General features: G+C 56.8%; 4 protein-coding genes across 5 annotated transcripts; 2 read left to right on the top strand and 2 right to left on the bottom strand.

The window, feature by feature from the left end:
* Nucleotides 1-6,529: 6,529 nt before the first annotated feature.
* On the top strand, nucleotides 6,530-12,976 carry LOC130029691 (tubulin alpha-3 chain). The gene is made up of 4 exons (XM_056120713.1): nucleotides 6,530-6,752; nucleotides 7,320-7,468; nucleotides 7,637-8,317; nucleotides 12,643-12,976. Exons 1-4 carry the CDS (start codon nucleotides 6,632-6,634, stop codon nucleotides 12,937-12,939), a joined length of 1,248 nt encoding a protein of 415 aa, XP_055976688.1. The 5' UTR covers nucleotides 6,530-6,631; the 3' UTR covers nucleotides 12,940-12,976.
* Nucleotides 12,977-13,983: 1,007 nt separating this feature from the next.
* Nucleotides 13,984-16,097, top strand: THAP7 (THAP domain containing 7). Its single transcript, XM_056120711.1, has 5 exons — nucleotides 13,984-14,132; nucleotides 14,268-14,347; nucleotides 14,456-14,611; nucleotides 14,842-14,982; nucleotides 15,073-16,097. Exons 2-5 carry the CDS (start codon nucleotides 14,268-14,270, stop codon nucleotides 15,629-15,631), a joined length of 936 nt encoding a protein of 311 aa, XP_055976686.1. The 5' UTR covers nucleotides 13,984-14,132; the 3' UTR covers nucleotides 15,632-16,097.
* Nucleotides 16,098-17,392: 1,295 nt separating this feature from the next.
* On the bottom strand, nucleotides 17,393-34,673 carry LZTR1 (leucine zipper like post translational regulator 1). The gene is made up of 21 exons (XM_056120719.1): nucleotides 34,202-34,673; nucleotides 33,728-33,790; nucleotides 30,873-30,929; nucleotides 25,762-25,841; nucleotides 24,886-24,994; nucleotides 24,384-24,467; nucleotides 23,624-23,681; nucleotides 22,839-22,978; nucleotides 22,184-22,385; nucleotides 21,712-21,867; nucleotides 21,258-21,368; nucleotides 20,975-21,067; nucleotides 20,784-20,879; nucleotides 20,557-20,701; nucleotides 20,277-20,446; nucleotides 20,035-20,191; nucleotides 18,946-19,072; nucleotides 18,723-18,872; nucleotides 18,091-18,196; nucleotides 17,942-18,022; nucleotides 17,393-17,715 (listed from the first exon to the last, which is right to left on the bottom strand). The coding sequence occupies exons 1-21, from the start codon at nucleotides 34,399-34,401 to the stop codon at nucleotides 17,599-17,601; spliced, it is 2,502 nt and encodes an 833-aa protein (XP_055976694.1). The 5' UTR covers nucleotides 34,402-34,673; the 3' UTR covers nucleotides 17,393-17,598.
* A 1,611-nt stretch (nucleotides 34,674-36,284) lies between these two features.
* Nucleotides 36,285-50,305, bottom strand: AIFM3 (apoptosis inducing factor mitochondria associated 3). Of its 2 annotated transcripts, XM_056120470.1 has the most exons (20): nucleotides 50,143-50,305; nucleotides 44,138-44,336; nucleotides 43,754-43,863; nucleotides 43,396-43,505; nucleotides 43,267-43,311; nucleotides 42,901-42,997; nucleotides 42,676-42,788; nucleotides 42,043-42,129; nucleotides 40,992-41,083; nucleotides 40,764-40,894; nucleotides 40,555-40,670; nucleotides 40,401-40,472; nucleotides 40,265-40,328; nucleotides 39,762-39,838; nucleotides 39,565-39,682; nucleotides 38,476-38,574; nucleotides 38,145-38,220; nucleotides 37,579-37,683; nucleotides 36,945-36,965; nucleotides 36,285-36,715 (listed from the first exon to the last, which is right to left on the bottom strand). In XM_056120470.1, exons 1-20 carry the CDS (start codon nucleotides 50,171-50,173, stop codon nucleotides 36,676-36,678), a joined length of 1,803 nt encoding a protein of 600 aa, XP_055976445.1. In that variant the 5' UTR covers nucleotides 50,174-50,305; the 3' UTR covers nucleotides 36,285-36,675. The 2 variants fall into 2 exon arrangements, with proteins under 2 accessions (XP_055976445.1, XP_055976446.1); XM_056120471.1 differs by lacking the exon at nucleotides 36,945-36,965.
* Nucleotides 50,306-51,146: the final 841 nt, after the last annotated feature.

Genomic DNA, 51,146 nt, shown 5'->3' with positions numbered 1-51,146 from the left:
GGGAACTCTGCTCAGGGGGAGTGTGGATTCTGCTTCCCTGATTTTCTCAAAATAGATGGGGCGGGTAGGTGCTAGCCTTGCATGTATTTGACCTGTGTTTGATCCCCGGCATGCTATATGGCCCCCTGAGCCCACCAGTGGTGATTTCTGAGTGCAGAACCAGGAGTAATACCTGAGCACTGCTCTGTGTGACTCCAAAACAAAACAAAATAAAACTGATAAACAAAAACCAGAAATAAATATACATTGGAGCCTACAGAAAATTAAGTTGGTCTTTAGGGGATAAGCAGCCAGATGAGTTTTTCCAAAATCCTTCAGATGCACCTCGTGCCCCAACTTAGTTCTTGGGAAAAGACGGAGTGTAGAAGAGAAGCTGAAAAGAGAAAGAGAGAGAGAGAGAGAGAGAGAGAGAGAGAGAGAGAAGCTGGAGCTTACCCTCCTGTGTGGGAACCAGAAGTTCATTCCTCTTTAAAGTAGTAAGTAAATCTATCTGGTGTTTGGGTGGTGGCTGCCAAAGGAGTTTCTAAACTAGGAAATCAGGGGCTGGAGCTATAGTTCAGTGGTTAGGGCCTTTGCCTTGCACAGTGAACCTGAGTTCAATCCCTGACATCCCATATAGTTTCCTGAGAACTGCCAGGAGTAATTCCTGAGTGTAGAGCCAGAATAACCCCTGAACATCACTGGGTGTTACCCAAAAACAAACGGACAAACAAAAACTAAGAAAGAGATGAAGGGGGGAAAAGGTAAAGGGGCCAGAGCAATAGTACAGCGGGTAGAGCTTGCCTTGCATGCTGTTGACCCGGTTTGATCTCCGGCATCCCACTGGTTCCCCCGAGCACCGCCAGGAGTAATTCCTGGGTGCAGAACCAGGAGGAACCCCTGAGCATCACTGAATGTGACCCAAAATGCCAAAAAAGGGGGGGGGTAGGGAAACAACAAACTACTTTGGAAGATGATGAGCAGGCCTCTTGGAGGCAGCCAAGTTGGCAAAAGCCTCAATAGTGCAGAGAGAGAGAGATGAAAGGCCTGGGATGCCCCAGGAGGGGAGAGCAGCACAAGGTCATAGTCAAGCCATTTTTATGCATGGAGGCATAGGTATATGAAAATGTCCTGGACCTTCCACGAGGACCGCTGTGGCTCCTCCAGCCTAAAGGTCAAGGATTTCTGCCCTCCACCCCCTCCACCCGCCCCCTCTCTGTCTTCAACGAATCAGCAACCTTCCCGCCAAGTGCCTACCCAGTCACAAAACGTCTTGCACGGATACTTGGGCAACAGCCAATCAGAAGTGGAGTTCCGGGTCTCGGCCCACCCCCTAAGTGCTCCAGCCCAAAGCGCGCCTGTGCAGCGGCAGCACGCTGAGCGTGGGGGCGGAGACAGTTGGGCGCGCGGACCAGGCGGAGGCGGAGGCGGTTGAGGTCGAGTAGCGAGGCTCGGTACCGGCGGCAGCTGCGGAGTTCACCATGGTAAGACCCCCGGGCCGGGTGGAGCAGCGTTGCTGCAGAGCCAGTGTGCATTGCCCGGACCTGGGGCCCCTGTACTCTGCCGACGGCCAGGCGGGTGGAGTGAAGATGCCCGCCACATGAGACCACCCGAGGGCTGTGCATGCTGGAGGGGGCTGGGGCGTGCAGGAGCGTCCGGAACTGGTACCCCAGGAAGCCCCCTCTTCCCTTGTCGGCCCCCGCGGGCAGGGAGGCCTGCAGCGTGGGCAAGCCCAGCGTGTAGAGTGGTTGGGAAAACGGGTGGGGCCCCGGAAATCGGCCCGGACCAAGTCCCAGGGTAGCGGCTGTGCCTGCATGCCTCAGACAGGCAGTGGTGGGCTCCGGAAGCCCGGGGGGCCACATCCCCTCCGGTCTGCCTGGGTTTCCGGACCTCCCTGTGCTACTCAAAGTGACGAAGACCCCAAAGAGCCTTTGTGTTTGCAGATCTGCACTTAACGCGAATAAATGCAGAAAATTTAAAGGGTCGAAAGATTGATTTAAGGTTGAACGAATATACAGTGTGGAGCCCTGAGACCGTGAGTTCAATCCCTGGTGCCAACCCTTAGAGCAGGGCATGTTAGCACAAAGACTCAGTCGCCTCACGAGTTGCTGCTGCTCTCCAGTAAAATTGAAGCCCTGGGGTGTGGGAGCACACTCTCCATTCCCACACTGCATGCTCCCCCCAGCACTGTCCTGGGAGTCACAATCCCCAAAAGACAATACATATAAATATGTACAATGTCAGGTCCTCTCGTTATTCATCAATTTGCTTGAGCGGGCCCAGTAACATCTCCATCGTGAGACTTGTTATTACTGTGTTTGGCATATCGAATACGTCAGGGGAGCTTGCCAGGCTCTGCCATGCGGGCAAGATACTCTTGGTAGCTTGCCGGGCTCTCCGAGAGGGGCAGAGGAATCGAACTCAGGTCGGCCATATTGGCCGCTTGCAAGGCAAACGCCTTACCCACTGTGCTATCACTCCAGCCCCATGTACAATGTACTTATAGTAAATAGTAATTCAGGGCAGGGTGACAGTACAGTAGGTAGGTGTTTGCCTTGCATGCAGCCAACCCAGGTTTGATCCCCAGGACCCTGAGCCACCGGGTTGTGGCTCAAATGCCAAAAACAAGTAAATAAAATTTTAGAAAACTTAAAACAAGTTAAAAATTATTATATGTATATATTATATATATTTAGTTGGCCTCAAAATAGCTTAGCTGGTAACTAGAAACAGGAATGCTATTTTTTCTTTTTCTTTTTTTTTTTTTTTGACCACTTCAGACCTCCCTTTCTGCCATGCTTGGGGCTACTTTTCTTGGTACTTTGGGGTGTTTACAGCAGGGCCTCAGGGCAAACCCAGGATGCTGCACCTAAAGCTTCAGCCAGTTTGGGACCAGAACAATAGCACAGCAGGTAGGCGCTTGTATTGCTGGAGGCTAACCCAGGTTTGATCTCCATCATCCCATATGGTTCCCTGAACCCCCCCCCCCCCCATGAGCAATTCCTGGTGCAGAGGCAGGAGTAATTTCTTTTTTTTTTTTTTTTTTTGCGTCACACTGGCGATGCACAGGGGTTACTCCTGGCTCTGCACTCAGGAATTACTTCTGGCAGTGCTCAGGGGACCATATGGGATGCTGGGAATTGAACCCGGGTCGGCTGCGTGCAAGGCAAACACCCTACCCGCTGTACTATCACCCCAGCCCCCAGAGGCAGGAGTAATTTCTGAGCCCTGCCAGGTCTGGCTCAAACAAACAAAACCCAGAAAGATGGTTTTGGTGGCAGGAAGTTGAAATTTTTGTGCTACCTTCCAAAAAGTTGATAAATCTGGAGTTTGAGGAGAATAAAGAAGGTTTGAGACTATTTTTATAGGGAAAGACAGCTGAGCAAATAAATGTTTTTAACTATTAAGTGAAAATGGCAATAAAGAATTGGTAGTAGCTTTCTGCTGGTGACCAGCCCAGATGAATAGGGTCGAAGCAGGGTTGCTACAGGGATTAGGAAAAAAGTAAGAAGAGTTTTGAGTCAGAGATCCCTGTTTGTCCTGCACATTCATATTTATTGAGTTTTGTGTTTGTTTTGGGCCACACCCAGGCAATGCTCAGGGTTACTCCAGGAAGAAGATGGTCCAGAATGACACAAGGACAGATGCTCTACCCACCGTACTAAGCTGTGGTTCCTTCTGTATTTATTGCTTTAAACAGAAATCACTAGAACAGGGTCTGCATTCCACAGACTGTTGCATATCTGCTAACCTAAATGGGCTAAACTTTTACATATCAAAGGTTCTCTACACTGGAACAAATAGGACTAACCTCTCCAAAGTGAGCTTATCTCAGTGGACACTTCCTCTTAGGCAAAGAGCAGAGACTGAGCAGTCCTTGTACCTCAGTAGCTTTCTTTTGCTTTTTGGGTCACACCTGGCGTTGCACAGGGGTTACTCCTGGCTCATGTACTCAGGAATTAGTGGCAGTGCTCAGGGGACCATATGGGATGTTGGGAATCAAACCTGGGTTGGCTGCATGCAAGGCAAATGCCCTACCTGCTACGCTAACACTCCAGCCCCTTCAGTAGCTTTCTACCTTGCTGACTGTATTCTGGATTTCTAGGTCTTGCTACCTTCCCATTCTGCTTTTTTCCTCAATTTGTCATAATCCCTTGCCACCAATAGCATTCTGTTGAAAGCTGGGAATGATTTTTCTGGAGGCTTTGATGAATTAAATGAGTTAAGCCAAGAACGGTGGGGGGGGACGGGGCGGGGGAGGACACGACACGGGGGGGGGGGGGGGGGAAGAGAAAGAAGGGGGAAGTTGGAGAGAGAGAGAGAGGGAGAGAGAGAGAACAGTGCCTGCTATAGCAGTGGGGGGGAGGCTAATGCTGGGAAATTTACACCAATGGAGGGATGGGTGTTGGAACACTGTATGGATGAAACCAGATCCTGAACAGCTTTGTAATGGGCTATCTCACAGTAACACTGTAGCACTGTCCTGTTGTTCATTGATTTGCTGAGCGGGCACCAGTAATGTCTCCATTGTGAGACTTGTTGTTACTGTTTTTGGCATATCGAATACATCACAGGGAGCTTGCCAGACTCTGCCGTGTGGGCAGGATACTCTCCCTAGCTTGCCGGGCTCTCTGATGGGAGTGGAGGAATCGATCCTGGGTCGGCCGTGTGCAAGGCAAATGCCCTACCCCGCTGTGTTACCGCTCCAACTCATCTCACGGTACTTCAATTAAAAAAATTTTTTTTAAGTTAATTAGCAGGAGGAAGTGGCTTTGCAGCCCATTCAGCCCCCTAGTTCCCATTTTGTAAACGGACTTGGGAGACTTTATCACATCAGAGAGGTTACTCTGATATTAATGAGAGCATGTGAGTTAAAGACAAAATCAGGTATCTTGTGAAATTCAGGGTGTCTGGATTTATGTGAGGCAAATGAGTGATTTGGATTTAAAAATGGTGTGACTGAGTGGATTCCCAAGGGTTTCTCAGCTCCTCAGGCTGAGCATTCGCTTCATTGTCAGCAGAGTTCTTTCATTTATTGATTTTCATCTTGTGCTTTTTGGGATCATACCTGGCAGTGCTGAGGAGTTATTTCAGGTGCTCAGAAGTGACCCCTGGGGGCTGGAGAAATAGAACAGCGAGTAGGCCACTTGCCTTGCATATGACCAGCCTGGGCTTGATCCCCAGCATCCCGGTATGGTCCCCCAAGCACTGCCAGAAGTCCTTCCTGAGTGTGGAGCCAGAGTAACCTCAGGCTCAAACATGAAAGAAAAACAGAAGTGACCCCCAGCAGTGCTCAAGGAACCATGTGTAGTACTGGGAGTTGAACTAGGGTGACAGGATGCGAGGCTGGCTGCCCCTGTACTCTTCTCTCTCTGGCCCAAGAAGTTCTTTTTAGAATGAGTGCTCGCAGGCCAGAGCGATGGTACAGCAGGGAGAGGTTTGTCTTGCACATGGCTGACCTGGGTTCAGTCCCCCAGCATCCCACATGATCCCCTGAGCACCCTGAAAACCCTGAAAAAAAATTATTAAAACGCGTAGCCCCTGAGCCTTTCTGGGTGTGATCACTCAAAAACAAACAGAAAACATTCAGAGCTCCCTGCTGGGGAGATGGGAAAGGATTGCCATGCTGATCCCTTGATGATGCTGACTTGTGCTTGTATCACAGAAACTGGGATTTGGAATCATAAATTCAAAAAACCAAATTGTTGGAATTATACCTTAGAATTTAAATTGGGTGATATACTTCCGCTTTCACTGTGAAGAGTGTGTGTCTGAAACGGAGCAAGTGGCAGGTGACTGTGATTAGGCTCCTGGTAAGAGAGGGGATGTCCCGTGAGAGACTCTGAAAGGTGCTACTCCTAAAGGAAGGGTAGGATGTAAGAATAAATGGCAGCATTTCTCATGTCTGGGACCTGGCCTCCTAGGCTGGAGGGAGGGATGAGGGGAGCGTGGCTGCTTGGGCAGAGAGGGTAGCAGTGCGGGGTGTGCCACCACTGTATGCCGTCGCCCCGATAAACTGGTGGCCACAGCAGTTTGAGAATGCCTGCCTGACCCCGGCCTCCCTGGAGACCCAGGCCTGGGCTGCCAGCCCGAGCAAGTGACCCGGAAGCCAGAGTACAGGGAGCACTGCCAGGTGGGGAGAAGCAGCACCCCTACTGCCCGAGCCTTGGCCACCTGGCCCCGGTTTACTCTGCTTGCCCAGATTTCCATAGCTGTTTCCTGACACTCCAGCGAGGACGTAATGCAACACTTCCTGCCAAGGTTTACTGTGATGGGCTGGAATGAGGAGTTTACTGTCCATGTTACGTGGCTTCCATGTGTGGAGAGGCCCTGGTGTGGGGGTGGCAACAGACACTTAGGGTCTAGGTCTCAGTAGGCACTCACGGGCGGTTGGGAGCAGGTCAATGTGCATGGCAGGAGCAGGCTGCAGAAGCCTTAAGAGGGTTGAGCTTGGGGACAGCCCTGACACTCATAAACATGATACTGTCTTTTGTGCGGCGGGGTGTGTGCAAGGGAACCGGGTGTCTCATGAGTGTGTTCCTGTCCCCAGCGCGAGTGCATCTCTATCCACGTGGGACAGGCGGGGGTCCAGATCGGCAATGCATGCTGGGAGCTGTACTGCCTGGAGCATGGGATTCAGCCCGACGGGCAGATGCCAAGTGACAAAACCATCGGCGGTGGGGACGACTCATTCAACACGTTCTTCAGCGAGACGGGGGCTGGCAAGCATGTGCCCAGGGCAGTGTTTGTGGACCTGGAGCCCACTGTGGTCGGTAGGCACTTGGGCGACCTCGTGGGAGGGTGGGACACCGCGGCTGGGGATGTGAGCAAGGCCCGGGCTGGCAGGAGCGTGGGACTGACGCTCCCACCTCAGGGAACCGGAAGGGGGAAAGCTGCTATGGGACCCTGCCATGGGGCACCCCTCAGTCCTGGGTGCTGGGCCCGCAGGGCCAGGCAGGAGAGCACAGTGCTTGGCACCATCTAGGTGAGAAGCGGGTGGGGGCATGGACAGTGGCCGGAATGGCCTCCACTGGCCCCCAGAGTGAGAGGCTGTCCCCCTGCAGCCTGACCTGGTCTTGGAGTGTGGCCCTGGGACCTGGTACCTATGCAGGTGGAGGGGGCCCTTGTCTGGGACCCACCAAGCTGGTACCAGCACCAAGAGCCCACGGACCCTGCCTGGAGGCAAGGAGCACCCGTGTCCAGCGAGTCAGCCAGACACGTTTCCTGGGAGGTGGGACTCTCGAGGAAGAGCGTGTTTGGTGTAGATGGTCCCCAGATCTGTGTGCGGGGGACTCCCGGGGGCCCGGAGCGTCCAGCACACGCATGCTCCCTCTCGGCAGATGAGGTGCGCACAGGGACCTACCGGCAGCTCTTCCACCCGGAGCAGCTCATCACCGGGAAGGAGGACGCGGCCAACAACTACGCCAGAGGCCACTACACCATCGGCAAGGAGATCGTGGACCTGGTCCTGGACCGGATCCGCAAACTGGTGAAAGGGGCCGCGTGCTGGTCCTGGGCGTGGGGGGCACGGGGTGAGACTCGGGCCAGTGGCCAGTCCAGGGGTGACTGGGCCGTGACTCGAGAGCCCGCGGGCGCGCGTGTGGGGCCTGGGGCCCGCCCCACTGGGCGCTGCTCACCGCCGTGCTCCCCTCCCCAGGCTGACCTGTGCACGGGCCTCCAGGGCTTCCTCATCTTCCACAGCTTTGGCGGCGGCACCGGCTCCGGCTTCGCCTCCCTGCTCATGGAGCGGCTGTCGGTGGACTACGGCAAGAAGTCCAAGCTGGAGTTTGCCATCTACCCGGCCCCGCAGGTGTCCACGGCCGTGGTGGAGCCCTACAACTCCATCCTGACCACGCACACCACCCTGGAGCACTCGGACTGCGCCTTCATGGTGGACAACGAGGCCATCTACGACATCTGCCGGCGCAACCTGGACATCGAGCGGCCCACCTACACCAACCTCAACCGCCTCATCGGCCAGATCGTGTCCTCCATCACGGCCTCGCTGCGCTTCGACGGGGCCCTCAATGTGGACCTGACCGAGTTCCAGACCAACCTGGTGCCCTACCCGCGCATCCACTTCCCCCTGGCCACCTACGCGCCGGTCATCTCGGCCGAGAAGGCCTACCACGAGCAGCTGTCGGTGGCCGAGATCACCAACGCCTGCTTTGAGCCGGCCAACCAGATGGTCAAGTGCGACCCTCGCCACGGCAAGTACATGGCCTGCTGCATGCTGTACCGGGGGGACGTGGTGCCCAAGGATGTCAACGCCGCCATCGCCACCATCAAGACCAAGCGCACCATCCAGTTCGTGGACTGGTGCCCCACGGGCTTTAAGGTGGGTCCGGCCGAAGCCCCTGCCCCGTGCTGCTCCTTTTGCAGAGACTGTCCTTAATCTGTGCCAACTAGGCTGCAGGAGAATAAGCTGAGTAATTCCCAAATGCTATATAAGTTTGTTGGTATATTTTTATTGTAGTTGTTGAGCCCTGTTGGTACTGGACTTAGGGCTCAGGGCCCACCCTCCTGCGCGCTGCCTCGTCTCTCTGCTGCCTCTCAGGCTGACCTGTGCATGGAAGTCGGTGCCTGGCACAGATCCCAAGGCCTCATAGATGCAGAGTTGTGCTTTGCCACTTGAGCCACACATCTACTGCCAAACTGCCCTTTTTTTTTTTAAAACCAAATACCATATGTACCTTTTAGCTTAGGCACACTGTAATGCCTGTGAGTTGGTGTTTCTAATACGTAAGACTTTGTAGCCTGAGACACCTTTCACACCAAGGCCTGCGGGCAGCGGTGCTGGAGAGCTGACAGTCTGACCGCAGTTGCTATGTCCCCACGTTTCTCTGCTGCTCACCAAGCAGTGGGTCAGTCTATGGAACGGTTTTTTAAGTTAGAAATGGTGATGTTTGGGGGCCAGCGAGATAATAGAATGGGGGTAGATACTGGCTTGCCTTCCATGTGGCTGTCCTGGGCTCAATCCCCAGCAACCATATATGACCTCTCGAGTGTGGAGTGAGAAGTCCTGAGCACTGTGTGTGGTCCCCAAAAGAGAAAAAAATAATGGTTTTTAGGTTTTCCAGGGCCTTCATCACCTGCTGTTTCTGTTTTTCCAGAATGTTTGTTTCTTGTAAAAAGAACTTTAAATTTATTCTGTGTTGGGGGAGCGATAGCACAGCAGTAGGGCGTTTGCCTTTTGCGCAGCTAGTTCGGCCGAGCCGGGTTCGATTCCTCCGCCCCTTTTGGAGAGCCCGACAAACTACCGAGAGTATGTTGCCCATGTGGCAAAGCCTGGCAAGCTACCCATGACGTATTCAATATGCCAAACACAGTAACAACAAGTCTCAAAATGAAGATGTTACTGGGCCCGCTCGAGAAAATCGATGAATGAGAGGACAGTGACAGTGACAGTTCGGGGGAGGGGAGAGTCGTGGCACATGATGGTTCACTGATGTTACCCCAACCAGATTGGGAACACTGGCTCGGACACAAATCATATCAGTAATTAGGTGGCTCCTTCAGCCACGTCCAGAGGGAAGCAACGTAGGCTTGCAAGCCAAATAGAACACCAGGCTCCAGGCACATTTTGATGACCAGCTCAGTGCCTCGCCACGCCTGCATTTGTTCACGCTCTGCCTTCTTTGTTCAAATCCTTGTTCACAGTTTTATGCATGACACAGGTACCGTTTCTGCATTTGTGCGGGGATGATTTTTGGGGGGGTGGGAGGGCTGGGGGTGGAGATGAGCTTTTGAATCACATCTGGCAGTGCTCGGAGCTTATTTCTGACTCTCCACTCAGAGATCACTCCTGGTTATGCTCAGGGGGACCATATGAGGTGCTAGGGATCAAACTTTATGTAAGGCAGACCCCTATTCATAAACTATCACTCTGGCCTGGACCCTGCATTTGTAAAGTCTAGTGAGTACCTAAGATGTTTAGGGACTTGCAAGTTCCAAGGTCACACAGTATTGATAATGAGAAGAAGCAGAATGTGTTGTTCTTTTCCTGTTTGAAATGGCCAAGCTTCTGTCTTGTCTAAACAAAAGTTGGTGAGCCTGTCAGCTCCACCTTGAGACAGTTTGTCATCTCTTGAAGGGATAAAAATGACAGACATGGCAGGAGTTCAGGTTTGGGTCACAGCTGGCGGTGCTCCTGGTTCTACTTAGGAGTCACTTCTGGCGGGACCAAGGATCAAGCCATTGTCAGTTGCATGCAAGGCATGAACCTTAATATCCCTATGTTACCTTCTTTTTTCCCCCCACCAATTGATAGATGTGTGTGTGTAGGGTGGAGGGGGAGCTGCAGCCAGCTGTGCTCAGGGCTGGCTCCAGGCTCTGGCTCCAGGGGTCACTCCTGGTGGTGCTCAGGGGCATCATATGCTGTACTGGGCACCAAATCAGGCCTGACTGCATGCAGGGCAATAGCCTTAACCCCGGGACTACCTTTCCAATCCTCAGTTGACAGATTTAAAGTGAATCACAGAAAAGGGTAAGATTAAATAGCTTTCGTGGATCTGAAAATACTCTGTAAATCTTACACAGGAGGCTTACAAACCTTAGAGGCTATTAGTTGAAGTTGAAATCCTTCATTCTCTGTCTAGCTCTTGGTGTAACTTGAGGAAACATTCTTTCAGTATGGAGAGCTTTGGGAGTGAAAGACCGTCAAAGCAGCCTCCTGGAGACATGTGGCCGCACTGTGCCTATGCCCAGGTTTCCTGTGAGGCAGTAGGACGCCAGACTTTGGCCAGAGCTCTCCTGTGCCCTGTACCCAGGGTGTTGAGTCCTCACTAAGTGCCTTTTCGTTAGACTGAGTGTGTTACACTCTATTTTCTTTAACATTCATCTGCATGGGCGATCACACTGCTCAGTGCAGAAGCCAAAGAAACTAGAGCCCTCCTCCCCTTCTGAGGGAAAGGACAGCTTCAGGAGATCCTCGCTTCACACTCATGGCATATTGTGCCTCTTACTGCCTGGGTGATGCGGACAGCAACAGGGCAAGGCTGCGGGTTTCTTTGATGAAGTTGGCACACTACTCTGCTCACAGGAGCCGTAGGGACAAGTTCAGCATTTCTACCTATAGGAGCTAGCAGGCCTGGCTTTATACCTGTGGGCAGGCAGCTGTGGGTCAGAACCCTTGTGCCTTCTTCCTGCCCCCTCCTAACTGCCCTGGAGACCGGTTTGTGTCTGGCTGTGCCTGGCTGCTGAGATCAGGAGAGATCACTGGCACACTCCCAGGTGTTTACCCTTCGCCAGCCTGTTCCCCTAGCTGCACAGGGCTCTGTCATTAATAATTAATGGGTCAAGCTTTTCTTTTCGTCAACTAGACAATATTATCTTGGACATATCTCAATGCCATGATAGGTTTCCCATTCTTTTTCATGATTGTGTTTGGTGTTTCACACTGGACATACTGTACTTGGGCTAGTTCTCCATGATGTAGACAATTGTCTCCAGTTTTGCCATCACAAATAGAACCTCACAAATGCATACAGAGGGGGCAGAAAGACAGCACAGCAGGCGAGGCACTTGCCTTATACTCTGCCAACCCGGTTCAGTCCTCAGCACCCTGTATGGTCCCCCAAGGCTTCCAGGAGTGATTCCTGAGCACAGAACCAGGAGTAATCCCTGAGCACCACTGGGTACACCCTCCTGAAAAAAACCAAACTAGACTTCTTCATATAGACTTCTGTAGGATCTGGGGACACAGGTCTCAAATGGGTCTGGAGTTTAATCCCCAGCACTGCTGGGTGGGACCCTGGTGTCCCCTGAGGGCTGCGGGTTTACACAGGGCCACGCTTGTCAGATGAGTGCTTTTATTCTCTTGTGTGGCTGAATGTAGGAGAGCAAGCTGGGGTTGGAACGATCGCAGCAGTAAGGTGCTTGACTTGCATGTGAGCAACAAAGTATGAGCCTTTGAACAACAAAGGAATTGCATATGGTCCCTCAGTCCTTGCCAGGAGTGATCTCTGAGCAAAGCCAAAAGGAAACCCTGAGCACTGCGGGGTGTAGCCCAGAAACAAAAAGTGAAAGTCGAGTATCAGGGAGTGTTAAATAAAAGATCAGGGGCTGGAAAGATAGTAAAGCTCGTAAGGAATTTGCCTTGCACTTGGCTAACCTGGGTTTGATCCCTGGCATCCCATATGCCCCTCCCAGCACTGCCAGGAGTAATTTCCTGAGTGCAGAGCCAAGAGTAATCCCTGAGCATGTGACCCCCCAAAACAAAACCAGATTTAAATAAGGATCAGGGAGATAGCTCAGGGGTCAGGGGTGAATGCCTAACATACTCAAAGATGAAAGTTTAATCTCTGGCAACTGTTTAAGGCATCTACAGTCCCTGAGCACTGCTTGGCAGTCCCTCGCCCCACCCCCCCAAAAAAGTCAAATTTCTATATAAATTCACAGCGACCGTTTTTAGTTTTGGTTTACTTTCTGGGCCATACCTGGGTGCTCAGGATTTATTCCTGGCTCTCTTTTCTCAGGGATCACTTCAAGCAGGGCTCTGGACCATATGGGATGCCAGAGATCAAGCCCAGGTCTGCTGCGTACGATGCAAGCGCCTTGCCTGCTATGCTAGTTCTCTGACCCCCACAAGTGGATTTTAAAATCAAACTACCCAGTTCTGAGGCCACAATATCAACTTCATTCTATCTTCCTCTTGCCTGGCAGGTGGGCATCAACTACCAGCCCCCCACCGTTGTTCCCGGGGGGGACCTGGCCAAGGTGCAGCGGGCCGTGTGCATGCTGAGCAACACCACCGCCATCGCCGAGGCCTGGGCCCGCCTGGACCACAAGTTCGACCTCATGTATGCCAAGCGCGCCTTTGTGCACTGGTATGTGGGCGAAGGCATGGAGGAAGGGGAGTTCTCGGAGGCCCGGGAAGATTTGGCAGCTCTGGAGAAGGATTATGAAGAGGTGGGCGTGGATTCCGTGGAAGCAGAGGCCGAAGAAGGGGAGGAGTACTGAACGGGAGCATGGGGCTGGCAGGCCCTCCCTTTGCACCCACATCCCCACCCCCTGCTATAACAAGATATGTTTCACTATTAAAGTTTCTGTATTGAGGCATCTGCTGCTTGTGCTTCACTCTGACAAAATTGCCTGTCCAGATCATTCTTTTCAGGACCAGAGATAGTACAGGAGGCTAGTCACTTGTCTTCCTGCTGTAATAGTTCCCTGAGCACCAACAGAGGTCACTCTTGAGCCCACCAGGAATAGCCCTGAACACAAGGCATGGCTTCCAAGTAGACACTCTTATTTTTATTGGGGTGGGGGACAGTATAGGCCACACCAGCAGTGATCAGCGGCGACTCCTGGCTCTGTGCTCTGGGACCACTCTTGTAGGTCTCAGGGACCATATGTGATGATGGGGATCAAACCAGGGTCTGCCATGTGCAAGGCAAGCATTTTACCCACTAGACAGTGCCCCGCTGTCCTATTGCTTTGTCTAATCTACAGCATTCATAAGTCCTTTTAAGGTCTGTTTTGGTGTTCTTCACTCAAGGGACGGTATGCAGTGCCGGTGCTTGAACTGGGGTTGGCCAAGTGCGAGAAGACAAGCACCTTTCCGTACCTCTACAACTTCTCTAAACCAAAGAATAGTAATCCTTCAGCTGGGGGCTGGAAGGGCAGTGTTCAACCTGTGTTGTGGGAGGGGCGGGGGAGGCAACCATCCGGCGGCACCCCAGTTCCTGATGCTCCCTTCAAGTGCACGTCTTCACTGTTCCCAGCCGTTTTCCCTCCCGGCGCGCTACAACCCAGCCTTCTGCCGACCCCGTTACCGACTCCGTGCGCACCGCCCACCCTTCGCGGCAGTGCGGCTCTAGGGACCATTCTTCCCGCCCGTTCCCGCGGGGGCGTGCCCTTGCCCGCGGCCGGCCGGGTCTGGGCGCCACGCGGCAGCGGCGCCGCTCCGACGCGTTCCACCGGGCCGGGCGCCGCTGAGCGCGGCCACTCCGGCGCTCGGGGGCTGACCGCCGGGAGCGAGCCGCTCAAGAACAAAGGGGAAGGCCGCAGGTGGGGCCGGGGGGGCGGCCCGCTGCCGCCGCTTCCGGGCCCCTCCCTCCCGCCGCGGGTGCCACGCGCTTCCTCGTCTCTATGGTATCAACTTCCGCCGCCGGCCGCCCCTCGCGAGATTTCGGCGGCGCAGCCATGGCGAGACCGTGAGTGCCGCGGCCGGGAGTTCGGAGCCGGGCTGGGGCGGGGGGCGGGCGAGGGCAGCCCCGGGGCGAGCCGGGCGAGTGCGGGCGGCGCGGGCCCGGACGGCCGCCCGCCACCCAGCCCCCGCCTCTCCCCAGATGCCGCGCCACTGCTCCGCCGCCGGCTGCTGCACTCGGGACACGCGCGAGACGCGCAACCGCGGCATCTCCTTCCACAGGTCAGCGCGCGTGCGTGGTGGCGCGCGGGCGGCGCGGCGGGCCGGGGTGCGGGCGGCGGGGGCGGCGGCGGGCGCTCGCGCGTCGCTCACGCGTCGCTCGCCCCGCAGGCTGCCCAAGAAGGACAACCCGCGGCGCGGCCTGTGGCTGGCCAACTGCCAGCGGCTGGACCCCAGCGGCCAGGGCCTGTGGGACCCCGCGTCCGAGTACATCTACTTCTGCTCCAAGCACTTCGAGGACACCTGCTTCGAGCTGGTGGGCATCAGGTGAGGACGGCCCGCGCCCCGCCGGCCTCGGAGCCCCTCCGCGACAGGCCAGGCCCGGACACCCTCAGCAGAGGGGCCGCGGCGACGAGCCCTGGCTGGCAGAGCTGACCCCTCTGCGGAGCCCGTTCGCCCCCGCAGCCACGGGTTGGGATGGGGGCGCTGGCCTGTCCTGGAGGTGGCCCCCTCCCCCACCCACCGCTCCCCCGCTCATCCCGCTGCTTCCCCCACAGCGGGTACCATAGGCTGAAAGAGGGCGCCGTGCCCACCATCTTTGAGTCTTTCTCCAAGCTGCGCCGGACCGGTAAGACCAAGGGCCACAGCTACCCGCCCGGGGCCCCAGACATCGGCCGGCTCCGGCGCTGCAGGAAGCGGTAGGTCCGGGGCTGCCTGTTACCCTGCACAAGGGCGCGGGACTGGGGGGCCCGGGAGCCCGGAACTCAGCCCCTGGTGTCTCCCCCCAGCTGCCCAGAGGGCCGAGGGCCCAGCACTCCGTTCCCGTCGCCTCCCCCCGCGGATGTTGCCTGCTTTCCCGTGGAAGAGGCCTCAGCACCGGCCACTCTACCTGCCTCCCCCGTGGGGAGGCTGGAGCCCGGCCTCAGCAGCCCCTTCTCAGACCTCCTGGGGCCCCTGGGCGCCCAGGCAGACGAAGCGGGCTGCAGCACCCAGCCATCACCGTCGCCAGAGCGGGAGTCGTCTCCCCTGGAGCCGCGGCCGGTCTCCCCTTCTACGTACATGCTGCGTCTCCCTCCACCCGCGGGCGCCTATATCCAGAACGAACACAGCTACCAGGTGGGCAGCGCCCTGCTCTGGAAGCGGCGGGCTGAGGCCGCACTCGATGCCCTGGACAAAGCTCAGCGCCAGCTGCAGGCCTGCAAGCGGCGGGAACAGAGGCTGCGACTGCGGCTGACCAAGCTACAGCAGGAGCGGGCACGGGAGAAGCGGGCACAGGCAGATGCCCGGCAGACTCTCAAGGAGCACGTGCAGGACTTTGCCATGCAGCTGAGCAGCAGCATGGCCTGAGGGAGCCACTGGACCAGGCTTGACAGACTGCCCTGCCAGGCCACCCTCTGAATCTACCTGCCAGGGTACCCAACCAATTCTTCGCCTACCAGAACCATGAGATGCTGTAATAAAGTGGGTTCTAGAAGGAGGACCTGCTATATGACTCGGCTGGAGGTTGGGGGCTCCTCTCTGGGTACCAGGTTCCTTTCCCAGGCTGGACCATGGCCCTGAGAGGGATCACACAGGATCAGCCCAACTCTTGACTGTGGAAGGCAGAAGGTCCCCAATCTATGCACCCCACCGGGCAGCAGGAGTAAGACATGGAGCAAGGCCAAGCACCCTTTTCTTGGCATCTGAAACCTCCATGATGTGAGCGAGCTTGCTCTCTGGAAATACTCAGTCACCATGGGGGTACAGCCAGTTTCCATCCACAGGCCTGGCCTGCCCAGTGTTGGCCAGGGGCTCTGGCAGCTGGAACCCTGCAAAACAGGACCTGGGTGTCCATCTCTGAACTGAGGCTGCCGTGTAAGGCAGTTTGGGAAGCTTGAAAGCAATTGGGCCCCAACCCGTGTCATCTGTCTCTTGCTCCCCTGGAAAACAGGGCAGCCTCACACAAGTACATTTGTCTACCACAGAGCCTGGGGCTATTTGAGCCCCAAGACCTCTTCTGGGTGTGCACCCAGCCACCCACATGTGCACATACAGACTCAAGTGCCAGTGTAATTCGTTCTTTTAGTCCTAAAAACCACCACACAACATTCAGAGGTTTCCCTTGGGGGGTTCTGATGTCATTTCATTTATTTGTGTCACGCCTATGTCTAGAAGCTGGGGAAGCTATGACTGGTCATAGGGGTCACCTGGGGTACAGGGCTGGCAAAGTGTTGGGAAGCTTATCTTGCCCAGGGCCATTTCCTAGCTTCATGGATGGGCTTTCCATGCTTAAGGGTGCCCACGTTCCCCAGGGCTCTTAAACAAGGGTTTGGCAGATGCTTGCAGGTAGCACAACCAGAGGAAGGTAAAAAGCTAATAGGTCAGAAAGGTCTCCCGCCCCCAGTGGCTTCTTGCATTCCTAAGGATCCTCTTTCCTGGAGACTGATCTGCATTTTGTGGCTGGAATGGGCTGTCAGTGTCTACGGGGGAGGTGGGGGACACAGGAAGGGCACTGTATGCTGTGTGTGGCTTCATAGTTCAGAAGGGAGCCTACAGAGCAAGGCAGGAGCAGAGGGGCCAGGAGAACCAACTCCAGGAATCCAGAGGTCCTCTCCTCGGGTGGAGCCCATCTGGCTGGGTCTCAGCACCCCAAGAGGTGCTGACCATCCGGGGAGAATCAGGCAAGCGCTGGGCTGAGTACTCTGCCATGGGAGGCCACAGGCTGTACCTAGAGTACAGTGGGACACTCGCCAGTGGGGCAGCATGGCAGAGATACCCTCAACCCGTCAGAAAGCTGACTCGGCTAGAGCGCATCCTCTTCAAGCTTCGGAATTCATTTCGAGTCAGGGGCCTGAGTACAGTGGGTAGGGCACTTGCCTTGTTCGCGGCCCACTTGGGTTTGATCCACAGCACCACACCTGAGCCCTGCCGGGAGTCGGCCCTGAACACCCCGGGCCGTGGCCAATAAAAACAAAAATTCATCTTGAATTAGATGCTGCCACATCACTTGGCCACACTTAAGTGGCAGGAGAAGCTTCTGCTGACCTGGCAAGAGTGAGGGAGCAGCATTCAGGAGCCTGCTGGGTGGGGGGCAATGGCCTCCCCACAGTGGGGCCAGGATCGCTCTGTCTGCCCCTAGTGCTGAGCCCTTCAAGGAGGGGTTCACTCAGGCCTCTGAAGGAGTTCAGTTTCCCAGACTGCCTGTGGCCCCTCTCCTCGGCTCCTGCGGAGGCCTGGGGCATCCTGCTGCTCCTTGACCTGCAGGTCCGAGTACTGCAGTCTGCAGTGAGCAGAAGGCCAGGTGTGGTCACCGTCCACTGGCACCATGGAGGCCCTCAGATGTCGGCGCCCAGCTCTGCGCACTGCTTATCAGAGATGTGGGAGGCCAGAGAGTCGATGATGTCCAGCAGCAGCTGCTGGCTCAGTGAGCGCAGTGTGGGCAGCTTGGAGACCTGTGGGAGGCAAGCAGAGCCGAGCAGGAGGGCTGGGTTTGTGGGTGAGCCAGGCTGGGCCGTGGAGCCTCTGGTGGGGGCCCTGCAGTGCAGAGCTTAGGCTGGGGTGAGGGGTGGGCAGCCCCAGGGTCTGCTATCACGGAAGACGGCTGACTCCAGGCCAGCCCCTCGCCCACACACAGAAAGGGGAGCCAGGCCTGCGGCGCGGCAGGGGATGGGGGCTCACCTTGGTGAACTGGTGCACAATGATGTGCAGGCAGTGACGCTTCATGTCCAGTGCCTGTGTCTTATCCGCCGCCTCCAAGATCTGCAAGGGCAGGTGCATGAGCACCGCTGGCCTCACCCACCGCCTGCCCGCCCAGGGACCCAGCGCACCTGCAGCACGTTCTGCACCGTGACGTTCATCTCCAGGTTCTGCTTGCAGTAGGCCTGCAGCCGGTTATTGTAGAAGCCATAGTAGTAGGGGGCCGCAAACAGGTAGCTGGAGGCTGGTTAAGGAGCTGCGGACCAGAGGAGAACCCACCCACTGGGTACCTACCCCCAGTATGTGGCCGCTTCCTCCTGCTGGCTCCTGACCCCACCCTGAGGGACAGGCCTGGGGCTCCAATCCAGGCAGGAGATAGGGAACGTCAAAGGCCCAATTTAAGAGACAGAGGAGGGGGCAGAGCAATAGTAGAGCCAGTGGGGCACTTTGCATATGGCCTGGGCTCCATCCCTGGCATCCCATACGGTCCCCTGAGCACAGCCAGGAGTAATTCCTGAGTGCAGAGCCAGGAGTAAGCTGCGAGGAGCCACTGCTGGGTGTGACCCAAACAAAACAGAAGGGTCAAAGGAAACCACAGCATCCTCTGGCCTGGAAAATACCCTGACACGCAACTGCAGAATGACTCAGCCCCGACAGGGTCCTTCATCCCAGCGAAGGGTGCTGGGACCTCAGGAATGCCCAACTAGAGCAGGGCAGCCATGCCCCAGTGGTCCCCCGGGGTGCACCCTCAGGGCAAGGATGCAGCGAGTCCTCAGGTGGCATGTTGACCTCGCCGTAGTAGATGTAGCGCAGCATGGACTCGAAGGCCTGCCTGCTGGGCACCATCTCCCCGATGGAGATGTTCACCTGCCCGTCCTCAGGCATGAAGGACCGGAACATGGCCTCGAAGTAGCTGCAGACAAGGGCTGGCTCTCAGGAGACTCTGCCCAGTCTAGGCCCACCCAGCCCACAGCCACGTCCCTCACCTGGAGCGGGCTGCCAGGATGGCCTTGTGGGCTGGTCGTGGGTGCCCATCCAGCAGCAGTGTGATGTCACAGAACTCTGCACCAGCCCCCTCCAGGTACGCCTTCATGTCCTGGATCAAAGACGTGCCTGGAGAAAAGGTGAGAGCAGGGGGGTCCTGGGCAGGAACCTCCAGGGGACACGGGCCCAAGGGCAGCGTCTAATTGTGCCCTGGAAAGCCCAGAGGCAGGCACAAGCTCCTCACATCAGCCCATGTCGCTGACCTGAACACAACAGAACAGCGGCCCCCCTCACTGGAGGCCTCACAGCAAGCTGTTTCCCCGCTTCCCCAAGTCTCTGAACCCCAAAAGCAGCTCCCTGAGCCTGGCTTGAGCCGACCCACACTCTGCTCCTGCACTGGCCTGAGGAGGGGGCCTCAGAGGCCAACGGGCTACTGTTAGCCGCAGCAGACTATAATAGCAGCCATGCCACCAAGAGAGGCTCTGGGTCAGGGACCAGCTCAGGGCGGGGCATCTGCCCTGCATGTCAGGTCCTGACACCACACTGCTTTTTTTGCTTGTTTGGCTGGGGGTCACACCCGGTGATGCTCAACTGGTCACTCCTGGCTCCACACTCAGGAATCACTCCTGGTGGTGCTCAGGGGACTAGATGGGATGCTGGGGATCAAACCCGGGTCGGCCGCGTGCAAGGCAAATGCCCTCCCCGCTGTACGATTGCTCCAGCCCAATACCACAAAGATTTTTTTAAAAAAGATTAAGTGGACCAGAAAGGGGGCTCAAAGGACTGAGTGTGCTGTGCCTGGAGGAGCCCCAGGTTCAACCCCCAGCACCACATGGTCCACTAAGAACCACCGGACATGACCCCAATTGAAACAGAAGGGGCTGGAGAGAGCTACCATGGCTGAGTGCATGCTCAGGCTTCAATCCCCATCCACACAGGCCCCCAACCACCTCGGAGCTGCCCCGAGCACAGCTGGGTGATGAGTCACTGCAGCCCTGAGCACTCCAGACCTCAGGCCCCACAGTCCTGCCATCCCTGTCGGGTCAGGCACCTCAGCAGGAGCCTCCGGGCCGCGCAAGAGGGCTCCCTACCAATGTCCACGGGCTGGTCTGAGGGGGCGCGCGAGGGTGGCTGCTGCTTCCGCCGCACGATCTCCACGATGAGTGGGGACGAGAGGTGCTCAAACTCCTTCATCATGATCACCTGGTTGAAGTGGGACTCCTTCACCACGAAGTTCAGGCAGTGCTCCTGGGACAGAGAGGCAGGGGGAGGCAGGCGGGGTCAGCCTCAGCATGCGGGGCAGGCAGGGGTGGCTGCAGTCCCCGGCCCGCACCTTGAGCTGGCCCAGCTGCAGCCTGGCGGCGCTCTCACACACAACCAGGACGTTCTGGAGGTCCACGGATGCCTCGATGTACTGCCGACACAGCTGCTCCAGGCGGCACAGCTGGAAGCTCAGGGCCAGCTTGTACACGTCCATGATGAGCAGCACGTCCTCCACGTGGCCTGTGGGGACCAGGCAGCAGCTTGGCCACACGCAGGCAGTCCCATGTGATGGCCGGAGCCTCGAGCCGCCCACCTGGCCCCTGGGCCCTCCCGCCCCAGTGCTGGCCGACCTTTCCTGGGGTATCTGATCTTGTCTGTATACAGGAACTGCATGAGCACCTCGAAGGGCCGGGCTTCGGCCTCACGGATGGCTACGCGCAGCAGGGGCGGCTGGACACCGCCCACAGCCGGCCCAGGGGTCTCCTCCTCTGGTTTCTGTGGGAGGAGGGCAAGCTGGAGGGCACTCTGACAAACATGGGGCCCGGGCTGGGAAGGGGCGGGGAGGGCAGGCGCTCACCTGGACCAGCCGTTCCCGCGCCTGGACGATCTTCCTTCGGAGCCAGCGGCTTCGGGCTGTGACGATGGCCATGTGGCCCTGCACGCACTCCTCCTTCTGCAGGACAAACAGGGCCTGGGTGGAGGCCCCGCCGCGGGGACCCGAGGCAGCTGAGCACAGGCTGCGCCCCACCGGCGTCGGCAGGAACTCACCTCGCCCAGCACAAACTCCACGTCGCAGAACTGGCGGCTCTCCCACAGCCGCCCGTAGTCCTCGTGCAGCGTGCACTTGGGGTAGCAGGAGAACTGCAGGACCGGACCCTCGGTTGGAGAGGCCACTGCCTCTTTGCGAGGTCCTCCACCCTAGCCACCAAGCCTCCTGGAGGAGCTGCCGGCCTGCCAGGTCGCACGGGCACCGGGCACCTTCCCCCCACTCACTGGGCCTTGGTTTCCCGACATGGGGCCCATCCACCACCCGCAGGCCCTGGAGCCCCACCTGGAAACGGTACATCTCACCGCTGCGGATGTTGTTGTCCACGGTGCCCCCAAAGATGTACATGGCGTCTGAGATCACAGCAGCCGCATGGAAGAGCCTCCCACTGGGCAACTGTGTAGAAGGGGCCACTCAGCAGGAGGTCCGGGTGGGGCAAGGAGCCCACATCCGGGCTGGCTAAGTGGCTGGGCTGTGGCCAAGGACGGGCACCACTGGCCCCGAGGGAGGTGCAGCCCCTGGGCATGGCAGGCGTGGGTGCGTGGGCAGAGGAGGCCCCTGTGGGGCCCAGGGAGGGTGGAGACACTCAGTCCTCGTGCTGTGCCCACGGACGGCTCCCGCTCACTTGCTGTGACCTGACCAGGAGTCCTCTGAGCCGCGGTCTCCCCATCTGCGAGAGGGGTGACGTGTGGCCCTACACCTGGGCTGAGGGAGTGGGAATGAGGGCACAGGCTCCCACCTCTGAGGCTGGTGGGGCAAGCTGCCTGGCTGTGGTGGTCCCAAAGTCCAGGCCAAATACATCTCGTGACTTCTTGAAGCCACCCCGCTCCTCAGTGGCCAGGGTGGGCGCCTCGTCGGAAGTGGACACTCGCTCTGGCACCTCAGCCCCACCAACCTGGGTGGACAGATGTGGATAGACAAGCAGGCGGGGACCAGTTAGCAAAGGCCAACAGGTGCCCCCACACCACGTGGTCCCACCCCTAGTGATGTGGACAAGGCAAAGGAAAGCCACAGACAAGCACCACCCAGCAACCACCCAGCACAGCTAAGGGAACAGGATCAAGGCCCAGGGGACATGCACCTCACCCTGGACACAAGGGGACGCAGAGGGTGACAGCCCACATGACAGAACAGGCCAGAGGGACCTGGCCCTGGTCAGAGCTGGGGGAGGGTGAGGAGGCCCCACTCGCCGGGTGGCCTGGGGTACGCACCTCGCTGTCGGAGCTGGGCTGCACCACCTCCCAGGTCTGGAAGTCCACGTCATAGCAGTGCAGCTCATTGGGCAGCGTGTTGTCAGCCGCACCGCCGAACACATAGAGGTGGCGGTCGAAAGCCACCATGGTGTGCCCGTAGCGCCGCTGTGGGGGCGGCGGGGACCCCCGGAGCAGGTGCTCAGTGGGGATGCGAGTCCACCTGTGAACACATGACCAGGAACCACTGACAGGGTCTCTGCTCCCTCCCCAGGAGGCACCACACACACACACACACACACACACACACACACACTCTCTCATATATACTCACACACAATCATGCACATACACATACGGACTCACACACACACACACATGCACGATGACAATCACATACATCACAAACATCGCACACATGCACACTACATTCACCCACTCAAACACAATTCACACACATACACTCATGCACACTTATACATACATACTCATGCACACACACATACACTCACAAGTACACTCATATTAACACAGTCATACACATGCACACACAGACACACAGACACACAGACACTCAGGCACATACACACCCATGCGCACAGTGCCCTGGCTGGGAGGAGTTTTGGGGAGAGCAGCGGTGGGGCCCTGACGGCAGGTCCCCCACAAGGGCACTCACGTTTTATCCTTAAATTCAAACTGGAAGAGGTTGTTTGTTATCTTGGCCCCACTCTGCCCTGAGAACACAAACATCTTGTCCCGACACACGGCCACGGGGAAGTTGCAGCAGGATGGGGGGATCTCCCCGCTCTGGGCCACCTGCCGGGGAGGAAGGCAGCCCGGTGTGCCCCGCGCTCAATGCCACGACACTTCAGCGAATGTGGGTTCTGCTCTTTCTACTTTCCTTTTTTGTGTGGGTGGGGAGAGGCCTCCCCAGCAGTGACTGGGGGTCCCAGGGGCTACTGGGCCTTGTGCTGCAGGGCCACCCCAGCAATGTCCAGGGGGTTACGTGGTACCAGGGACTGGACTCGGGGCCTTGCTCGTGCCAGGCATGTACACCTTCATGGCCTCACTGAAAAATTTTTGCAAAACAACTTGTGTTGATTTGTTTTAGGACCACAGCTGGTGGTGCTCAGGGGCCCAGGATAGAATCTAAGAGTCCTGCATGCCAAGCTTGTGCCCGGTCTATATGGCAACTCTCTGGCCCTACAGAACACCTTTAGGCCTCACCTTGCCACCCAAACGGGCTGGTTAAAGAGCTGGGGTTAGAGTCACTACAACAGGGGGAAGTGGGGGAACAAGCTGACAGCACTGGGCGGGGGGAGGGGTACAGGACCCCTCCTGCCACCCTAGGGCCAACAGCCTCTCATCACCAGTGACCGGTGATGAGAGGATGGGTTCTCAGGACAGCAGCAGTGGCCAGGGAGAGCCAGGCTGAGGTCAGGGTGCCCCTCCACACCTCACCTCTTCCCAGCACGTGAGCTCTCGGTCCTGGAGGCCAATGGTCCACATATCATTCAACCTGCGTGAGCACAGAGGGGTCAGACCTGAGGCCTGGCCAGGAGCAATGGCTCCTGGGAGATAAAAGCATCCTATCCCGGGAACTCTGGCCTGGGGCCCGCAGGTGGTTTCGAGGTAGGCACTGAGCTGGAGCAGGGGGAGGCCGTATCACATGCTTCTACTGAGACAGGAGCAAGTGGCCTCACACACCATGTCCAGGGCAGGAGCACTCAAGGCATGGCTGGCCACTTGCTTGGTCACCCCTCCATGACCAGGGGAGGATCCTGGCAAGGTCCCATCACAGAAGATCACCTCTAAAACACACTAACCTCTACAGAGCTGGGTGTGGGCAGTGCATATGGGCTACATTTATAGACAGAAAAAAATACAAGGAGAAAGGAAGAAAAAACATGGCCAAGCACATTTTCCATATTCAGGAGGAAAACACTGGTGAACCCTGCAGGGACCTCCCCTTCCCTTCCACTGCTCCCCATCCCCATCTCCACCTACAGGTACCACTTCCCACCCTAAGGACACAGGCAATACTGCCTCAGCTCTAGGGACCTGGACCCCTCAGGCCACCTCACAGGTCAGGGCAGCCTGCCCCTTCCAAGCCCTGTGGGACTCCATCAAAGGCCTCACCCCCGGACTGTCAGTCTTCCTCTCCCCCACTCCCGAGGGCCCGCCCAGAGCGTGGCTGTGCAGAGGTCGGGCCTCTACCCACCTGGCATTGCCGTCATAACCCGCAAAGATCCATAGCTTGTCGCTGTACACTGTGGCGCCGTGGGCTGACCGGGCAACGGGCAACCTGCAGCATGCAGACAGGATGAGGGGAAAGGCTGCGGGGGTCCCCGAGCCTCACCACCCCAAGCCTGGGGAGCAGTCACCGCAGGCTGTCAGACCCCCACCACAGACTTTGGAGCCCCTCACTGGGGCTGGGTCATCAGTGAGGCTGACGTGGGTGGGATGCAGGCACCCACAGAGCAGGCACAGAGCCTGTCCCCAGAGGTGGTGCCACAAAGCAGGACTCCCAGCAAGCACTCGAGTCCCTCGACATCCTGGCAGAGGGTGCCCTGGCACCAAGAGGCCAGGGGCAGGTGGGAGTGCGCACCAATGCCCGCTCCTGTTGCAGCCCCCACACCCCCTTCATCCTGTGCTCCTGGGCTCAGGCCCAGTCCTGGCCACTCAGCATCCGGTGACCCCCAGGTTCCAGCCGAGCCCCTCACCGGCCCTCGATCTTCCACTCTGTCCACTGGCCCGTTGCAAACTTATACTCGAAGAGGTCGTTCTTATTCTTCAAGTTGGAGTTGGAGTAGATGTCGCCCGTGTAGCCCCCTGGGTGGAGAGGGCGGGAGCTGTCACAGCCGAAGGCTGCGTTTCCAAGTCTTCCACCCCGACAGGAGGATGGGATCTGATTCAAGAAAACGCACCCTGGGCCTCCCCAGCACAGAGCTAGAAGCAGCCCCTGGGAACAGCTGACCCAAAACAAACTAACCAAAACATAAGGAAAATGCACTCTGGGCGGCCCGGAGATGGCTCCAGGGTCACCCTCATGGCTTGCAAGTGTGAGGCTCCGAGCTTGGTCTCCAACACTGTTATGTCCAGGTACAGCCCTGGAGGGCCTTGGTGCCGCCCAGAAGCATCTCAGAGCTTGAGCAGCACCACAGTGTCAGGCCTAAGCATTAAACTGTCTGGCCTGGTTGGCTTTGTATCACCGGGGGTGACCCCCAGAGCACAGCTTAGCAGCCCCCAAGTAAATGAATGAATGAAATGAGTCAAAGCCTCTGGGACTCCTCAGAGTCCCTGGAGAGCACCCCCTGAGCACCTGCTTCTGTGCTGGGTTCCGAGGACACGGAAATGAACAGAAATAGTTCTAATACCTGGTGGACAGAGTCCCAGCACAGAGGCAGGCAGCTCCAGCCCCGAGAGACACGCACGGGAGGAAGAACTTGGCTAGCCTAGCAGCCCCACGAGGGTCTCCAACCCGGCAAGCATCCTTGGCCCCTCAGGGACGGGGACAGACAAAGCCCAGAGGCAGAAGGCACGACGAGCAAGAAGCTACAGCCATACTAGGGAGCAAGGACCTGGGGACAGTCACTCACCAAAGACAAACATGCTGCTTCCGTAGACCACGGCCGAGTGATGGTAGCGGGGAGCTGGCGGGGTCCCAGTGGTGAAGGCCCTGGGGTTGGACATAAGAGACAGTGGGGTTCAGTGTGGGTGGTCATACATAAGGTCTACATACACACAGAAAAGTTCTTGCCTCCCCCTTGCTTCCTTTCATGTTTTTATTTTTGGGCTAATACCTGTCATATTAGAAAAACTTTTAAAAACTGCCAATAAGAGTGCAGCTTGGGGGCTGGAGCAATAGTCCAGCAGGTAGGGCGTTTGCCTTGCATACATCGACCCTGGTTCAATTCCCAGCATCCCATATGGTCCCCGGAGCACTGCCAGGAGTAATTCCTCAGTGCAGAGCCAGGAGTAACCCCTGTACGTTGGCAGGTGTAACCAAAAAAAGAAAAAAAAATAGAGTGCAGCTCGGCAGCTGAGCACATACCTGACATAGGTGAGGCCCCAAGTTCCACCCCCAGCACAGCAAACACACTTGTACTTGCAGAAATAAGCTGCCCAGAAGGAGCAGTAACAATGAAATCTCTGCAGGCCTTAAAAGCACCAAAACTTATGTATAACCTCTTTACCAGAAATCTTATCTGCATTCTGTGCCTTTCCTACACACAGTTATGTCAGAGTAATTTTTTTTGGGAGGGGGTCGGGTCACACACATGTTCAGGGGTTATTCATAGCTCTGTGCTCAAGAGTGGCCTCTGGTGGTGCTTTGTGGGATCACATATGTGGTGCTGCAGATTCGAAAGAGGATCAACAATATGCAAAACAACTGCCAACTCCTAGTCCATCTCAACGACCCACTCTAGCACTGTAGCACTGTCCTCCTGTTGTTCATAGATTTGCTTGAGCACCCCCAGTAACATCTCCATTGTGAGACTTGTTATTGTGTTTGGCATATTGAATACGTCACAGGTAGCTGGCCAGGCTTTGTCATGCGGGCGAGATACTCTCGGTAGCTTGACGGGCTCTCCAAGAAGGGCGGAGGACTTGAACTCAGGTCGGCCGGGTTGGCCGCATGCAAGGCAAACACCCTACCTGCTGTGCTATCGCTCCAGCCCTCTGACCCACTCATGTTTTTAAATTAAAAATTCAATCATGGCTTGGGAGGGAGATGTGTGCTGAAAGTAGACAAAGGACCAAACATGATGGTCTGTTACATGATGGTCTCTCAGTATCTGAATTGCAAATCATAATGACCAAAAGGGGAGGGGGGGGAGAGAGAGAGAGAGAGAGAGAGAGAGAAGGAAAGTGCCTGGCATTAAAGCAGGGATTGGGGTGGGGGCAGGAGGGATACTGGGGACACGAGTGATGGGAAATGTACACTGGTGGAGGGATAGGTGTTTGATCATTGTATGATTGGAATTCAATCATGAAAGCTTTGTAACTGTATCTCACGGAGATTCAATTAAAAAAAAAAAGTAAGGGGGTATGGTGCCGCCAGCAGGTCAATCTGTACCTGTGAGGCGAGTGCATCAGCAGCCTGATGGCGCCTTCAGACTTCCAGATACCCCAAAATTGCTGCTGTGCCTTTAGCCAGACCCCAGAAACTTGGGGCAAAGTTTACCAAGAAAGTAAACTGCCAAAAGTTAGATGTGTGGGAAACACACCGACAAAACACCTCCAGCTCAGCTATATAATAGGAGGCATGGCCTCTTCTCGTTCTTGATTGAACTGCTTAATGGCCATGATCCCAGAGACTCAGAAACAAATCTCGAAACCCAGCGGCTTTTGGCAGAAATGCGTCCGGTCCCTGCAGTAGGTTACCGGTGCTGGGCCAACCCAGGTGGGAATAAGTTTTGTGCCTTGGCCTGTTCCCCTTGATGGCCCAGTGGCCGCCATCCTTCAGAGGCCACTGGACAGTGAGGTATGGGCCCGCAGTGGCAAGACACGCAGGGCCTCAAGGGATGGGGATGGAGCCGGTCCTGTCCTCCCCACCCCAATGAGACCCCAAGTTATCACCCAAAAACGGCCTCTCTGGCTCCTCCTGATCAAGCTGCTTAATGGCCATGATCTCAGAGACTCAGAAACAAATCTCGAAACCCAGTGGCTTTTGGCAGAAATGCATCTGGACCCCACAGTACGTTACTGTCGTCGGGCCACCCCAGGGAGGAAAGGGTGCTGTCCCTCCGCCTGCTCCACCTTGGCGGTTCGGTGGCCGTCATCCTCCAGAGGCCAATAGACAGTCAGGCTTGGGCCCACAGTGACGAAACTTGTTGGGCCTCATGGGATGGGGGCGGAGGGGGGGGGAGCCGGGCCTGTCCTCTCCACCCCAACGAGACCCCAAGTCATCACCCATGAATGGCCTCTCTGGCTCCTGATCAAGCTGCTTAATGGCCTTGATCCCACAGACTCAGAAACAAATCTCGAAACCCAGTGGCTTTTGGCAGAAATGCGTCCAGACCCCGCAATAGGTTACTGTCGCCGGGCCACCCCAGGGGGGAAAGGGTGTTGTCCCTCCGCCTGCTCCCCCTTGATGGCTCAGTGGCCGTCATCTCCAGAGGCCATTGGACAGTCACGTCTGGGCCTGCAATGACAAGATATTTTGGGCCTCACGGAATGGGGGTGGAGCCAGGCCTGTCCTCCCCACCCCAACGAGACCCCAAGTCATCGCCCACGAACGGCCTCTCTGACTCCTGATCAAGCTGCTCAACAGCCATGTTCCCAGAGACTCAGGAGCAAATCTCGAAACCCAATGGTTTTGGCAGAAATTCCTCCAGATTTAAGTGTTAAAATTCAGAATTTCAAAATCACATGGCCCTACTGCAGCCACGCAGCATCATATGTTATTCATAACCAGCAACAGAACACAAATTGCCTACTGTTGCCTTTTCAGCAGATCTGAATGTTGGGGTAAAATCTCAAATAATAATGGTGGGTCTGGTGTTGAAATATTGAATGTGATCAAAGCAGAGACAGAGTAATGTGGAAATCATCTGCCCCACAGATAGAGGGAGGGTGTGGGACGGGGGTATACTGGGATTGTTGGGGGTGGAGAATGGGCACTGCTGAAGGTATGGGTGTTTCATTGTACGACCAAGACTTAGGTCCGAAAGCTTTGTAACTGCTCTTACGGTGATTCAATAAATAAAATTATAAAAAACTAAAAAAAAAACAGTAGAAAAAAATTCAATCATGGGACCAGAGCAATAGTACAGCAGGTAGGTTGCTTCCTTTGTATGCGGCCAATCCGGTTCTGATCTCTGGCACCCCATATGGTTCCCCAAGCACTGCCAGGGGTAATTCCTGAGTGCAGAGCCAGGAGTAACCCATGAACACAGCCAGGTGTAGCCCAAAAAACACAAAACCAAAAAAGATTTCAATTATGTGAAGGATCAGATAAATAGAGCATGTAGGTTGTTTGCCTTGAATGCAGTCAACCCAGGTTTGATCCCAGCATACCAATATGGTTCCCCAAGCACGGCTAGGAGTAATTCCTGAGTGCAGTGCTAGGAGTAACCCCTGAGAATTGCCAGTCATGGGCCCCTCGCCACAAAAAAAATTCAATCACATGGTATCTTATAATCTGCTGTTTCAATTGGACAGTAAAGTGTTACTCTAGTACCATTCATACCCAGATACTGCACAGGGTACAGCGCCACATGGCTCCTGAGAGTTAACTTACTGAATGAAAACTATGCTGCTTTCCTCAGGCTGTTCTTACTGGGGAGGGACACCCACCCAGCACAACTCTGTGGCCCAGAGACACTTTTGGTAGGGGGGTTGGGGAGGCAGTGGAGGTCTGTGCTGGTTGGGGCACTGGGTGAACGGGACAGATCATGATCTCACCCCTGGCTCCAAACTTTATATTTAACTGACTTCTAGCAAAGTACTGTCAGATTGTCAGAGTTATTTTTAAATCATTTTATCACTGATGACTGTATTCTACCAGCAAGTGTCACAGAAATGGCAGACTCCTAGCCTCCTGGGGGTATGTGCAGTGGTACCACCACAAGTGCCTGGTCTGGCAGTTGTGGGTCCTGGGACCCGATATCCTTCTCCATGAAAGGGGCAGTGAGAGCCAGACGAACTGTGCAGTGGCTGAATCTCTTACAAGCCAATGGTCATGGGTTCAAATCCACCATCACCCATATGCACCAAATTCTGCTGTCTGTAATCCCCAGAATCATAGCAGTGGGGCTGAAGCATAGCACAGGAGGTAGGGCATTTGCCTTGCACACAGCTGACCCGGGTTCAATTCCCAGCATCCCATATGGTCCCCCAAGCACTGCCAGGAGTAATTCCTGAGTGCATGAGCCAGGAGTAGCCCCTGTGCATCACCAGGTGTGACCCCCAAAAGCAAAAAAAATCACAACAGTTACTGGTGCACCATTGCTGTGGGCACCACAAAATGGGGTGCAACTGGGGTTGGAGTGATAGTACAGTGGGTAGGGCATTTGCCTTGCAGATGGCCAACCTGGGTTCGATTCCTGGTACTTCATTCGGTCCCTGAGCCTTCCAGGAGTAATTCTTGAGTGCAGAGTCAGGAGGAACCCCCTGACCATTGCCAGGTATGGCCCCAAAACAAAACAAAACAAAAATGAGGCACAACCCCAGTGAGTGCTGCAACTAAAAGGGCATGTGAGTGCCGGGGCCAGGGAGTGTCGCATCTGGAGAGCTCCACCACCAGCTCCATGTGCCTGGATAGCAACGCAACCTCCAGCGAGCACATGTGCAAGCATCCCATGAAGTGCCACGTCAATGTGCCAGCACTGCCACCTGAGGGTGAGCACATGAGGGGAGGAATCACAATAACAGATTTAAACAATATTTGAGTAAAAGGGCCCTGAGCCGCAAGTAGCCCTAGCAGAAAAATGGAGGGTGAAAACCCACCCTGAGGACGGCTGTGACCAGAGGGGACAGAGTCACGGGAACTGCTGAGCTCTGAGCTCTGCAGGAGCAGACGGTCTCCTGATTCCGGAGCCTTTTGTCCTCAGCGCTAAGCCACTCCTGGCAGGGCACATGCAGACCCCAGCACACACACAAACTTGCACCAGACACAGGGGACACACACAGGGAACACAGGTTCTGCAGATTGCCAGAGCCAGTGTGTAGCCGCCCACTATGACAGAGAGAACGGGACACCCACCTGCACCAGGAACAGTCCTTCACGTCGAAGCGCAGGAGGTCATTGAGCATCGTCTTCCTGAAAGACAGCGGACAGGACGTTGCCCTCGCACAGCTCTGCAGGGTAAGTCCCCTCTGCACTCCCAAAAAGGAACGGCACAGCCCCAGGAGACAGGGAAACTATCTGGGGGAATCCGGTCCCTAACAGTCCCAGGCAACTTGCTGATGCCTGAGGGACAAACAGGTGAACATGAAGGAGAGTCCCGCACTAGAGTGACCCAGACAAGCCTGTGGGTCTGAGCCAGGCCCCAGAGACTGACTTGGCTCATGCTCCCACCCCCCCCCCCCCCGCCCCACACCAACCTCCCAGCTTCCCAATGAGAGAGAGAGAAAGAGAGAGAGAGAGAGAGAGAGAGAGAGAGAGAGAGAGAGAGAGAGAGAGAGTGTCCTGCTCTGAGATTCTGCCACAAGGCGGTGCTGATCTGCCCCTTGGGCCACCTGATATACCTTCACTCTATAACAAAGCCATTTCAAGTGCTGCATTAAACATAGGATGAGGGGCTGGAATGATAGTATAGCGGTAGAGAGCTTGCCTTGAATTCCATATGGTTCCATACCCAGAATTCCATCTGGTTCCCTGAGCAGCACCAGGAATAATTCCTGAGTGCAGAGCCAGGAGGAACCCCTGAGCATCTACCCACCAAATAGAAAGGTATGATGAACCAGGGGTCTGGGTAGGTAACTAAAGGGCCAGAGTGCATGCTCAGCATGTGGGGCAGGGGGCTTCCAGGTCCCTTGAGCACCACTGGATGTGGCTCCAAAACGAGCAACAACAAAATCCACACAGCCATCATGGGCAAGAGGGAAGACAGACCTCCAGCTCCTGGTCAGCAGAGTGGCACAAGGCGCCCTGTGTGGCCCCGTCTTCTCCTCCAGGGAGAGAAGCACAGTCAGGAGAGCGAGGGCCTGCCCAAGGCCCTGGCAACAGCCAGCAGCAGAAGCCAGGGTGTGCCCAATCCTTCAACCAAGGGTGGGTACAACCAGCCAGTCTTCACAAAGTTGCAACAGCAGCACACATTTGTATCCTATTCATTTTTGTTGCTTTTTGTTTGGGGGCCACAATCCAGGATTAGTCCTGGCTCTAGGCTCAGGGATTACTCCTCACAGAGCCCAGACCATAAGGGATGCTGGGGATCAAACCCAGGTCGACCAATCGCATGCAAGGCAAACATCCTATCTACTGTACTATCTCTCCGGCCCTTGTATTCTATTTCTTAGGGTCACACTGTAGCAAACACGTTTCTTTTGGTTGCTACCATGTAACTGCCATGCTGTCCACACACTGCACTGGCCGCCAGGTCTTTTCAAGGGCTACAGGCAAGACCTTTAGGTTCTGGTAACCATCTGTGGGCAGATTCTGCTTCTTTATTTCATTCCTCCCTGCAACAGACTTATATTGCCTCCTCAGACCCTGATGAACCTTTGTGTGCTCTGGGGGACAGCAGAGCAGGTGGGATGAGCTGAGGAAAAGGAAGGAAAAAAAAAGAGGAAGAGGAAGAGGGAGGGGAGAGAGACACACGTGTGTGGATGCAGGGTCAGGAAAGGGAAGGAGGGAGGCCAGAGCTGTGCCAGCCCAAGGAAAACTCAGCCAGCAGTGGAGATTTGGCCGAGGAAGTGGAACAGGGGAACATAAGCATGCAGCTCTTGCACACACGTGTGTGCAAGGGCTGTGGGGAGGATCTGGCTTCCCCAGACATGGAAGGCGCCTGCCCAGGGCCGTGATCCAGGAGGAACAGGCTCCAGCTTGCATTTTCAAACGGGTCCCTCTACTGCTCCATGGAAAGAGACCGCTAGGGAGGCTGGCTGGACGCCAGGCAGGCCATGCCCAAGGACAGCTACCCAGTCTGCAGGTGCTGCCGGGGCCTCTCCCCATAGAGAGCTCTGCAGGTGCAAGCACCCAAAGAGGCCAGCCCTAACCAGGCAGCAGGCCACGGCCTGGGCACAAGGCTGGGCCAGGCATACGGTCACCCTCTCTAGACAGAGGGAAAGCCCAAAAGCACCTGCCAAGCTAGAACCCCGTCTGTCCAGACCAAGCCACAGGCAGCCACCCACCAGGGTTCCTACTTCCGGGGGCCCTGGGGTGGACCCCTGGTCCTTCCAGAGCACATTACTAAATAATCAAGACAGGAAAGTCCTGTCCAGCATCCTCTGCACTGCCACTACCACCTTCCAGCCAGTACCCCTGCAGACCACCCTGCACAGCACTCACTGCTGCTTTGGGTTCATTCAGGCTCCCTCTCCGGAAGAGTCTCCCTGTCTGCAGCAGCAGACCTCCTTCTGACCCTGCACAGACATGCCTTCCACACAGACACCCAGCCCTTTCCCTCCCTGGACCAGCTCCTGGGCACTGCGTCACAGAAAATCATGCCAGAACTGACCACACATGGTGCTTTGGCCATTACCTTTCACCCAGAAAAACAACAAACGGAGGTCAGTTCAGGGGAATGGAGACAGGCCCACCAACAAAGCATCACACACCTTCTGAGTTTTGTTTTTGTTTCAGAGTAAGGACACACCCTAAGTGGCCTCTGGTGCGGGCCAGTACAAAGCACTGAGAATGCACGGCAGGCACCACTGACCTCCCAGCTCCCTCCCCAACCCCTGGCCGTGCTGTTTCCAAGGCTGTGTACACTCACTCAGGACCAGTGGGACATTTCCATGAACAGAACATGTGCTACTCATCCAATGCTTTGCTGAAAACCTCCCGGGTCAGGAAGCAGGCTGAGTGCTGAACAAATGTCTAGAAAGAAGGCAGAGGAGCTGCGGAGCCTCGAGCTTCTCCCTGCCTGGTGCAAACACCCTAATGAACAGACTCACCCATTGTCTCCACCAAATACATAAATGGCATCTTTATAGGCCACCACCGTGTGCTTGCTGCGTCTGGAAAGGAAGAAAGAGTGGACAGCACTGAGGTCCGGTTCCTCCAGGGAGCACCCCAGGAATGAGTCTCAGCAAAGGAGGAAGACAAGGACCTGGGTCAATACAAAGATACATGGAGACCAGTCCCCTAAAGGGCTCCACAAGTAGGGATCTCTGGCACTCCCCCTGGTACCATCTAAACTCCATATCGCCGTCAAACCCACAAAGCCAGCTTTACTACCCTTACCAGAACCATCCCATTCCCGGCTTTCCTCAGCCCGTCCTGCCCCCTCCCGGGGACAGCAGCAACCCACCCCCCTACACCCATTATTAGAGCCCGGATACCACGTCCCGGCCTCACTCCTGAGCCCCACCCTGGGGAGCCCCCTCAAAAACCCATTCCCGTTCCCAAGGTCCTTGGTCCCTACGTACCGGGCCCCCACGAACTCGTCGCAGGGTGGGAGGCGCCGCCAGCGATGCACTGTCTCGAAGGGCCCGAAGTTGAGCGTCAGGTACTCGACACTGTCCGAGCAGCTGTGGTCAAAGTCCACGCTAGGGGCTACCTTGGACCGTGCTCCTCCTGCCAGCGCCCCGGCCCCGATCGGGCCTCCGGAGCCCACGGGCCCAGCCATCCCGTGTTTACCACGCCCGATCGTCCACCAGGTCTGCGGGACTGGAGGCCACCGCCCCAGGCCACCCGAAGGAACTACATTTCCCGGCGGGCCCCGCGCCCACGGCTCGGCACTTCCGGCCAGCGCCGCGCGCTCTGCCCGCCCTTCCCGGCTGGCCTAAAGGCGCCTTGGGACTGCGCCGGCGACCGCCGCAGCGTCGTCTCTGTGTCGGGGTGGTGTGCAACTTTCTGGGACACATTTCCCGCAAACCCCGGGCGCCCAGCTCCCCGCCCGAGGAACGCGTCCGAGGAGAACTGCACTGTCCCCGCTCCTGCCAGGCCCGGGACTCCCGGAAACTGGCTCTGGTTCCCGGCATGCCCCTGTGCGCGTGCTCGCTTGAGTCCGCCGCTGCCAGGACCCCAGACCGAGGGTTCCGGGCTCGCCTGTTTCCGCTAACGACCCAAATCCTGCTTACTCCCCTCATACTCATTTTTCCCCACCTTGGGGGCGGTACCACTCCCTGCGGTTTTCAGGGAACCATGAGGTGCCCGGGATCAAACTGGGGCTCTTGCATTTAAATTGTGCCATGGAAGTTGTGTCAGTCTCCCGACCAGAAGGCAGCATGGTGATGGAAGTCTGTGTGATCAAACCTACTTAATAACAGAGTCTGAGCTTCTCCTGCCAAATTGAGAACTCAGGAAGTTTTGACTGCCACGGGAAGCATGCGTCTGTCTCATGACACTGCTCATAAATCTCCCTAAGTGGACAAATGCCCCCAATTTGCTTTTCCTGGACCCGAGAAATTGGTACAGGGGTTAAGACAACTTGCCTTCATGCTCAGACCTCAGATCAATTCTCAATGCTATAATGTCGGTGGAACACCATAGGATGTGGCAAAAAGAATTAAAAATAATGACAATTTCCTGTCTCTGACTGGAGCGATGGCACAGCGGGTAGGGAGGGCGTTTGCCCTGCAGGTGGTCGATCAGGGTTTGATTTCCAGCATCAAATATAGTTCCCCAAGCACCGCCAGGAGTGATTCCTGAGTGCATGAGCCAGGGTAACCCCTGTGCATCGCTGGGTGTGACCCAAAAAGCAATAATAATAATAATAATAATAATAATAAGGTCCTGTCTCAAGCCCTTGACAGCATGCATTACTCCTTCTCCTTGAATTACCTTCCCTTCCAAACTCCAAATCCAGGGGGCTGGAGCCATAGAGCAGCTGGTAGGGTGCTGGCTTTGCATGTCACTGACCAGGGTTTGATCCCTGGCACCACATATGGTTCCCCAAGCCCACTGGGAATGATCCCTGAGTGCAGAGCCAGTAGTAAGCCCTGAATAAGCTGGTGTGGCCCAAAGAATAAAAATATAAAATCATCCCCATAATCCATATCCAGCAGTCTGGGAGGGTAGTACCGTGGGTACTACCATCGCTCCAGTCAGAGTGCTCAGCTTGACTGAGTTCTATTCCCACACCTCACATGGTTCCCTGAGTCCCGGCTGAAGTGATCCCTGAGTGCAGAGCCAGGAGTAAGCCTTGAGCACTGCAGGGTGTCCCTCCTCGCGAATCCAGATCCAAAGCACTGATTGCAGAAGTCTCTCCTGACTGGGTAGGGGAGGGCTACCTTCTCTGGGTTTTTTGTTTGTTTGTTTGTTTCTGTTTTGCTTTTTGGGTTACACCCGGCTATGCACAGGGGTTACTCCTGGTTCTGCACTCAGGAATTACTCCTCGAGGTGCTCAGTGGACCATATGGAATAATGGGAATCGAACCCGGGTCAGCTGCGTGCAAGGCAAATGGCCTACCTGCTGTGCTATCGCTCCAGCCCCCAGGCTACCTCTTCTGGATACTTACAGGTAGAATTTCTTCGTGTGACACTGATCATTCTGTGAATGCACGGGTCTCTGAGTCATGTTTTATTTCCCCCATTATGAGTGTTTGCCCAATTACAGTGGAAGTAATACACAGATTTGCAAATGTGTGTTTTAATTTTAAGATGATATCTAATATGTCACAGAGGCTGTAGGAGACCAGTTCCAAAAGAGGGGGAGGGGGCGGGGCCTGATCTCCCTCCACTGCCAGCCAGCCATGCCTGCCAGGCCTGAGGGTGGGTGAGCATTCCTGGGGGCAGCAGAGGCCCCCCCCCCCCAGGCCTGTCTGGAGGGGCAGCAGAAGGCAAGCACAAGGAAGGTGCAAACTCTGCCCTGGGGGTTCTGGGAAATTGGAGGTTGGCACCTGTCCCCCTGACCGTAACCTCTGTCCCTGGTGCTTGCCCAGGTCAGCTGCACTGGAGACTAGGATCCTTTCCCTGTGAGCCAGGACATGTCGCCGGTCCTGCAGGAATGAGGGGAGGAGGAGTCACTGCAGAATGGGGGTAGGGCCACGTTCCCACTCAGCACCATGCGCAACTGGCCCTTGAAATGTCAGGGAACCAGCACTGCACCAGGACTTGGTGCCCAGCAGGTGGGTACTTGGGGGCAGAGGAGGGGAAACCACTGGGAACAGGATGTGGGATGAGGTGCAGAAGGCTGAGAAAGGTTAGCAGGAAGGACAGGCCACGTACTTGCTGTGTAGCACAAACAGCCTTTGCGAAGGCAAGAGGGGGAGAGAAAGAGAGAGAGAGAGAGAGAGAGAGAGAGAGAAGGCCAGGGAGAGAGAGCGCATCACTCATCCATCCCTGCTTCGGTTTCTGTTGTTTCCAGACTGAGGGGGGGGCCCTGTCCCATGGCCTCTAGGTTGGGAGCTCCTAGTCAGGAAAGCAAACTCAAGGGGTGAATCCCACCGACCATCACCAAGATGAGGATACTGACAGCTGTTTCATGTTCCCCGTCCCCAAATGATCACCTCACCCCCTGCAGGGCAGCACCACTGACATCCCTAGATGCATTTTCTGGCTAGTTCTGTGTCAGCCTTGGCTCAGTCAGGTGCCCAGGCCTCGATCCCTCTCTCCACATAGGCCGTGCCCCGGCACACGGCCCCTTTCTCTCTTACCTCCCCAAGAGCACTTACGACCATGCATCTCCCAAACTACAGCCCTTACCCCACATGGTCCCACTGCCCTCAGAGCCTCAGATGGGTTGATGGAGACCAAGGAGAAGGGGAGGCAGCTGGCTGTGTGTGCACTCTTAGCCAGTTCCTCAGGGGACTTCTCTGCCCTTGCCCCTTCCTTCTGACGCCCTTCTGATGCCCGCACTCACTCCACCTCCCGCTTCCGAATGGTCCGGCCCGAGGCCAGCACCTCCGCCACTTTGGACACAATGGGGTCATAGTTCATGCTGGCCACAGCTATCACCTCGTCGCCTCTGCGGAGAAAGAGGACAGCTAAGCCTGAGGCCCAGCACCACTGGCCCCTTCCTCTCCAATATGCCTGTCCATCAGGGTCCTCCCACTCCCTTGTAAAGACAAAAGGACCATCCTCAGCAGCCACCCTCTCGGAGCCTTGGCCCCTCCATGGGCTCCGGGCTCCAGTGGGCCCGCCCAGAGGCACCAGCGTTTGTCTCCAGGGGCTCAGGATTGGACTCCTGTCCTGGATCACCACTCTCTACCTGGGTAAGAGCAGTGTGTGCCCATATACACCTACAACTGCTGTCGGGAGGATAAAATGTATGGCTGCTGGGAGTTACTACCCCACTTCCTCCCGTTTCCTACTCCTGCCTAGTAGCCCCCTTTGCAATCTGTTTCGCCTTTCAGGTCCCTCTGGAGTGCAGCTTCTCTGGGATGACCCCTCCCCGCGTCCCCAACCAATTCTCATTGCTGCTCTCACTTGGTGTAAAAAGCCACGAACTTCAGTTCTTCCAGATCGCCCTGGATGATGACATCATCGAAGCCTTCTCCATACCCTGAAGATCGGATGAAAGGAGGGCCCGCCACCTCCAACCTGCTCCCTTGGCCCTAGTCCTCCCAGCAGCAAGCTCTGTCACAGCCCGCCCCCAGATACTACTAGCCCGGCCAAATCATGCTTCTCGCCCCGCCCCCAATCCAGGCCCCGCCTCCAGGGTGCTCCTAGCCCCGCCCCAGATCCATGCCCCGCCCCCGGATGCTCCTAGCCCCGCCCCAGCTCCAGGTTCGGGTTCTGCCCTGGCCCTCGGGATTACCCGCGTAGCGCAGGCTCTTGCCGAACATAGCCGTCCACAAGTAGGGCACCGTGCTGATCTCCGCCTCCTGCGCCAGCATGTTCTGAGCCGCCACACGCCCTGCAGGACCCAGGACCGTAAGAGAACCCCGACCCCAGCCCTCACCCTCCCTGTGCTGCCTGCGTGGGCTCCCTGGGCACTCAGGACGTGTGGAACCACCTTCCCACCTCCCCAGCGGCTCAGAGCGGCATCCTTCGCTCAGTTTGCGGTCCACCCTTGCTTGCAACCGACCAGTGCAGAGGTGGACACTGCCTGCAGCCTAGCCATTTGGATGGTTGCTCTGAACGCAGAACCCTGAGTCTGAAGGGCAGGCTTCCTGGGGTTGCCCGGCTGTCTGGCGGGTCTGCACACAGATAATTCATCAGACACGTCAGGGGCTAAAGAGGGAGCCAGAGTGGCCCAGGTGCCAGGGAAGCAAAGGTGACAGCAGCACCCAGGGCACGAAAGAGCAGCTCGGCTCCCCAACTTGCAGGTGGTCTGAATGTCCCATGTCAAGCTCACTTAGGAGTAAAGACCAGCAGGTTCCACTCTGGACCTGAGCAGGAGTGGGCACTGGAGGGGCTTTCCGTGCAGACCCAACGATGCATGGGGAAGTGGGCACTGCCAGGGTGCTATCTCCCAGCCAGCTAACCTGCTGGTACCTGCATGTGAGGAGAGGCAGAGGCTGGGCGAACCGCAGAGGTAAGGAAAGCCACTCTGCAGGGCCTTTCACTGGAACCTGGCACCCACCTCCCAGGGCCTTCACAGGGCAATTGTATTCACAGCCCTTGGGTGAGGGACGCACTGAGTGAGAGGTCACTGTGTGTCTTGCCCAGGGTGAGCATACATGCAGGTGAGTTCTCTAGAGCCTGTGTCACTGAGAACGGAGGGAAGGGAAGAATGGTGGGGTTGGGGGCTGGGACTGGCCGGGGTGTCCACAGGCCCTGGAGGGAGGTCCCTTGAAGTGAGTCCCCAGGCCTGCTCTGTGCACTGACTTCATCTCCAGGACTGCCGCATGCCCAGTCACAGAGTCCGTGGGACAGCCTTCCCTCTCTCTCAGGCTGTCCGTACCCTGGGCATGAGCCATCTGCCAGTGTGGAATATTCACTTTCCGGTTGTTCCTCCAGGCCAGGGGGAAAGTGACGGCATCTCCAGCTGCAAACACACCTGGGACATTGGTCTGCATCATCTGCGGAAAGAAGAGCCAGGACTCGGGTCAGTCCTCTGCTCACCCACAGCCCCGCATCCTGCCCGGCCCTGCACCCCACCTTGTTGACGGGGATGAAGCCTCGGGAATCCAGACTAATGCCGCTCTGCTTCAGGAAGCTTGTGGCGGGCACCGCACCTAACAAGACAGTGCTATGGGAGCCTCTGCCTGCTGTCCAGGCACCCCAGGACACAGCCTTGTATCTTTAATCTGGTCCCTCCTTTCTCCCGCCTCACTGCTTCCCACACCCCACATACTCAAACCTAGACTACCCACAGATCATCCTCCCTGTGGGCTTTTTGTGGCCTGTTCCTCTCTGCCTGGACCCAAGTGCCTTCCACCAGTGAGCACCTCCATCAAGAAGCCCTTTAGAAAGTACTTGATTGGCATGCCATGCCTCCCAGCCTCTGCTCACCCCTCACCCTTGCCAACATTTCCTGCAGCCCCAAAAGTAAACCCCTGGATCAGTTATTAGTGGGTAGTGGTTATTATGCAGGGTCTGCTGGGGGGATAGAGGCAGGGGCTGGCTCTGGAGTGTGTACATGTGACTGCCCATCCACTCACCAATGCCCACCACGCAGACATCAGCCCGCACCACTTTGCTACTCTTTAGGACAACCTCCTTCAGCTGCAGGGAGAGGGGTCAGTGAGCAGGGGGCCTGGTCTGGGGCCGCAGTGGGAAGTGAAGAGTGGGCCCCACCTTCCCCTCATGGGCCCGCAGTTCCGACAGCTCCGTCTGCATGTAGAACTTGACGTGGTTGTTCTCGAACATCTGGCAGAGCAGTGGACAGGTGGGCAGTAGGCAAGAGCCTGAAGCGGAGAGGGCTCAGTCCCCCAGGACTCTGAGAACTCACCTTCATGAGCGCACGGCCAACACGTTCCCCCAGGAACCTCCTGAAGGGGGTCTCCTCCAGCTCCACCACCGACACGGAGTGGGCCTTCTCCGCCAGAGAGGCAGCCACTTCCATCCCTGGGGCCAGGGCAGCGGCGAGGGGCTGGCATTCTACCTCACCCTGGACCAGTGTAGAATGACCTGGGCCCACCCCCCCGTCCCGCTGCTCACCCAGGAAGCCGGCCCCCACAACCACGGCATTGCGGCCCCGGGCCAGCCTCACCACGCGGTTGGCGTCCTCGGGCGTACGGATGGTGAATACGTTTTCAACCTCTTTGCCTTTGCAGCTCAGGGTCCTAGGGCTGAGAGAGGGCCACTCTCGTGAGAGGGTTGTGGCTCCCCACACCCCTCCTGTCCTGACCGGTCGATGCCCAAAGGAAGCAAAGCGGGGACCCACACCTGCTCCCCGGCGCCAGGAGCAGTTTGCTGTACTCCAGCTTGAAGCCGTCCTTGAACACAACCTTCTTGTTCCGTACGTCCACAGTGACCACCTGCAAGCCGCCCGGCCAGAGTGTGGGCTGCGTTCCCCCGAGGCCTACACCGTGCCCACCCTGCAGCAGCCCCCACAGGGGCTGTTCCTTGGGTGTCCGTCTGCCTGCACCTGGCAGGTTCTCATCGCTCTTTCCATTTGTTTTTGATTTTTGAGTCACACCTAGTGATGATTCGAGACTTAGTCCCAATTTAGTGCTTGGGTTTACTCCCGGCAGTGCTCAGGTGACCATGAGGGGCTGTAAACTAAACCTGAATGTGCTCCAGCCTCTTGAGCTCTTTCCTCAATGCTCATCACTCTTCTTTTTGTTTTTTGGTGGGTTCTTGGGTCATAGCTGGCAATGGTCAGGAGCTATCCCCGGCTCTGTGCTCAGTGATCACTCCTGGCCTTGTTCAGGGAATCATATTTGGTTTTGTTATTGGTTTTTTTTTTTTTTTTTGGTGTGTGTGTGTGTGTATGGGGGGGTGCACACCTGGCGATGCTCAGGGCTTACTCCTGTTCTGCACTCAGGAATCACTTTTGGTTGGCTCAGGGGACCATATAATATGCTGGGGATCAAACTCAGGTGGGCCACGTGCAAGATAAGCATCATTCCTACCTGCTGTACTATCGCTCCACTCCGGGAACTATATTTGGTATTGAGAACCAAACCAGGTTAGACCGTGTGCAAGGCAAGTGCCTTAACCCTGCATTACCCCTTGGCCTGCTCATCACTCCCTAAGCTTTGTTATCAACTTCTATCACATTCCTCCTTATATGTCCAGTTCCACTAGACACTCCCCCAGGCCAGGAGCAAGCTGCCCATGTCCCCAGCCTTCGGGGGCCCTGAATGTGCCCATGATCAGCCAGGAAGAGGAGGCACCAGGTGCCTGCAGCAGGGCGTGGAGGGTAGAGCAACCCCACATTTCAGGGTCCTCACAGATTCCACTTGCCAGAGTTCCAGCTAAGCCTTGGCAGTACCTGGGCCTCCGTGAGCACCTCGATGCCGTAGGCGCGGAAGAACTCCTTAGGCCTCAGGGCCAGCTGCTCAGGCTGTGCATCCAGGGACTGCAGGAGAGAACCAGCGTGAGGCAGGCCATGAGGCCACAGTTCCATTCCATAGCAGAACTTGCAGCAGGGAGGGTGTGGTCAGCCCCAGGTCCCAGGGATGGTAGGACAAAACTTAAGAAACCTGAAAAATTAGGGAGTACAGTGGGTAAAGGCTTGCCTTGCATGTGGCCAACCCGGGTTCAATCCCAGCATCTCATATGGTCCCCCAAGCACTACTAGGAGAGATCTCTGAGTGCAGAGCCAAGAATAACCTCTGAGCATCCATCACCAAGTGTGACCCCCCAAACAAAAAACAACAGAAAAAGAAACCTCAAAAATTAAAAATAAAAAAGTCTTGGGGCCACAATGCAGCTCCCAGGCCTCATAGACCTCACCTGTAGAAGACCCAAGTTCCCATGCGACCCGGAGACCACCAAACTCAATCTTTCTGGGGGACCACTAGTGAGCCCAGCATGAGCTGAGAGGGAAACTGGCAGACCCCCAAGGGATGACAGGCAGGACTGGGCATCTGGGATATATCCCAGGGCCCCTGTTTACCCCCACCTTGCTGAGCTTGGGACGATCGTAGGGGAGGTGACGATCCAGCGTGCACAGGACGATCCTGTCGGAGAAGCCTTCCTGCCGCAGGGTCTCCGCGCACACCAGGCCAGCCGCCCCTGCACCGAGGGCTTTGTGGTCAGGACCCAAGCCCCACCCACGCTGCTCCGTGGGCCCCACCACTGACCTGGCCCACCCCACCCACCCTGCTCCGTGGGCCCCACCACTGACCTGCACCCACAATGAGCACATTTGTGCTGCCTCCATGGCCGGCACTCGGAGAGATGCATTTGGCCATTACTTTGGTCCTTCGCTGCAGCTGCAAAGCCTGAGGGTGACCGGAGAGTGGGTGGTTCCTCACATCCTCCCTCTCCATGCCATTATCCCAGCAGGACAGGCCCCCCTCCACCACCGTCCCTACCCCGTGCCCACCGACCTTCCTCCCCACAGGGCAGGTCATGGCCACTCTGCTCCCCAGCCTGTCCTGTGCTCATGCTCCAGGATCCCTGCTACCACCGTGCCTTTGCACAACCCTTCCTTGGGTCAAGGTGCCCTCTAGCCTCGCCCTTTTTCCCCAGTCCCAAGCCACCCTCTCACCTGCTTGCTGGCCCGGACATACACCTTCTCCTTCTCAATCTTCACCTGTAAGGACCTCACTAATCAGTACGAGCCTTGGGGTTGCTCCACGCTCCCTGCACCCCCTGCTCCCAGCACAGCTGGTCCCACCTGGAATTTGTGCAGACTGTCCAGGCCGGGGAAGTCCTCCAGGTCCCCAGTGCTGATGTTAAAGCAGGCGCCATGCCAGGGGCAGCGCACCCGGCCCCGGGACAGCACACCTAGGAGGGAGCCGTGCTAGTCTGAAGCCTGCGGCAAGATCCTGTGGCGAGGAGCCACAAGTCCCGGGGTCTGCCAACCCCACCCCCAGCCCGGGAGACCCCAGTATTAGAGGAGAACTTGGAAGGCTCAGCCTGGTGGAATTAAGTGGGAGCCCCTGAGGGGCAGGGCAGCTTCTAGTGATGGGGCAGCAGCTGAGCCCCCCACCCAGGTCCCTGCCCCTCCTCCCCTGTGCCCCCCAGCTGCTTACCTTTTACCAGGGGGGCACCATAGTGCGGACACTTGTGGCCCAGGGCGTGGAACTCCCCATTGTCCTTCACCAGCAGCACCTTCCCCCAGCCCAGTTCCACTTCCCGCATCCTGGGGACAGGTGCATTCAGCGGCCAGGCGCTCCCGCCCACCCCCGCACCAGCCATGACACCAGACCAGAAGCCACCAAAGGTAGGACTTGCCCATGACTGTTTGCCAGGCATCCCCAGCCAGTCAGCCCCAACCCTGGCTTGCATCTAGTCTTTTACTTCTTTGTGCTTGGGGCTGAGGTGCCACCTGGGACTCCCACCTGCAAGCCCGTGTCCCCACCCTCTAAGCCCCCAGCCCCCAAGGTGCTTAACACCCCACTCAGCCCAGCACCCACTGGCCGTTCTCCAGGTCCTTGACATGGCAGACGGCGGCCTCCACACAGTCCTGAGTGCCCGCATAGGCGTGCGGGGCGGGCAGGCGTTCCTCAGCGTGGAAGTGGCGGGCAGTGCCATTGCCCTGGTAGGCCCGGGGGCTGCCTTTCCCGCCAGCCGACGGCTCCTTCTCGGGCAGCACCACCTCGATCTTGAGCTCCACTGCAGAAGGTCGTGTGCGTGAGGGAGCCTGCCTGATCCAGCCCACCTCCCCAGCCACCCCACGCGCTCTGGGCAGGCTCTCCCCTGTCGAGAACGCCATCTGCTGTGCCAGCTCAGCCTTGAAAGAGGCAAGCAGCACAGCAGGCCCAGCAGGGAGATGAGGCATGCTGGGTCAGCCTGAATTGATTTCTGCATCTTTTCTTTTTTCCTTTTTGGGCCACATCTGGTGATGCTCAGGGGATGGGCGATGCTTGGGGGACCATGCAGCGCTAGGGATCAGTCCCAGCCCTCCCCCACGTCAGGGCCCAGTCCTCTGACATGTCTCCTTGATTTACAGTATTCTTCCTTCCTTTTTCCTCCTTTCTTCCTTTTTCCTCTTTCCTTTCTTCCTTTCATCCTTCCTTCCATCTTTCCTTCCTTCCTTTTCTTTCATCTTTATTTTTTTTTCTTTCTCTTTTTTGTTTTGGACAACATACATGGTGCCAGAGCACAGAGTGTTACTCCCAGTTCTGTGCTCAGGTATCACTCCTGGATCACTCCTGGCAGTGCTCCAGGGACCACATGTAGTTCTGGGGATCAAACTCAGGTCAGCTGCATGCAGAACAAGTGCCTTCCTCCATATCTTTCTGACCCATTTTTTTACCACTTGCCCATAGGGTAGATACATTTTTCAAAACATTTTTTTCTGTAGTATTTCAGAGCAACAGTGTAGCAGCTAAGACATTTGCTTTGCACACAACTAACCCAAGTTCGATCCCCGGCATCCCTAAGATCCCTGATCACCACCAGGTGTAATTCCTGAGTGCAGAGCCAGGAGTAAGCTCTGAGCATCACTGGGTGTGGCCCAACCCCACCCCCCATTATAAAAACTTTTTAAAAATGGGGGCCAGAGTGATGATACAGCGGGTAGGTGTTTACCTAGCATGCGGTCAACCCAGATTTGATCCCCAGCATCCCATATGTTCCCAAGCCTGCCAGGAATAATTCCTGAGTGCAGAGCCAGGAGTAACCCCTGAGCACTGCCAGGTGTAGCCCCCCCCAAAAAAAACAAACTTTAAAATGTCATGGGGGTCAGATAGATGATCTGGGGGTAAAGCACTGGCCTTGCATGTGGTTGGCCCGGGTTCAATCCCTAGCACATATGGTCCCCTGAGCACAGGGTAAGGAGTGATGTCTGAGCATAGAGCCAGGAGTAATCCCTGAGCACTCTGGGTGTGACCCACCCACCCTCAGCTTTCTGGGGTTATAGAGATAATGCAAACATCAAAATGCTTGCCTTGCATGTGGCTGGCCCTGTTCAATCCCCAGCACTGAATACGGTTCCCCTAAGTTCTGCTAGGAGTGACCCTAAGCACAGAGTCAGAAATAACCTTGAGACAGGTGTGGCCCCAAACAAACAAATAATTGTTGAAAGTGTACAACATTGGGCTGGAGGGATAGCACAGAGGGTAGGGCGTTTGCCTTGCATGAAGCCAACCCGGGTTTGATTTCCAGCATCCCATATGGTCCCCCAAGCACTGCCAGGGGTAATTCCTGAGTGTACGAGCCAGGAGTAACCCCTGAGCATCGCCGGGTGTGACCCAAAAAAGAAAAAAAAAAGATGTACAACATAAAATATCACCCATTTGGCGGGGGGAGGTGGGAGGTAGGCCACACCCAGCTGTGCGCAGGGTTTACTCCTGGCCCTGCACTCAGGAATTACTCTGAGAGGCCTCAGGGGGTCATACCATATAGGGTTCTGGGGATAGAACCTGGGTTGGTGGTGTGTGAGACGACCCCCTATCTACCCACTGTACTATCACTCCAGCCCCATAATTTCAACTTCTTAAAAGTGATTCTCAGTGGCTGGAGCGATAGCACAGTGGGTAGGGCATTTGCCTTGCACGCGGCTGACCCGGGTTCGATTCCCAGCATCCCATGTGGTCCCCTGAGCACCGCCAGGAGTAATTTCTGAGAGCATGATCCAGGAATAACCCTTGTGTATCGCCAAGTGTGACCCCAAAACCAAGACCAAAAAAAAAAAGTGATTCTCACCAGTTGAAAAGACTTTCATTCCTCAAGGGTTGGTGTCTCAGTCTTCGTGTGCATGGGGGCAGGGCCTTGGGCAGAAAGGCCCTCAGAGGGGGGATTGGGAAATCCTAGATCTGCCCATCAGACACAGCCCCCCAAAAGCCTGGGGCCTCCTCTGGGGCATGGGGGCAGCTGGAGATGGTCATTTTCTCCTTTCTACTTTGCTGCATTTCCCAAATTCCCTTCAACATGCCTGGAGTATTTTTCTCATTAGAAGGGAACAATAAACAGAATTTTTAGCAGGGATAATCCGGCCTCCTGGGCTGCAGCCACAGGGAAGACTTCGAAGTGACGGAAGCTAAGTGCCTGGCACGGTGTGGGGCCCGTGTGGGTGAGGAAGGGCCTCTTGGCTCCGGGGACCAGGGCCCTGCGGCTCTCCCTCAGACCTGACATTGCACAGAGGGTCTCTCGAGCCGCGCCTTGGCTGGACGCAGCTCCCCATCCGCCCGGCGCAGCAGCTCGGGAGTGGCCTCCCCTCCCCGCCCCCCTGCACGGACCTCCTCACATGCTCTATTATTTCCCCCACAGGCTGACCCTGTCCTGCGAGGCAGACCCATGCTCCCTCACGCTCATGTTCCAGCCCCCAGGCACAGCGGGGAGAGTGGGGGGATGTCAGGCCTCAGGAGCACAGCGGGGCAGGAGGGGTACTGGAGCACCCCAGCGTGCTAGGGCTGTTGTGTCAGGTGTCGGGGGTCATCTGTGTGTGTGGATTGTGGCTCCCCGCCCCCCGCCCATTTCTCACATTTTATGTAACAGTGCTAGAATGTTTTCAGAGGAATTAAAAAGAAAAATACTTTGGACTCAGCTGACGCCAGTTATGTGAGCCGGAGAGAAGGCGCTCACAGGATCAGCCTGGCCTGGGCCCAGCTGACAGCCCCGCCAGGCTGTTTCCATCCTCTGCCTCCTTCCAGCAGGTTCCCGGAGGTGCTCGCTGGTGCAGCCTAGTGGGAAGCCAGGAGCTGGGGCTAAGAGGTGGATGGATGGGGGAAGGCAGGGGGAACAGGAGGGGCCACTGCTCCTCCAGGGAACCCGATCAACCCCAGCTCTGTGATCCCCAACTGCCCACTCAACCTTGGCCTGAATCCCTCTGGGCACAGATGCCTTTGTTATAAAAAGAAGAGAACACAGCGCCCACCGTGTCCGCGACAGGGAATACTGAAGGAGATTACGTAACCCAGAGCAGCCGCTCAGGAGGCAAAGATGGGAAGTGGTTTTGTCGCGTTGAGCTCAGAGCCTCCTGGCAGCCAGGGCAAAAAGGGCAAGTCCTGGGAAGCACGTAGGTCCGGATCAAAGGCAAGTGACTGGCTAAGAGAGCTCCAGGCGGGCCTGGCTGGGCCACCTGCTCTGCCGGGGCTCAGGGAGCTTCAGCGGGGCTGAGCAAGTGTGCGCTGCTGGGAGGGGCAGAAGGGCTAGCTGGGAGGGACGGGGCAAATCTACAGAGCGATCTGTCTGCTACCCTCAGAATGTCCCTTGGCCTCCGCCGAAAACTCACAGCCAAGTGCTCTCACTCCTATCCCCTCAAATCCCTTAAACCTTTCCTGACCCTACCCAGAACGGGTGCTGGGCCCTGAGCTCCTGCTTCTCACCCCACTTGAGCCACAGCCCCCTGCAGAGCTCACACCCCCCCTTCAAAAAAAAGAAGATCTTTATATATATATTTTTTGGCTTTTTGGGTCACAGCTGGCGATGCATAGGGGTTACTCCTGGCTCTGCACTCGGGAGTTACTCCTGGCGGTGCTCAGGGGACCATATGGGATGCTGGGAATCGAACCTGGGTCGGCCGCGTGCAAGGCAAACGCCCTACCCGCTGTGCTATCTCTCCAGCCCTGATCATTATATTTTTGTGGTGCTGCTTATGTCCTGGGACAGTGCTGAGCACAAAGCCTCTTGGGGCCATAATGACTTGCTTCATGTTCCATTTGAGAGCACAAAGATTCAGAGAGGTAAAGTCCCCTACCCCACACTACCCAGCCGGGAAGAGTAGCAATGGATTTACACTCAAAAGTTTAAATTCTAGGTTGGAAAGAGGAAAGGCACTAGGAGGAAAGGCATTTGCCTTGCATCCAACTCATCCTGGTTCCACATACAGTCCCCAGAGCACTGACAGGGGCCATTCCTGCACACAGCACCAGGAACAGCCTCTGAGCATTGCCAAGCATGCTCCAAATCTCCCCGCCCCGTACCCAAAAAATGTTCAAGTTCTGGGCTGGGGCTGTGGAGCTGCGGTCAGTTCTATGGTTCCAGTGGCAGAGTGTGTGCCTGGCATGTGTGAGGCCTGGAGTTAGATCCACAGCATAGCAGACAGTAGCCCCACCACTACCCAGCAATAGTGGAGGGGACCCTGGTGACCACGGAGCTCTGCCAGTGTAACCCTGGCTTCCAAGCAGCACTGGAAGAAGATGGCCCCAAAACAACAGCTGTCTCTGGGGTACTGAGAGTCCAGGACCACACCCCCCACATGGGTCATTTATTTCAGAGGGTCTCCTCAGCATTGTCGGCGAGCATCAGGGTTATACCTGGGGGGTGCTGGGGATCAACAAGGCACGCACCACGACTCTCTGGGCTACCTCCTGGTCCCTGTTGAGGGACCTCCACCCACTTCTGATCAGGAAAGGCAAAAGTCAAGACCACGGTCACTGGGGCTGGAGGGACAGGGTTGGAGGACAGACTTTGCACGCTGGCGGCCCAGTCTGAGCACCACAAGGAGCTATGCTCAAGCACCAAGCCAGGAGTAGCCGCTGAGCCCCGCTAGGGATGGCCCTGGAACCTAAACCAAAAGGCAAGCCCTTTGCTTGCCCAACCATGCAGGTAGGGAGAGTGGCGGGATGGGGTCCTGGGTTAGAGCCGGAGGCACGGAGTGCCCCTGCCTGGAGAACACCCCTGAGACCCAGGGAAAGGAGAAAAGTCTCATGAGTTCTGAGGTAACAGAGCCGATGGTATCAGGTAAGGGGAGCTGGAGAGAGCTGGCCGGGGAGGGTGTGGGGTGGAAGAGCCCCAACTGGGCCCAGACCTTTCTCGGCCTGCCTCCCTGGGGTTCCTCACCCGTGATGTCACAGCACCCCCTTGCCCTCCCCAGTGTTGGACAGATGGACAAGGGCAGCCAACAGTCTCCAGGGAGTAAGGACCTGGGCCTTCTCCAGTACCCACGGGGGGCCCCACGCATGGCTGGAGCCACATGGGCCGTGTGGAACTCAGTTTCTGGAATAAATGGTGAAATGAGTGCAGGGGCAGAGGTGGAGGAGGAAGGGGAGGGGGTGGCTCAAGGTCACCGGGGATCAGAGGCTGTGCTGCGCTGGGAGGTTTTCTGTGCCATTCTCAGACTTGGAGTCCTCCTACTCATTTTAGTAGGTGGGGAAACTGAGGCTCAGAGAGGAGACATATGTGCCTTGAGTTGAGGGTGTCCCTGGAGCCCTCTTTATCCCCTGAGTCCCCCATACAGCTCCCATACTGCAGAGGGACCCCTACACTCCTTCCCCTTTGCCAGAAAGATCCAGCTGTTCTTTTCACTCCGGGCCCCCAGAGTCCCAAAGAGGGAGCGCACTGGCAGGGGGTCCGCGAGCAGGACTCCGGTCCACGTGCTCTGCACTAAGTCTGCTGCGCATTAATATTCGGAGGAGCCTGCTGCTCCCCAGCCTGACCTACTTCAGAGGCAGAGCGGGAGGGAGGAGGGAGAGGGAGGAGGGAGGGAGGAAGGAGGGAGGGGAGGAGGGAGGCAGGAAGGGGAGAGAGTCTGTACCTGGTTTGGGCTTAGAGAAGCAGCCGCCCATGGCGAGTGGGTGGGTGGGAGCAGGTGCACAGGCGCTGGATGATGGGGGGCCTAGGACGCCCCTGGTGTGGCTGGGCCCCCAGCAGTCCTCAGCAGTGCTGGAGCAGCCATCCCGGCCTGGAGCAGCTTCAGGGACCTGGGGTGTGGGCAGACAGGCGGGGAACATGAGTGGGGACCACAGCTTTGATGGCTCGGCAGAGACTCAGACTGGGTAAGGGGTTCACATGTGAATCCGCCTCTGAGCTGGCAACCATTGTGGATAGGGGAGCCCCATCCTAGAGGAACAGAACACTGGTGGGCACCTCCCCTGCGGCTTAGTACCCCTCCTGGGATGCTGGCACAATGGCAGGGGCCATGTGGGCCCCAACCTCAGCCACCTTGTCAGTGCCAGCCCACAGGCAGCTTTGTCCAGGACAGCTTCCCTGAGGGCGACTGTCGGGGAGCCCAGCACCTCCTGCTCTCCAGAGAGGCCCGAGCAGAGGAGAATGCCCCGGGCCCTCCACTCCCCTTCCTCCCACAGAACTGACAGTGAGCAGGGCCCTGCCCTACCCTGGAGGCCGGTCGCTGGACACCTACCTCCTCCTGGGGCCCGCAGCTCCTTGCTCCCAGCCCAGCAGTGGCCGAGGGTGGCTGGTCCTGGAGGACAGAGCAAGGGAGGAGAGTGCAGGAGGCAGAGGCCTCCACTCCTCCACCCCAGTGTGCGCCAGGGCCGGGAGAGGGGGTGGGATTGGGCAGGCCGGTCCCCAGGGAAACCCAGCTCCATGGTGAGCAGAAGTGGGCGGCGGGCCCGGGACTGCCGGGCCTGGGGAAGAGAGGGCCTGAGCGGCCCTGGCTCCCGCCCCTCGCTGCGCCCCCCTCCCCTTCACACTTGTCCATCAGGCCCCTGGTGCTGAGGGCATGCCTGGCAGCTAGTGGAGAGACTGAGGAATCAAAGGCGGGCGAGGTCTAGGAGCAGGCAAGGGGGCTGCACCTGG

This window comes from Sorex fumeus, unplaced genomic scaffold, assembly GCF_029834395.1.
Source record: "Sorex fumeus unplaced genomic scaffold, SorFum_2.1 ptg000043l, whole genome shotgun sequence".
In the NCBI taxonomy this organism is placed as follows: Eukaryota; Metazoa; Chordata; class Mammalia; order Eulipotyphla; family Soricidae; genus Sorex; species Sorex fumeus.
Note: the sequence above shows the minus strand (reverse complement) of the source record. Positions and strands in the feature narration are given on the sequence as shown.

What these genes read in the sequence shown, in the direction of transcription:
- LOC130029691 (XM_056120713.1), top strand. Translation starts at nt 6,632, where the DNA reads ATGCCAAGTGACAAAACCATCGGCGGTGGGGACGACTCATTCAACACG. An exon ending in TGGACCGGATCCGCAAACTG is followed by an intron (nt 7,469 to 7,636) that starts GTGAAAGGGGCC and finishes TCCCCTCCCCAG; the next exon opens with GCTGACCTGTGCACGGGCCT. An exon ending in GGTGCCCCACGGGCTTTAAG is followed by an intron (nt 8,318 to 12,642) that starts GTGGGTCCGGCC and finishes CTTGCCTGGCAG; the next exon opens with GTGGGCATCAACTACCAGCC.
- THAP7 (XM_056120711.1), top strand. Translation starts at nt 14,268, where the DNA reads ATGCCGCGCCACTGCTCCGCCGCCGGCTGCTGCACTCGGGACACGCGC. An exon ending in CGCGGCATCTCCTTCCACAG is followed by an intron (nt 14,348 to 14,455) that starts GTCAGCGCGCGT and finishes CTCGCCCCGCAG; the next exon opens with GCTGCCCAAGAAGGACAACC. An exon ending in CTCCGGCGCTGCAGGAAGCG is followed by an intron (nt 14,983 to 15,072) that starts GTAGGTCCGGGG and finishes GTCTCCCCCCAG; the next exon opens with CTGCCCAGAGGGCCGAGGGC.
- LZTR1 (XM_056120719.1), bottom strand. Translation starts at nt 34,401, where the DNA reads ATGGCTGGGCCCGTGGGCTCCGGAGGCCCGATCGGGGCCGGGGCGCTG. An exon ending in AGCCCAGCTCCGACAGCGAG is followed by an intron (nt 21,868 to 22,183) that starts GTGCGTACCCCA and finishes CTGTCCACCCAG; the next exon opens with GTTGGTGGGGCTGAGGTGCC. An exon ending in TGGAGTTTGTGCTGGGCGAG is followed by an intron (nt 20,880 to 20,974) that starts GTGAGTTCCTGC and finishes TTTGTCCTGCAG; the next exon opens with AAGGAGGAGTGCGTGCAGGG.
- AIFM3 (XM_056120470.1), bottom strand. Translation starts at nt 50,173, where the DNA reads ATGGGCGGCTGCTTCTCTAAGCCCAAACCAG. An exon ending in AAGGACCTGGAGAACGGCCA is followed by an intron (nt 43,864 to 44,137) that starts GTGGGTGCTGGG and finishes ACCTGTCCCCAG; the next exon opens with GATGCGGGAAGTGGAACTGG. An exon ending in GCTTCATCCCCGTCAACAAG is followed by an intron (nt 39,683 to 39,761) that starts GTGGGGTGCAGG and finishes TTCTTTCCGCAG; the next exon opens with ATGATGCAGACCAATGTCCC.